Source organism: Euprymna scolopes, chromosome 7 (assembly GCF_053919585.1).
Source record: "Euprymna scolopes isolate OS-2025 chromosome 7, ASM5391958v1, whole genome shotgun sequence".
Classification (NCBI taxonomy): Eukaryota; Metazoa; Mollusca; class Cephalopoda; order Sepiida; family Sepiolidae; genus Euprymna; species Euprymna scolopes.
In genome coordinates this window covers 108,892,838-108,964,926 of record NC_136488.1, presented here as the reverse complement: position 1 = coordinate 108,964,926, position 72,089 = coordinate 108,892,838, and the positions used below count along the sequence as shown (strand labels likewise).

Genomic DNA, 72,089 nt, shown 5'->3' with positions numbered 1-72,089 from the left:
ATCAAAGTTATTATTTTCGTAAGGTGGGGGCGATAATGTAGGTCAAAATTATTAAAAATGGTTGTCGAAATTAGTAACATATTCCGGAATTCTGAAAAATGATCAAATGTGATTTAATAGAATGGTGTGTTTGTAATGAAATAATCAACTCAGACAATATATCAAAGTTATTATTTGTTTATGAGGGGGGGTGATAATGTTGGTTAAAATTATGAAAAATGATTGTTGAAATTAGTAACATACCTAAGAATTATGAAAAATGATGACATGTGAGTTAATTTATTATTGTGTTTGTAATGAAATAATTGGCCCAGACAAAATATCAAAGTTATTATTTTAGTAAGGGAGTAGGCGATAACGTGGGTTGCAAATATGAAAAATGATTGTCGAAATTAGTAACATATCCAAGAATTATAAAAACATTATGTAAGGTGGGAGCAATAATGTAATAATCGATTGGTGTATTTGTAATGAAATAAAAAACGTAGACAATATATCAAAGTTACTATTTTCGTAAAGGAGGGGGCGTGATAATGTGGATTAAAATTATAAAAAATAATCGTCGAAATTAGTAACATATCCCAGAATAATGAAATGTGAGTTAATTGATTGATGTGTTTGTAATTAAATAATAATCCCAGACAATTTATCAGTTTCTGTGAGTGGTTAACAATATTTTTCTGAATTTTCAATGTTTACTTCGAGGAAGGACGTCACAGTTGTAGTGGTGAGTAGAGAGACACCTGATTATGTTCCTTTTTAACGTGCTCTGGGGTTCTCTATGAATTAACAAACCTTCACTTTTGGGGTGGGGCTGGAGAGAGTAATGTCCATTTTGGGGTCACTATGCAATCTCCCACAATGTCATATTCCAAAAATATGGAAAAACTATGGAATCATATTCCGGAAATGACATCATAATGTGTTGTTGGCGGTTGTGTTAGCAAGGGAGGAGAACTATATTAATATTGAAAATTGTGGTAAAGTAAAAGTTGCGTAATCATCATTCGCGTCAATGCATTTATGTAATTATTTGGAAAATCTGCTCTATTATGCTCAAGAAATGATATCATTTCACTTAAAATGATGCTGTCAATAGTAGGGAGGGAAAGAACACAGTAATGTGGAATTTTGTAGTGAAGCAAAGGTTAAGCTTCTCAACATATTTGTTTGTAAAGCCTGCTGAGTGATCTTCTGAAAATGACGTCTTTTTTCCCAAAAATTTTGTTGTTGGAAAAATGAAACAGAGTAATGTGGAATTTGATAATGAAGCAAGGGTTGTCTAATCACTTAACTGTGTCAATGTATTTATGCATTAATTTTAAAATCCTGCTCAGACATCTTTCAAAAATGACATAATTTTTCTTACAATAATAATGCCGTTAGTGAGGAAGGAAAGAAACGCAGTAATGTTGAAATTTATGGTGAAGCAAGGGTTGCGAACTCATTAACCAACACAATGTATTTATGTATTAATTTGGAAATCCTAATGATCCATCTTCTAAAAATGATTTCAGTTTTCTTAAAATTATGGGTAGCCTTGGTGGGAAGAGAAATTATTTCATATATGTTGTACAATACCTGTCGAGAGTATGTTAAATTGTTTCATATATGAAAGGTAAGTGAATATATTTAAATATGTGTTGTAAATTACCCGTCCCAAAAAGATAAAATTATTTCATATGCATTCTGTAAATTACCTGTCCTAGGGAAGATACAATCATTTCATACATGTGCAATAGCCGTCCTAGGGTAGGTAAATTATTCTTTTGCTCGAAATAGGAAATGATACATAGACATTAAAAATTTCTCTCTCCAAAGAATAACAATTATATTCAAAATCAACTTCAATTTTCTCATTGCTTATACGGCCCCGAGCAACGCCGGGCAGCCCCGCTAGTAATAAATAAATAAATAAAAAATACGTCCAAATAAAAAATGGGCGACTTTCTAAGAAAAACACCGGATCTCCGAGGCGAAGACGTTAATCTTAATATCGTTTAAAAAATCAACAAACAAAAACTATATATATATATATATATATATATATATATATATATATATATATATATATATATATATATATATATATATAAACGAAAGCCGTCGGATTATACTGTACCAAGCATATGGAAGTCATTAACCAAAACGACCATGAAAATATCTTTCTCTCTCTCTAAGGATATTTTTTATAATGAAATATAAAACAGTTTTCCACATTAATTCCTCCTTATAAAAAAAATTTGTCTTTTCTGAGGGTGGGGGGGGGGCGTGTCCATTTAAACAAAGTGAGCCATAGCAACGTGTGGCCGGGTAGGGCTAGTTAATATATAATAGAAATGTACTGATGGCACCCACCTCTTGCGTATCCTAATATTTTGGTATACTTTCCTCGTGTTATGTGTGTAGACATGCATATAATATGGACAACAAACACGGATGCTAGGGACAAGATTCATATCGTAGTTTATTCTCCATAATGGCTATTTTACAGACACCCCACACCAAGGTGAGTTATGCCGGCCAAGGGAGGTAAGTAGGGGAAGTGTACCTCTACTAGGAGAGTTACACCTAAAGAGGGGGTATTGTTTATACACGTAACATCTCCCTCCTTACAGGGGAAGAGAGAAAGTGTGTCCTTTTCAAAATTCAGGTAGATCATTCACAATATCTGACAGGCTTTCTTATGACTCTGCCCAACCTTGTCTGTATTGATGATATTGGTCTCTCGTTTGGGTCTTGTTGATCTGCTGGTGTTTCCATCTCATTTTGTCTATTTGTTGCATTGTCTGGGGTGAGTCTTTCTATCTCAGAGTGGTTGTAGATGGTGCCTCTTGGTTGGTGTATGGGGAAAGAGTGTTTTGGTTGTATTGTTTGGTGTATGAAACGACGGTTGCGGCGGTATCGTTGTCCGTTTGCATTTTCACCTTCGTACGACCGACCAGTCAACCTTTTTCTTACCGTGGCTTCCTCCCACTCTCTTGCGTGAGGTCTTAGAGGCTGGATCCAGACATTGCTGCCCACATGAAGTTGGCTCAGTTCTCTGCCTTTGCCCTGCTGCCTCAGCTTCTTATCTTCTTTCTTTTGTGCCTCGTAATGTGAGTAAGTGTAGCTGGGCCTCAGTAGGGCCTCGGTGGTTGGTACTGTTGCCTTTGTCCGTCAGCCTAGCAGTCTCTGTGCTGGACTAGTATTGAAACCTTCAGTGGGTATATTTCGCATGTTCAGTAGCCCAAGTAATAGGTCCTCTCCCGAAGCTTTGCACTTTCGCATTAGACGCTTCATAATTTTCACAGCTGCCTCAGCAGCACCATTTGCTTGACTGTTCCCAGGGGATATTGTTTCGTGAGTAAACGCCCAATCTTTTGCGAACTTCCGAAACATGCTAGATGAAAATTGGGGTCCATTATCAGAAATGAGGATGTCTGGTATACCATATCTAGCAAAATAGCCTCTAAGACGACTGATCACTGCATCTGACGTTGAGCCATTCAACTTGTCCACCTACAAAAAAACTGCTATGCTGGTCCACCGTGACCAAATATTCATTTCCACCCCATGAGAAAATGTCGGTAGCAATTCGTTGCCAGGGTCTCTTTGGTACTTCTGTGATTATGAGGGGCTTCGCTGGTTGACGGTCTGCATATGTTGCACATGTGGCACAGGCTTGGACATATTGGCGTATTTCAGCGGACATACCTGGCCAAAACAATAGCTCTCTCGCTCTTCTGAGACAAGAGTTTATGCCTAGGTGGCCCGCATGACATTTTTGTTTCATTTCCGCTCTCATAGATTGAGGTACGACTATTCTTTGTCCTCTTAGTATTAGTCCATCTTGTGCTGTCAACTCGTCCCTGTAGTCAAAAAAAGTTTTACTGAGTCGGACAACAGTTTTTTGTCACTGGGCCAGCCTGTCACAATAACCTCGGCTAATATCTTCATGATAGGATCCTCCAGTGTCTTGAATCTGATCTCAGAAAGTCTGCGGTCTTTGATGGGATGCATCGTCAAATTATTTGCAGTCATGAGCTCCTCTGATTTTGGTTCATCTATGGGCGCACGTGAGAGAGTGTCTGCTAATGGGATTTCTTTCCCTGGCTTGTATCTGATAGAGAAATCATACTGTTGAGCCCGTAGCAGCAAGTTTTGGAGTCGTTTAGGTGCTTTCGCTAGTGGCTTCTGGCAGATCGCCACAAGTGGTTTATGGTCAGTGAGGACATTCACTTTCCTTCCATGCATGTAATGGTGAAATTTTTCCAGACCATATACCACTGCGAGCATCTCTTTTTCAATTTGAGCGTATCTTCCTTCGGTGTTCGATAGGGAACGGCTTGCATAGGCAACTGGTTGCCCTTCTTGGATCAGGGCTGCTCCCAACTCATACTCACATGCATCATTCTCAAGTGTGAGTTCTTTAAGTGGGTTGTAGTAAGAGAGCACTGGTGCTTTACATATCATATCTTTGACTGTCTTGAAAGCCGATTGCTGTGCCTCTGATCACGTCCACGTGACATCTCTTTTTGTTAGGTCTTGGAGGGGCTTTAAGATTGTCGTCAGGTTGGGGATAAATTTCCCAACATAGTTTACCATGCCAAGAAATCTACGTAGGTCTCCAATAGTTTCTGGTACTGGCATGTCAGTAATGGCCCTGATGTTTTCTGGGTCAGCCATTATACCTTCCTTGGTTATGCAATGCCCCATGAAAACGATAGCGTCTAGGCCTATTTTTAACTTTTCCGGGTTTAATTTTATCCCTATTGTCTGGCATTTTTTTAGAAGGCTGTGAAGTCGTCTGTCATGTTCCTCCTGGTTAGTTCCATAAACCACCAGGTCATCAGCAATGTCCTGGAATTGCTCTACCAGCTTCCTTTGAAATATTTCGGCTGTCGAGTTTAGACCAAAAGGTAGTTGACGCCAACGGTATCGGCCGAAACATGTTTGGAATGTGGTCAAATTACTGGAGGCTTCATCAAGTTCGACATGCCAATATCCTAAAGATAGATCCGCCTTGCTGAATATCTTTGCATCCCTCATATCGTGGAGGGTATCCTCGAGGATAGGCATGATGTAGTGTTCCCGCATAAGTGCTTTGTTGAGCTCATGCGGGTCCAGGCATATTCTTAAGGCTCCATTCTTCTTCCTTGTGAGGACTAGTTGGCTAACCCATGGAGTAGGTTTATATACTGGCTCGATGACTCCCATTTTTGTCAGTCTGTCTAGTTCCTTCTTTAGTTCTGGTCGTACCGCCACAGGTGTCCTCCTGTTCGGCATTATAGCTGGAATAGCATTTGGCTTGAGTTATAGGGTTGTAACTCCTGGTAGCTTTCCCAATTTTCCATCAAACACTTCTTGATAGTTATTGTCTATGCTAACTGCTGCAACACGGTGGAAATTCTGCTGTTTTATTTCAACCAGGCCCATATGCGTACTTGTAGGTAGGCCCAATAAAGGTTGACAGTCGTATTCGTCTCTGAATACGACAAACTCCACTGAATATGTTTTGTTCGTCTTAGGGTTTTTAACATTTTTGTGACATATTCCGAGTGGTTTCAAAAGAGATTTGTTCCACATTGTCAGAACCCCATTGTATGGTGTTAATTCATTTGCAAACTTTGCAGGAAGTGTGTTGATGGTTGCCCCTGTGTCAATCTGGAAGACAATTTTCTAGTTGTCGAGGAGCATGAGACACTTGGCATCTTTCCTATGCTTCTTATTTGACTTCACTGCATTCACCCAGTGGGTATATTCTCCCTCATCATCCTCTGATGAAGTGTCGACATGGTGCACATGTGGTCGTGGCCTACTGTACTTTTTATTCTTTGATGTGTTGCTCCATTGTCCCATAGCTTTACTGGACTTGTTGGGGCACCTTGACTCAAAATGGCCTTTCTCCATACATGCGTTACATCAAAAGCTGGACATCTGCTGCGCTTTGCTGCATGCAAGTAACCACAGAAGGAGCATTTCTTCTTTTGAGCTGGTTCCCAAGCTTTACTGGTTTTACTGACCCTCATTATCCGGGCAGTAACATCCTCTGTTCCCATATTTTGACTTTGTATAGAGGCCTTTTCAGCTGCCCTGCAAATGTCTACACTCTTCTGCAGGGTAAGGTTTTGGAGTTTTAGAAGGTCCTGCTTTGTGTTTTGATTCCGGATGCCTTCCACAAGCTGGTCTCTGAGCATCGACTCATAGCATTTGAAGCAAAAATTACAGCTTCGTGACAGGAGTCTTAAGTCGTTATAGAAAACATCAAAAGCTTCACCTTCCTCCTGCTTCCTCTGACGAAAAACAAACCTCTTTCATTCGTTATTCCTACAGCATATTCATTTAAAGCCTGTAGTATATCTTGTACAGTGCGGTCTGTATTTGGGGTGTCGAACTGTATACTCTGGTAGTGGTATATCCTCATAGCTTCATCGCCTAAACAGTTTTCTAGCACTGCCACTTGTATTTCTCTCGGTTTTCGGTCAAGTCGGGTTAGCAGTGCATAGTTGGACCATCTTTTGAAAAACAAGTTCCATGAATCAGCCTTATTCCCGCCGAATACGAGTCTTTCAGGAGCCCTCATGTGTAGACCAGCCATATCAGTAGAGAGATTAGTGACAGTAGTAGTAGTAGCCGTCGTGTCATCAATAGACATCTTGATGGTGTAAACAGGACAGATAAATAGTCACAGTGACAAAGTGATGCTAGTAAGCACTAGAAATTAACAGTAAACAGACCAGACACCGTCACCGTCCGTACAGACGTCGAACATAGCAGAGAAGACAAAAAAAAAAAAGAAAAAAACAGCTTACTCAGTTTTATGACGACCGGCAGTTGTTTTTATAGTTTAGGAGACGTGTTTCGGTTTTTACCACAATCTGCCACCATGTTATGTGTGTAGACATGCATATAATATGGACAACAAACACGGATGCTAGGGACAAGATTCATATCGTAGTTTATTCTCCATAATGGCTATTTTACAGACACCCCACACCAAGGTGAGTTATGCCGGCCAAGGGAGGTAAGTAGAGGAAGTGTACCTCTACTAGGAGAGTTACACCTAAAGAGGGGGTATTGTTTATACACGTAACACCTCGTACTTATTTAAGCTTGAGAAGAAACATACAATTTGGTTTGGGAATCGGACAAACCGCGAATCACGTTTAAAAGATTTGCATCCGGAATCAGTGGCGGGGAAACAAATATTAAAAAAGACTATTTTTATGTAATGTGGAAAAAATGGAGTTGGGAGTGATACTTACGTCTTGTGAGCTCAGCTTCGGTGGATATTGCGTCGAATATTAATGAGAATGATCAACTGATATTTATGGGAAATGGGAGTAGGAAGATGATAGAAGGTAATTAAAAACATATAAATTCAAGTTCGGTCATTCCCTTGTTTGGTTGAGTCTAAATTCTGTTCCTATTACTTGCCTCCTCACGACAAGGTCGGTTTTTAATGGGGGAAAATCCAGCTCCCCAAAAAGAGACACTCTAGATAGAAACAAAAAGTCTAAATTTTGTTATCTTTACTCCAGCCAACATTAAATATTTTTTGTTACCAAACCCTGTTGAACGAGTCGCTCTTTTTGCAACCCTGATTGTTGCCTGCTCACGTTTTAGTATCGCCCTTCTACCCCCTTCTTTTTATAAAGACAAATTTATATATATTTTATTTATAAACATGCTATTCATTAGTAAGCTTGGATACTTTTATGCCTGATGCGCGCAGATGATCTAGTAATCTGTAGATTTTGTTTGCTGATCTTAGAGAAATTTTCCTTGGAGCACCTATTTGTCTTTGGGTTTTGACGTTCTTACGAGTTTTAAACCTCCAAATAAACGGAGCAATTGTAATAAAAGAAATATTTAAGTTTTTAGAAATTGTTCTGTATATTTTCCAAGAAAATATTTTTTTTTAAATAGACATTTCTTTATCTGACACTGTATTTTATAGTTAACTATAATTGACATTAATGAAACATTCTCGAATATAATTATAAATATTCAGACAATGCGCATTATTGTTTCACATGAAAACAAATATATTAGTTTCTATCATTTTAAGAGTTAATTACATTTCTTCTTATTATTTTTTAAATATCAATATACGACATAATGTTGGTATGACACTAATAAAACCGGAATTTTCACCCCCCCTGGTAATAATATCAGTAAAAACTTGGAAAATAAAATTGATGCATCGTAAGTTTGGCTGTATTCTCAAGAAGAAAGATTATAAAAAATCTCATATTTTTTACTCTCCGTAAAACCTGTTAATTTTCAAAAAATTCCCCAAAAAGATAAAAACGGGACAAATGAAACCTAATGTTATTTCTACGTATTTTGACGTTAACAATGTAAACACATTACAAAATGAGCCTGGTGTCTAACCCTATCCCATGGGGAGGCGTTGTAAATAGAAACAATGTAAACAAGGCGATTTTTAAAATTAATTCATAAATCAAATTAATGATCAATTTCGTTAATTTTTTCCAGACTTATTTAAAAAAAATCTGGACTTTATATAAACTAAAATAAGATAATATGCAAAAATTCTCATATTTCGCCCCCCCCCCAACACGACCTTACCAGAAGTTTTTTAGGGGGGATCGACATCTTAGCTTTTTTTTTCTCTACATATTAAAATATACTGAAATGATGAAATAAAATATATTTAATTTTTGGCCACAATAGTTATCCACTTATGCGATTTTTCGGAAAAAAAGTTTATTTAAGTTTTACAAATTTTTTATGTATTTTTAAAAAAAATCGGCTATGAAATTTCAAAATATTTCCAAAATAATTTTTTTTTTTAATGATTGAATTTTTCAGACCACGGGGGAAAATATGGAATATTGCTTCTTAAAACTTATGAATAAATAGACAATCTTACTGTTAATAATAATAAAAAAAAATCAACGTCGTTTTTAGTCAATGAACAAGTATATTTAGAAATCAAACATGAATACTTTTTTCTATAGAAGACCAATTTGTTCATCTTCACATCTCACTAATAAAAATCGACACGTAACCAATATTACTTGTTTCTGAAGAAGCAATGAATTGTTAGCACAGACATATAATTTCGCGCGTAGTAAAGTGACTTGTCACATCGCGGAGGAATCTTTAGCGAACATTTGAAACAACAAGAAACTTTAACGTAGTTTTTAATGCTTGTTAATTGATCTAAAAAATTTTCACGAGTGGTTTACAAAAACATATTTTTATGTTTTTCGTTCTTTTTCTCTTGGGGGTATATTCTATTATAACACTTAACAGGTGCTTATGCAGTTTAATTAACCGTTTAAGGTGTATTCAATTATATAACTTAACAGGTGCTTATGCAGTTTAATTAACCGTTTAAGGTGTATTCAATTATATATCTTAACAGGTGCTTATGCAGTTTAATTAACCGTTTAAGGTGTATTCAATTATATAACTTAACAGGTGATTATGCAGTTTAATTAACCGTTTAAGGTGTATTCAATTATATAACTTAACAGGTGCTTATGCAGTTTAATTAACCGTTTAAGGTGTATTCAATTATATAACTTAACAGGTGATTATGCAGTTTAATTAACCGTTTAAGGTGTATTCAATTATATATCTTAACAGGTGCTTATGCAGTTTAATTAACCGTTTAAGGTGTATTCAATTATATAACTTAACAGGTGCTTATGCAGTTTAATTAACCGTTTAAGGTGTATTCAATTATATAACTTAACAGGTGATTATGCAGTTTAATTAACCGTTTAAGGTGTATTCAATTATATAACTTAACAGGTGCTTATGCAGTTTAATTAACCGTTTAAGGTGTATTCAATTATATAACTTAACAGGTGCTTATGCAGTTTAATTAACCGTTTAAGGTGTATTCAATTATATAACTTAACAGGTGCTTATGCAGTTTAATTAACCGTTTAAGGTGTATTCAATTATATAACTTAACAGGTGATTATGCAGTTTAATTAACCGTTTAAGGTGTATTCAATTATATAACTTAACAGGTGATTATGCAGTTTAATTAACCGTTTGACGGGGGGATTGAAGGGGCGGGAACGGGGAGTTATATAATTGAATACCCCCAAATAAAAAAGAATGAAAAACATAAAAATGTTTTTGTAAACCACCCGTGAAAACTTATTTTTTTTAGATCAATCAAAAAGTATTAAAAAGTACGTAACAACATAAAAAATGAACCACATTTAAAAAAAAAACTTTCTTGCTATTTCAAATGTTCGCTAAAGATTCCTCCGCAGTGTGACAAGTCACTTTACTAGGCGCGTGCGTGCGCAAACGGATCATATAAGAAAACACTACCGAGCGCTCAGCCATAGTGTTAACGAAGTGAGGAGTGAGATGGCGCAAAATAGTTTCAAGGTCCAGGGGTTAATACCATGCAAAGGGTAAATTTACGACGGGTTTGGTAATCAGATTCGTTGTCAGCGACCTCGAATACATCTCAAAAACAAATTCGAGTGGTCGGTGGTCTGTTGTAGAGTAAGATAATATTTACCCCTTCTTCTTCAATATATCTTAATAGATATAAATAAATTCATTTTACTAGTTTTTACTTGTAGTTTTTTGTTATGGGTGTCAAAAATAATGTCATACATCTGCTTTATTGTTTGCGCCGCCGACACTCGAAAATGATTAGTCTATATTATTGTCAAATAACAATAAGCTATCCAGCCCAGCAGGTGTAATGAATTTCTGAAAGAGTGACTGCAGAACATTACTATTTAAACTAAAAATGCAGTGTTTTGTGTTTGTCTTTTGATTATTTATATGCGTTTTAGAATTGTTACTTGCGAGCAGAAAAAGTGACTATTTAATATTTGCACGTTTGTAGTTTTGTAGGTGCATGCGATTTAATGGCGGAAACTGATAGGAGAACATGATTTTGAAAGCCAACTTATCATAATTTTTTTTGTGTGTTTCCGATTACTTTTTGATTGTGTTTGAAAGAGTAAAAGTTAATCTCTGAAAGGAAAAAATATTTTTACACGTAAAAAAAGTTATAATAAAAAACGTTTTCACGGCGGCATTTGGAAACTGACAAGTTCAGCTTAATTTTGAAGTTAAATTCATTGTAAAAATACCTTGCAAGATAAATATTAGTTTTTGATAGATAATTTATCAATAAAAGTCTTAAGATATTGAATTAAATAAAAAAAAAACCCACCCTGTTCGTAAAAAAATAATTAGCCAGCAAGAGTTTATTTATTTGCACAACTAAAACAAACGAAAAAGCGTCACGCACAAGTTTAACAGAAAGTTTGCCAGAAAGTTTGTCAGAAAGTTTGTCAGAAAGTCAATTTCAGTTTTACATTTATAGAAGAATTGAAACATTATTATACCTAAATTTCTGTATTTTTGAAGATTATAAAAAAATTCATTATTTAGGTAATCCTATATGTTGTGAAAAGGAAGTGCTTGTTATATATGTACATATATATACATATATATACATATATATACATATATATACGAAAGACAAACTTATTTTATTGTTACACTCACAAATAGATAAACTTTGCTTATATAAATCACATACATAATGATGTATACAACATGGTGTCAGAAGTTTAGAACCCATTTGCTTTGTTGAAATAATAATAATAATAATAATAATAATAATAATAATAATAATAATAATAAATAAATAAATAAATAAATAAAATGGATTCGCATTTTATTCCGCCTCCTCCATCTGATTTTTCCTCAGAAAATCTTTCTGAAGACTGGAACGTTTTTAAAAAAAACCTTAAAATATATTTAACGGCAACGGAAAAACTCGAGAAAAGTGACGAAGTTAGAACAAGTATTCTTTTGCAATGTCTAAGCAAACAAGGCCGCGGAATTTGTAGAAACTTTGATTTTCAAACTGAGGAAGACAGCCTTAAATTTACAACAGTTTTGGACAAATTTGAAGAATTTTGTAACCCTCGAAGAAATGTTACACTCTCATTTTAAGTTTCTCACTGCTTGTCAGGAAGACGCGGAATCATTTGATGAGTTCATTACTAGGATAAAAACACTCAGCCAAGAATGTGAATTTGGTGAACTCTGTGAAAGTTTAATAAGAGATATAATAATAATAGGTACTAATGACTCACGTTTACAAGAAAAACTATTGGCCGAATGTGATTTAACTTTGGAAAGAGCTATAAAAGCGGGTCGAATGGCTGAATTAACTAGACAAAGACTAGGGCTATTACAAAAAGAATTAAAATCGGTGAATTTTACAAAAAAAAAAAAAAACCGTCCGTAAAAAAGGAAAATGCTAATCAACCACAACAACGATCCGGAAGTGATTTACCACACTCTTCAAATAATCACTACAGTTACGACAAAATAAAAAAAAACTGTAGATTCTGTTCATTCTCCCATTTTCGTGGAAACTGCCATATGCATATGGTTGAATCTGCAATAAATGCAAGAGACAAAATCATTTTGCGAGTAGATGTCCTGCTAAAAGAGTAGTCCAGAAAGTGCGCCAGGAACACAGTGAGGCATCTTCTACAGACGATGGTAATTATGAAAATTATGTGGATAGCATCTCTGCCAAATTCTCATCCAAGGAGAAAAAAGTAACAAAAATCCACAAAGTTAATGCCTTAGCTGAAGATTGGAACATTAATTTACAAGTCAATGGGACGAACATACAATTTAAAATGGACTCCGGCAGTCAAGTTAACATTCTTCTGATAAAAGATTACTACAGATTATCGGTTCATCCAACATTGCATTCAAACAACATAATACTTTCTGCCTATAACGACACAGCAATACCAGTTCAAGGTAAGTGTGTTGTTCAAGTAATAACAAATAATGTCAAGTATCATGTCATATTTGTCATAGCAGATATAGATGCATCTTCAATACTAGGACTAAACACCTGTACTAGTCTCAACCTAATAAAAAAGGTATGTGAAATTAACACAAATTACAATGATTTTCTCTCTGAATTTAAGGAATGCTTTGGAGAACTTGGGACTCTCCCTGGTATTCATCACATCACAATGGACCCAGAAATTAAACCTGTCATAAACCCTCCACGGAATATTCCAGTTCTACCAAAGAAAAAATTAAAAATCAGGCATGAAACTAAATCAATCAAAGTGTCAGTTCAACATAACTGAGTTGACATTCCTAGGACACAAAATATCCAGTAGAGGTGTTGAATCTGATGACAAAAAATGCAAAGCGATCGTGAACATGCCAGATCCAGCAAACAAAACAGAACTCCAGCGTTTTCTAGGCATGATAAATTACTTAAAAAATTGAGAAAACCAAATCCAATGCTATGCAGTCTCTTTTTTGGCCAAACATAAACAAAGAAATAGAGGACATGTTAAAAAATTACGATTCATGTCAATGCTATAGCAATCGACAAAGTTCAGAGCCAGAAATATGGCATGACATTCCTGAACAACCATGGCATAAGATTGGTACAGACCTCTTCAGGCTGCGGGGGAAAGATTGCCTCATGGTAGTGGATTACCACTCAAAATTGTTTGTATTCAGCCATCTCACTGATACAACTGCATCAACAGTAATAACTTGTACAAAATATATCTTCTCGAGCCATAGTATACTCAAACAGGTAATATCCGATAATGGCCCCCAATTTAAGTCTCAACAATACAAGGAATTTGCTACAAAATGGGATTTTTTCCATGTAACTAGCAGTCCAGAATACTCACAATCTAATGGGCTAGTCGAGAGAACCATCCAAACAGTGAAGAAAACACTGCACAAATGTTTCCAGACCGGAGACGATCCATATCTTGCTCTACTAACCTTACGTACAACACCTGGCAAAAATAACTCTCCTTCACCAGCAGCTGAACTGATGAATCGCCAACTGAGAACACTTCTTCCAAGCATAAGAAACGATGGTTATGATCTTTGCAAATCATCCCCAACTAACACGCAGAAGGTAAAACAGCATATCAGCAATACGCATGTGCTGCCTTCACTAAAAATAGGGGATCACATCAGAGTACGTGATGGGAAAACTTGGTCCAGAATAGACAAAGTGATTGAACATTGCTCTCAATCAAGGTCATACTTGGTACTGATGGATAATGGCAGAACTATATGCTAAAACCGCCGAGATCTACTGCTAGTACCTCGCTCAAAGGTACCAACAGCACAACCTTACCCTGACACAATATTTGGTTTACCCAAGCAAGTTCATCAAGATCAGGAGCACCAAATCCAGCAACTCCAGAGTTAGGAGTTCGATCAAGGTCAGGACGACCAATACATCAACCCAGATGGATGCAAGATTATATATCGTTGAGGTTTTGTAGAGTTGAATGTAATAATCAAAGAAGAAAACTTATCTTCGGATGGGATCTGAGAGAGAGAGAGAGAGAGAGAGAGAGAGAGAGAAAGAGAGAGAAAGAGAGAAAGAGGCCACTCAAGGATAAGGGTTAAAGAGTGTACAGTAGAAATTGGACAATATAGTAATCATTAGTAATGAAAATTCGGTAAATTTGTTAACTTATATGGAACGGCTCATCAAGAACTTATTTACGTTAGACTTGAAGACAACCATATTGTACTCAGCCGGAAAGCAGGAAAACGGAAGACAATTCCACAGGCGTGCAGTTCTAAGAAAGAAGCTTTGTTCATGGAATCTACGTTTAGGTTTAGGCACAGATAAAGAGTGGGGGAATTATTGATAGTGTTTTCAGCTAGACGAGTGTTTCTTGTGAAAATTTGGCGAGGGGGGACCATAGATTGAAGCTCAGTCGAACACTTTCGATGAAAATAACGATACATCAGAGACAAAAATTTATTTTATTTTGTTTTGCTGTTTACCAGCCCATTTAACTGCAGGTTTTTTTTTATCATTTATTTTCAGAAAATACAAAAGTAAACAATTAGGCACACGGCCAACTCATAAAAATGGGTGGGGGTGGGGTCTGTAGTCATCCTTGTCACTGTACCTTTTTACTTGTCTAAAGGTTTTTCCCTCGTTAAAGTTTTCACTCACAACAACCAATCCAGGCGAGTTGTCCTATTTGCTGTTCCCAAACCAAATCGATATATATATATATATATATATATATATATATATATATATATATATATATATATATATATATATATATATATATATACGAAGTTTGATCGCTTTTTATTTGCACATATACAAATTTGAAAATCGTGAAAATCGTAGGCAGCATACCCACCCGCAATTGATATGGTCGATGACAGTGTTGACAGGAGAGAAGTTGATTTTTGTATAGCACACTCTGGCAGGTATTGAATTACAGTGCAGAATACATGTGTTTATATCTCTAGAAGAACTTGTCTGCACAAAATTTGAATGAATTTTTTGTAATCAGCACAGACGAAAACATAAGCATGTAACGAAAAATGTGGAGGTGGACGTAATGTAAAAATGTACCACCCCCAAATGTTAACGTGTGCGCGTGTAAAAGAAATCTAACCGTCTACTGTACTAGTAAATGGCAAAAGTCGTAATTGTAACGTAAAATGTGTAAGTGGACGTAATGTGTTAATCACCCCTTTCTCCAAAAAATGTTAACGTGTGTGCGTGTAAAAAATATAACCGCCAACGTTACTATTAAATGTCAAACGCAAAAAAAAACTAAACTAAGCAACGGTGAACATTAGGGACTACCAAACGATTGTGAAGATTGGACCGCATGTTTCCGTGACGTCAGATTTGTGTGTACTATACGAACTATGGAAAAGCAGAAGCAACTTAACGATTTTTTAAAACCTTTGTTTATCTTCTTCAAACTGCAATTAATAATTAATCTTTGTTATAATTTTGTTAGGTTTTAAGATTTACACAGTTTAATGATTAATAATATTATAAACATTTGTATATTAAATATGAAATACGGTTTTACTGAATGTTCTTTTGGTTACCTACGGGCTTCCATATTTTGTTCGGTAAAAAGAGACAAACAAAACATGAGGGGGGGGGGCTACAAAATGCTTAATATTTGTGCAATAATATTTTCAAATCGGTTTTAATCTGGCGATAAAATAGCTGACAAGAGTCATGTTTATATTAAAACATAATATTTAAAAAAAAATTAAACACAATTAATTAAAAATCTCTGTTGTAACGGAATATTTTGAAATAATGGAATTTTAATCGTTTTAATCTTTTAAAAATTAATCAACGTTTACGAAGTTTCTTTTTCTTGGCAATTCAACTGATTATAATATATATTAATTCGAAAAAAAAACGCGATTAAAAAAAACATAATAATATTAAGTTTATATCAATTTTTTAATTGCAACTTCAAGGTAAATTTTTGTTCATGCATTTAAATTTGTAAAAAAGAAATATTTTTACTTATTTGAACTCTTATGTTTCATAATAAATAGAAATTTCGATAGATTTAGATATATTTTGTTCGAATTTCGAAAAAATAAATATGGGGGGGGGACGCACTAAAAAAATATTTCTCCTCGTATATTTTACGAAAAATACATTTTCTATGTAATTTCATTCTAAAATGGATAAGTATCGAAAATTTCACGAAAAATCTGACCATTAGTTGATTTTTGCTAGATTTATTAAACACGGGTATGTTTTCACGTTCGAAATGCTTACTACATGGGAACGTTATTTTAAAGCGCCAATTATGTAAACACGATTTTCGTCTCGCAATTCCATTATTTTCGTTCGATGAAAAATTTTAAAAAAATTATTACTGGTTTATTTTGCCCTTCTTCTTTTAAATGGTACAAAAGTTATACTGATAATATTAATTTATAATAAAGTTACATCGTGTTACATATAGGGTGGGGTAATTCTATGGTGACTTTTGGCAGTCCCTAGTGAACATGTTTTGGTTGATTGTGCATCTTTGCCACCTTGCTATTTTTAAATAGTTTATTCAGGTAAAATTCAAGCTTCACGATATGTCCTTTTATTATTAAATTGTTAGGTCGAAGCACAGAATAGTTAACAAACACCCTGCACTCCCCATATTAAGCATGACTTTCAAAATAATAACGTTATTATTTCAGTACGGGGACAGAAGAATGAATTACTAATTCCTTATCTTTCTTACTAAAATGAAATAAAATAATTAATTTTTTCACGTGTATTTGAATAAAATCCACTGAAAATGTAAGAAATAAATAACACAATGCTATTGGTCAAATAACATGACAAATAAGTAATAAACAAGAATTATGTGATCTTGGCCCGAAAAGCAAGGAATGAAAACCTCCCAAAATTTTACATCTTTTAAATTAACTGAGAATTTGCTAAGAATTTTAAAGCCGTGAATTATTATTATTCGACAATTTAAATTTCGTTTATTTATTTTTTTAAATAATGCAATTTTAATCGTTTGTTAATAGTTACTTTGTGACTCCTCCAAAGCGTTTAAACTGTCGAATAGAAAGTCCTGACTTTAAAAAAATTCTTAACAAATTATCATAATAAAAATAAAGTCCGTTTAATTTTTTTTTTCTTTCGAATTTCTGATTCGATATTTAAGTTTTATGGACGCGGACGATTATTTTTCGTTGATATGGCCATGATAATCCGATATTAATGAGAATTAGTTAAGAATATTAAAGCCGCAAATTTTTATTCGACAGTTTAAAGGCTTTACCTATTTCGTTTCTTTTGTGTAAACAAAGCAATTCTAATTGTTTGCTAATAGTTGCAAGCATATACGGAAAAGACTGTGTGTATAAATCATTTTACTTACGCAAGTTAGTTCCATGTGAAGGCTATTAGTAGTTAACTGTCTGTTTGTGAGCGATTAATAGTTTTTTTTTTCTTAGAGCTCGCTAGTGTATCCTACGGATAGCGACAGAAGTGTAGATAATCGATGTAGGAAAATCGGACCGTATTTATGCAAGTTTTTACCTGTGAATGGCGTTATATAAGGTTAGCAATATGTAAATGTTTGTTTCTGAATGATTAGTAATCGGTAAATCATTCTGACGTTAGTATCTCCTATGGAGAGCGACGCCATATGTACCAAATTTTAGAAGTGTTCGTTAATATAGGATTTCCTTTCATTCTGGAATTTGAGAATGCCCGGTTTCAGCCAAACGTAAAAGCCGAAACATTGTTGGGGAGAAGTTAGTAATTTTAATGCGGAAATTGGAAGGAATATGTTAGGTCTATGTATGTAATCTTGTAGTTACGAAGGGTGTAATCGCACTGTAGTAGAAAAATGCAGAATAATACCCGGTGATAACTGGTAGCAGTGGTAGGACTAAATATATAGAGAGAAAGTAGGGACTTCTTCTTCTTATAATGTTGCGATTGGAATAGCGGTTCTCTCACGGATGGAATCTAGCATTTTAATATCACTACTGAATGTGTATGTAACGGCGTTCAAAAGTTACATAAGATGGTGGGTAATAGTTTAGAAATAAAAAAATTGTATGTGGCATATGTTAATGCAAACCTACGGTAATTTAATTCAGAGGGGAATTTCTGCAATCTAAATATTATATACAGGATAATAAATTATGAGCTTTACTTTAAGAAAGATGAAAAGTAAATAGGTTTTATGAAAATTAAAAACAAAGACTTTTCGATTATAATTGCTGTATATACATGCATACATAAAGACACACATACCTTTCAATCTATCTATCTATCTATCTCTCCTCTCTCATCTCTCTCTCCTCTCTCTCTCTCTATATATATATATATATATATATATATATATATATAACTATTTCATTTAATCACATAAATTACTATACGAAAGTATAAATTTATGCGTAAACTTTAAGTATTTATTTCGACAGTGCTCAATACGTAGGTAGAGCTAGGTAGTAAGTTATAATATATATATGGCAATTAAGCTACACAGAATATTCCGTGTTTCATCCACGCTAGGATTCATCAGGCTTATATATATATATATATATATATATATATATATATATATATATATATATATATATATATATATATATATATATAGATATAAAGTAATACTTTAAAAAATTATTTACTAAATTCTACAATTTCCTTTTCTGAAGGATTTATGATTATAAGTGAATTTAAAATATTTTTTGGTACTGTGAAATAAAAGAGATTATTGTTCCTATATGAATAGAAGTGTTTGATATGGTTACATACATACATACATACATACATACATACATACATACATACATACATACATACACACCCTACCGATTTCTGCTACTGACTCCAGAACTAGCACGCTTTCCTCCCTTTTCCCATGACACTAACACCCCACCACCACTAGCAGTGCCAATGACCTTCACTCGCACCCCAACTACTATTTTAAAAAATCCTCCCACAATTCCCTGCAGAGCTTAACACGATGATGCGTAGATGACTACATGAAAAGTAAAAACTGCGGAAACTTCGAAAAAAATGCTTGAATTATACATTCATACCTTCAATGTATATACAGAGAATATAATATGGAAAATTGAAAAAATAGAAAAGATATTACTAAACAGAAGCTTTCTGGCGCTTTTAACAATTTACAAGTAAATTTATTGTTCGACATTATACCCCAAAAACAATTTTCAAGAAATTCTTATTCTGCATAAAAGAAAGAATTGTGTTTGCATTGAGTTTTTTATTTGGTTTGAATTACTATAGAAATATTAATTTTTATATTAGTTTGAAGTTTGCACTTGCTTATATAAGATAAGCGATTTTCCTTGACCCTTATGAAAAACTTCAGAGCCCGATGACACTCGGGGTAGAAGGAGCACTCACCTCGGGGCAATTTATGTGCCCCCTCCCCTCAGGCTCATGCACACTTCTCAAAGCCAGGAAGGCTTTCTTAGTATCTTCTTTCCAGAAACTGCTGTTTTCCTCACATTCGGTCCAGCTAGTATAGTTTGGCGAACCTCACTCCATGGCATTGCTAGCCCTCGGATGGATGGAGACAAATCTTTCATTAAAAAGGAGGGTGGAGGTGCGTAATTCTCGCATCGGATCGTTTTATACCGTCTTCTAATTCTTTTTCTCCCGTCGGATATGCTGCTTCATTTGCAGAAGATTCTTTTCAACTTTTTATGGCTTGGAAAAGCCCATATGGGCAGCCATTACCTAATTACCCAAAACATATTATTAGCCATATCTCCATATCCATCGAAAAAAAGAATCAGCACTAACTCATTGAAACTGGAAATCTTTAATAAATACAAACTTATGGGGTAGTCCTAAAAAAAAGTGGATACACTAATACTACCATCAACTCTATATTGAACCAACCCCTAATAATAGCAATAAAAAATGCAGATCAAGAAAAATTGTTTTGTTTAACCCCCCTTTCCTCATTATTATATTTATATAATGATAAAACTAAATTGGGGGAAAATTCTTCCAATTAATTAAAACCACTTCCTCCCAAATAACATCTTACACAATTTTTTTAATAGAAATACCATAACACTTAGTTATAGTTGCAGTGACAACCTAGAAAAAATAATTAAAAAAACATAACAATAGAATACTCAACAACAACAACAACAACAACAACAACAACAACAACAACAACAATCGCAATAATAACAATAACATAAAAAACTGTAATTGTATAAATAAATCAAGTTGTTCACTTATACAACAATACCTATAGACAGAAGTAGTCTACAATCGCCCCTATAGAAAACCCTAATGATAAAAAATACTACATTGGACTTGCTGAAACTTCATTTAAAGACCGTTTTAGAGTTCATAAATGCTCCTTTAATAACCCCAACCACCCCAACAAAACCTCAATAACTGCTCACTACCTAAACTTGATTCAAAATAACCTTACACTAACTATTAACTGGGAGATTCTTAAAAAATCTAGTACCTGTAAATCTTTAAACATTCCCTGTTTCTTATGTCTATAGAAAAAATTCTTTCAAAGATAGAGATAAATTATCAAACATAAGAAGTGAAACGTCAATTATTTGTAGACACTACAAATTCCACCTCAGCAACTTCACACCCTACTAAAGTTATCTAATATAACTCCCTTAATCTAATAATTGCATATTTTAACACTATTACCCTACTCATTTTGGCTTATTAATACAAAACATTTACAACCATTTACCATTCCATCATAAATTGCTCCTCATCTCTTATATCGCTCTATATCTAATTATTATTTATTAATAATTTCAAAGATTGAGACAAATTATTTAACTTTTGAAATGAAACAACATTAATTATTTGTACATTCTACAAATCCCACCAATTTTACACTCTACAATAGTTCATCTAATATAACTCCCTTAATCTAATAATTGCACACTTTAACATTATTACATTAACCATTTTAGCTTATGACTAAGAAAAAATTACAGCCATTTACCTTCCTCATCTTTTACAACATTTATTTCTATATCTAATTATTTATACTGTATTTTAACCATAAAACCCTATTTCTAATCATTTGCATAGCTATGTAATTCTCACTAAACTCCAGATCATTTTATAGTGTTATTTTAAACTTTTTTTTTTAGTTTTGTTAGTTTTATAAATATCCACATTCTTTTTTAATCTTCGTGTGTATCCCTCTAAGTACATTAATTTTTGAACAACATATTTATGTTCAACTTTTAAAATTCAGCTGACAAAATATCATATATTAGGAGATGAATGAATTAATTTATCAAACGAATGTGCACTATGGCCTGACTATTAAATCACTTGTTTGAGAACTTTTTTATGAATGAAATCATTTTCTGGAAGGGAGTAATGTGAATTCTGCCCTCAATTTTGACATCAATAACATCCATTCTCCATTTTGTTTCTGCTAAATGAATGTGTTCTGTATTTCATAGGAATGTAGAATATATTTTTATCAGATGACCTCAAAATGTGGCCTGAAGTGATTTTTAGTTCATTTCATGAAATGACGTTATTTAAGAAGTATCATTTGTATTCTTAGATTTAATGCGTCTGATGGCACTTTATGTCAAATGCTGTGCAATTTTAAACAATAGTTTTTGAGCTTATAAATGTAATTTTTTTTTATAATAAAATATTCCCCCAGCGCAAATGTGCTGGCACCAGCCTCAGTTTATTGAATTTTGTCAAAATTATCGAAAATACCAGAAAGTGCTGGAAATCTAGAGACGCTTATTTTCAGAGCACACTACAGGCTAATAATATTAAAGTAGGAGTGTTATTGGTTGTGTGCCTATGTGTTATTGGTGTGTAGTGGAAGGAGGAAAGAGAATTGAGTCCAGGGTCGACTATTTGCATCAGAGATTTGATCTTTTTCACTGATTAATGAAGTAAAAAAGCATAAGAGAAAGAGTAGTTATCATGTAATCCACAACCCATTAAACGGTTGGCGGCACGACATATATGTATATAATTATGAAACATTTGTAACACTAAAGATAAGAAACATCCACATAAATTCTTATATAGATAAAAGGTAAACAGTCGAAATCTACAACCAGAGTATTTGCCTCTTTCAAAACATTATTTCTAATAATATTCAATTCGCCAAAGAAAGGATATAAACAAATATATAAAATTATCTTGTCGGATTCTCATAGTCAGACCCAAATAATTGCTTAACTGAAAATCAAATTTTGATTTTACAATTTTAACTTGTACTATGTTTACAAGCAATACTACGTTTATGATCAATATCAATAATACTATGCTTACTTGAATTACAATAATACTCTGTTTCTTACTGATACTGATACAATAATACTATGCTAATACTAGCAATAAAATAACACTATGTTTATTAGCAATATAATAATACTATGTTTATTAGAAATACAATAAGACTTATTATTAGCAATAAAACAATTATATGTTTATTTGCAATACAATAATACAATGTTTATTAAAAATACAATACTACTATGTTTATTTGCAATACAATAATATTAAATTTATAAGCAATAAAATAATACTATTGTTACAGGGTAAAGGAAGTCCAATTTCCAGGTAACTAAGAAGAATATTATATATGTAAAAATGAGATTAGGATAAGCCTAGAATCTAACCCTGTAGGGAAAGTTAAGAAATGGAATGTTAGAAATTAAGTCTATTCTTAATTCTTTTAGAAATCTGAATATTAAATATGCCAGTAAAAGAATGAACAATGAAAATTGAAAATATATTGTTAAAAAATAGGTTAGGTTAAAAAATAGGCTAAGAGAGGATTCTTTTGTTTGCAGAAGTGTGTTTGGACAAACAGCCACGTGAAATTAGTCACGTTTGAAAAACACGCTTCTGACGTCATAGACAAAAGACGATTCTCCATATAGTTCTATGTTTTTTTTTAGTCAGTCAGTCAGTCAGTCAGTCAGTCAGAGAGAGTTGAGAGTCAATCAGTTGCCAGTCAGTGGTCAGTTAATCCCTTGGAAGCAAAAGGTAGAAGATTAAGCATGTAGATACAAGTGAATTCCTAACGTTCATAGACAGCCCGATAAGATGAATAAAGCAATCATTATTGTGTTTTGTAAGTGTTGTCTCGTGTCGTCATTCAGTTACAACAGAAAAGGTAATGTGTTTATAATCTTATAAGAACATTTTAAACCCTTCCAAGATATGTGCCCCATCTCCTCTATCACAAAAAATGCCCCCCTTCTCCAAGATATGTTATATGAACTGATATATAAATGTCTTCTCTCCCTCATGATCACTATCGTTATATCCGTTATATGTATTGTCCCAATAAACTATGTTTATTAGCAAAGCAATAAAATATTATGTTTATTAGCAAAGCAAAAATACAATGTTTATTGGCAATGCAAAAATACAATGTTTATTAGCAATGCAAAAATACAATGTTTATTAGCAATGCAAAAATACAATGTTTATTAGCAATGCAAAAATACAATGTTTATTAGCAAAGCAATAAAATACAATGTTTATTAGCAATGCAAAAATACAATGTTTATTGGCAATGCAAAAATACAATGTTTATTAGCAATGCAAAAATACAATGTTTATTAGCAATGCAAAAATATTATGTTTATTAGCAAAGCAAAAATACAATGTTTATTAGCAATGCAAAAATACAATGTTTATTAGCAATGCAAAAATACAATGTTTATTGGCAATGCAAAAATACAATGTTTATTGGCAATGCAAAAATACAATGTTTATTAGCAATGCAAAAATACAATGTTTATTAGCAATGCAAAAATACAATGTTTATTGGCAATGCAAAAATACAATGTTTATTGGCAATGCAAAAATACAATGTTTATTAGCAATGCAAAAATATTATGTTTATTAGCAAAGCAAAATTACAATGTTTATTAGCAATGCAAAAATACAATGTTTATTAGCAATGCAAAAATACAATGTTTATTGGCAATGCAAAAATACAATGTTTATTGGCAATGCAAAAATACAATGTTTATTAGCAATGCAAAAATACAATGTTTATTAGCAATGCAAAAATACAATGTTTATTGGCAATGCAAAAATACAATGTTTATTAGCAATGCAAAAATACAATGTTTATTAGCAATGCAAAAATACAATGTTTATTAGCAATGCAAAAATACAATGTTTATTGGCAATGCAAAAATACAATGTTTATTAGCAATGCAAAAATACAATGTTTATTAGCAATGCAAAAATACAATGTTTATTAGCAATGCAAAAATATTATGTTTATTAGCAAAGCAAAAATACAATGTTTATTAGCAATGCAAAAATACAATGTTTATTAGCAATGCAAAAATACAATGTTTATTGGCAATGCAAAAATACAATGTTTATTAGCAATGCAAAAATACAATGTTTATTAGCAATGCAAAAATACAATGTTTATTGGCAATGCAAAAATACAATGTTTATTGGCAATGCAAAAATACAATGTTTATTAGCAATGCAAAAATATTATGTTTATTAGCAAAGCAAAATTACAATGTTTATTAGCAATGCAAAAATACAATGTTTATTAGCAATGCAAAAATACAATGTTTATTGGCAATGCAAAAATACAATGTTTATTGGCAATGCAAAAATACAATGTTTATTAGCAATGCAAAAATACAATGTTTATTAGCAATGCAAAAATACAATGTTTATTGGCAATGCAAAAATACAATGTTTATTAGCAATGCAAAAATACAATGTTTATTAGCAATGCAAAAATACAATGTTTATTAGCAATGCAAAAATACAATGTTTATTGGCAATGCAAAAATACAATGTTTATTAGCAATGCAAAAATACAATGTTTATTAGCAATGCAAAAATACGATGTTTATTAGCAATGCAAAAATACAATGTTTATTAGCAATGCAAAAATACAATGTTTATTAGCAATGCAAAAATACAATGTTTATTGGCAATGCAAAAATACAATGTTTATTAGCAATGCAAAAATACAATGTTTATTAGCAATGCAAAAATACAATGTTTATTAGCAATGCAAAAATACAATGTTTATTAGCAATGCAAAAATACAATGTTTATTAGCAATGCAAAAATACAATGTTTATTGGCAATGCAAAAATACAATGTTTATTAGCAATGCAAAAATACAATGTTTATTAGCAATGCAAAAATACAATGTTTATTAGCAATGCAAAAATACAATGTTTATTGGCAATGCAAAAATACAATGTTTATTAGCAATGCAAAAATACAATGTTTATTAGCAATGCAAAAATACAATGTTTATTAGCAATGCAAAAATACAATGTTTATTAGCAATGCAAAAATACAATGTTTATTGGCAATGCAAAAATACAATGTTTATTAGCAATGCTAAAATACAATGTTTATTAACAATGCAAAAATACAATGTTTATTAGCAATGCAAAAATACAATGTTTATTGGCAATGCAAAAATACAATGTTTATTAGCAATGCAAAAATACAATGTTTATTAGCAATGCAAAAATACGATGTTTATTAGCAATGCAAAAATACAATGTTTATTAGCAATGCAAAAATACAATGTTTATTAGCAATGCAAAAATACAATGTTTATTGGCAATGCAAAAATACAATGTTTATTAGCAATGCAAAAATACAATGTTTATTAGCAATGCAAAAATACAATGTTTATTAGCAATGCAAAAATACAATGTTTATTGGCAATGCAAAAATACAATGTTTATTAGCAATGCAAAAATACAATGTTTATTGGCAATGCAAAAATACAATGTTTATTAGCAATGCAAAAATACAATGTTTATTGGCAATGCAAAAATACAATGTTTATTAGCAATGCAAAAATACAATGTTTATTAGCAATGCAAAAATACAATGTTTATTAGCAATGCAAAAATACAATGTTTATTAGCAATGCAAAAATACAATGTTTATTAGCAATGCAAAAATACAATGTTTATTGGCAATGCAAAAATACAATGTTTATTAGCAATGCAATAAAATACAATGTTTATTAGCAATGCAAAAATACAATGTTTATTAGCAATGCAAAAATACAATGTTTATTAGCAATGCAAAAATACAATGTTTATTAGCAATGCAAAAATACAATGTTTATTGGCAATGCAAAAATACAATGTTTATTAGCAATGCAAAAATACAATGTTTATTAGCAATGCAAAAATACAATGTTTATTAGCAATGCAAAAATACAATGTTTATTAGCAATGCAAAAATACAATGTTTATTAACAATGCAAAAATACAATGTTTATTAGCAATGCAAAAATACAATGTTTATTGGCAATGCAAAAATACAATGTTTATTAGCAATGCAAAAATACAATGTTTATTAGCAATGCAAAAATACGATGTTTATTAGCAATGCAAAAATACAATGTTTATTAGCAATGCAAAAATACAATGTTTATTAGCAATGCAAAAATACAATGTTTATTGGCAATGCAAAAATACAATGTTTATTAGCAATGCAAAAATACAATGTTTATTAGCAATGCAAAAATACAATGTTTATTAGCAATGCAAAAATACAATGTTTATTGGCAATGCAAAAATACAATGTTTATTGGCAATGCAAAAATACAATGTTTATTGGCAATGCAAAAATACAATGTTTATTGGCAATGCAAAAATACAATGTTTATTGGCAATGCAAAAATACAATGTTTATTAGCAATGCAAAAATACAATGTTTATTGGCAATGCAAAAATACAATGTTTATTGGCAATGCAAAAATACAATGTTTATTGGCAATGCAAAAATACAATGTTTATTGGCAATGCAAAAATACAATGTTTATTAGCAATGCAAAAATACAATGTTTATTGGCAATGCAAAAATACAATGTTTATTGGCAATGCAAAAATACAATGTTTATTGGCAATGCAAAAATACAATGTTTATTGGCAATGCAAAAATACAATGTTTATTAGCAATGCAAAAATACAATGTTTATTGGCAATGCAAAAATACAATGTTTATTGGCAATGCAAAAATACAATGTTTATTGGCAATGCAAAAATACAATGTTTATTGGCAATGCAAAAATACAATGTTTATTAGCAATGCAAAAATACAATGTTTATTGGCAATGCAAAAATACAATGTTTATTAGCAATGCAAAAATACAATGTTTATTAGCAATGCAAAAATACAATGTTTATTAGCAATGCAAAAATACAATGTTTATTAGCAATGCAAAAATACAATGTTTATTAGCAATGCAAAAATACAATGTTTATTGGCAATGCAAAAATACAATGTTTATTAGCAATGCAAAAATACAATGTTTATTAGCAATGCAAAAATACAATGTTTATTGGCAATGCAAAAATACAATGTTTATTGGCAATGCAAAAATACAATGTTTATTAGCAATGCAAAAATACAATGTTTATTGGCAATGCAAAAATACAATGTTTATTAGCAATGCAAAAATACAATGTTTATTAGCAATGCAAAAATACAATGTTTATTGGCAATGCAAAAATACAATGTTTATTAGCAATGCAAAAATACAATGTTTATTGGCAATGCAAAAATACAATGTTTATTGGCAATGCAAAAATACAATGTTTATTGGCAATGCAAAAATACAATGTTTATTAGCAATGCAAAAATACAATGTTTATTGGCAATGCAAAAATACAATGTTTATTGGCAATGCAAAAATACAATGTTTATTAGCAATGCAAAAATACAATGTTTATTGGCAATGCAAAAATACAATGTTTATTAGCAATGCAAAAATACAATGTTTATTAGCAATGCAAAAATACAATGTTTATTGGCAATGCAAAAATACAATGTTTATTGGCAATGCAAAAATACAATGTTTATTGGCAATGCAAAAATACAATGTTTATTAGCAATGCAAAAATACAATGTTTATTGGCAATGCTATAAAACTATTAACCGAATTTTGGGTTCGTTACCAAAATCCGTTTCCCATTGGTAACAAAAATGAAAGGAAAAAAGCGAAAAAAAAAAACATTTAAAGCAAATTTCTCGAAAATGGGAAACTAATAGAAATGAGCCAAAGAAATACAGACTTGAATGTGTTTAAAATTATCCAAGTTTATTAAAACAAAAAGTTATCAATTGCCTTTATTTTCCAAAGCTAGGGTAAAAAAAAACCTTAAGAAACATTTAAAATAAATAAAATAACAATACAAAAAAGACAATTCTTACTTGTAAGAAAGGCTGAAAGCAAAGAACATATAAAAAACAGAAAACAGTTCTTTTGAGTCCTTCTTTTCAGGAAAACAGTTCTTTCAGTCCTTCTTTTAACAAAATGTTCTGTCTTTCTATAAAATGTTTTTTTTTCGAAAGGAATCACAAACAATCTTTGACTTTAAATGTGAGAAAGAGGTAAAATATTTTTCCTTTGTGAAGGGTCAGATACCTTTAAATTGAAAGGAAAGAAATGAAAACAATAAAGCCGCTTAGGTAGGCTTTACGTGTACAAATAAAATAATTCACGGGATAATTCTGGTATTAATGAAATATTTTTTTGTGAATGAAACTTCGGTTGAATTATCTTTCCTGGAGGTCACATGTCCCGATAATCTGCTCGGCGGCGAAATTAATTTCTGTTCTTTACAGAAAAGAAATCCTCAAAACACGGCCAACTTCTTCTGTTAATACTTTAGAGACTAATTTCCCAGTCCTGCTTTTTAATAACTGAGACTAATTTTCCAGTAGATAAAACCTTGTTGTTTTTTAATTACTGAGACAAGATTACAATGAAACTTTAATAAGTCTTTCTAAAGGAGAAAGAAAAAAAAAAAAACCCGTGACGAATTTAATGTCAAATCTATTTGATGGAGCCCGAAATAAAAAAAAACCCTCCTCGCCGGCAGGTGATCTTCCAACTGATGAAAATAGGCAAAGCCCCTTTCTTCATCCCTTTCTCACCCTTCTCTAGAGGATGGAAGTATAGCAGACTGCTGGAAGGGAGTTATAACGCTGATGAAAATGATGGAATTGACCTGCAAACGGATGGTCAAAGAGTGCGTTCCTTTCTTTAAATGCCAAGATATTGAATATGTGTATATAAAAAATAAATAAAAATGATTTCTTTATTAAAATTTCAACACTCTCCCTACAAGAAAAAAAAATTAGTCCAATGCCAGTTTCACGCAGGATCGATAGGTTTGGTTTGGTTTGGTTTCCTTTAATTGGATTTCAATGTAGACCCCTGATTTTCGTTAGAGCAGGGCAGAGAGGGAAAGTAAGAAAAAGAAAAAGAAACAGAAAAATATTTTGTAGACCACGATAAGGTGAAGCCGTAACATTACCAACTGATATGGCATTGAGAAGCCCCACCAGAAGTTAGAGAGAGAGCAAGATAAATAGATAAATTGATAGATAGAGAAGGTGGTTTGTATAAAGGCATAAACAACTGTAGAAATATAAGAATAGATGTGAATAAGGGTAATATGCAAAGAACAGACTATATAAAGCAAAAAATAATTTAATTCAGAGCCACTCATCTTTAGCTTCGGTATTTGTTCCAGTCATGAGACTTTTTTGAGCAATGGTAGATATTAAACGGTATACAAAGAGTTAAGAGTAGTAGTAAAAAGTTAAAAAGGCGAGTTAAATAAATGGATTGGGTAGAGTGTGAGGGAAGATATTTCTAAGGCTAAGATTCATCCTATGTGTTACAGCATTGATCTTCGACCGAATAGATTTTTGATATATACGTTTCCCTTAATTTAATAGAAACATAACATTGAATACTTTATAATATAAATTATTCAACCTAAATGTATAGGCGTATTAAAATGTCATTTTGTATCTAATTTGTGATTTAGGTTAAAACTGATCGATTTTGCGAAACTTGATTGAGTCAATGATATTAACAATATTAATGTTTCTTTAAAGTAACCCTGATCCACATTGAATCGTTTTATGGATTAATTCAAGTTAAAAATACATTAAAAAATATATGTGTGCGTGATTATTGGTTCGATTCACATCCAAAAGGCGACCGCTAAACAGAGCAAGAATCGCAGATGGGATATATTTTTTAATCTTTTGATTTAAGATTATTCGATTAACCCTCCAAATGTGATTAGAATAATTTGAAGGTAATCCGTTGATTGAAATTAAATTTGGAGAAATCAAATAACTCGACCAGGATGCAAGATGTATTCGTTTTAACCCCGTTTATTTATCTCCAAATACACACACCCACATTTATCTACAAACGGCATATCTGTGTGTGCAAAAGGAATGGAGACCTCTGAAATACGTCTTCGCTGTTTTGCAGACAAAAAAAAGAAAAAAAAAGAAAAAAAAAGAATCATGATTACTCCCAAGTTTTACTATAAAATGGCAACCGTTAAACTTCCTCGCTATGCTTGCTAACTTACTTGTGTCGAAGTGTATATCATTTACAGAAAACTATATATGTTATAAGGTAAAGTCGTTTTATTTTTTTACACTTAAAGTTTCTTTCCTCTGTGTTGTTCCGTGTTGTTAAAAAGAAAAATTTAAGGGTGTCATCAATCTTTATATTAAATCCGGATCAATATTTTATTCATCATAAATAAAGAAAGATGGAAGAGTTCTTAACCTTGTCTTACTACCACCTAACTCACTGGGTATCATAGTGTAAAGATCTTTTGGGATATAGGATTGTCTGTCTGTTCTCCTGGTGGGTGTGAAATATTTTGTCTTTCAACTCTGTTACAGACGTGGCTGTAGGTGAGATCTCCGTGTGTTCATCAAAATATTGAACCAAAAACTACCTCCGCTGGTGTGCTTTGTAAGTCTTCTTTTACAGAATTCCGTATCATAAATAGTATCAAAGGTATATTGTCTTCCCAGTCTGTACTGTTCAGACTAATTGGCAAGGAGGTTTTTAACTGCCTGTGAAAGCGTTCGACTAAACCATCCGAGGATGGATGATATGCCATAGTCTTGATGTGGTTTGTTCCCAGTAATTGATTGAATTCCGCAAAGAGTGTCGATTGGAACTGTGAACCTCTGTCTGTCGTGATGACTGTGGGTACTTCTAAAGTGGCTATCCAGTCCTGAAGTATGGCTCCGGCTATTGTTGAAGCTGAAGTATCCTTAACGGCTATGGCGGTAGACCAACTGCTGAATCTATCGACCATAGTCAGGATGTGGGTGTGTCCCTTTGAAGTGGGTAATGGTCCTACCAAATCGATGTAGATGTTGGTGAATCTAGCATCGGGTGTGCTAAACGAACCCAGTGGTGATTTCGCGTGTCTGTGAATTTTGTGCTTTTGACAAGTTATGCACGTCTTTGTCCAATTTTGAATATCTGTGTTCATATTCGGCCACACGAAACGTTGCGTAATTAGCTTTAAAGTTGCTCTTTTTCCTATTGTGAAGATGTTGGAAAACTTCTGATTGTTTCTTTGCCGTGTCGCAATAAACAATCACTGTACTGAAGGGTACGGGCATTTTTTTGAGTTGCAAGGATGTGTTTTCCTGAACTTCTTTAAGCATTCTGTCTGACTCCTGTTCTTGCGCTATCAATTCCATGCTTAGTGAGCTGGAATTTAGAGAAGTGATCATATCTCTGGATAAGGTGTCTGTGTAGCAGAATTAGCAATAACTGAAATGAGGAGAAATACAGAGCTTATCTCGGATACGTCTGTTGTGTTTCAGGTTGAGCAGAAGAGAGAGTTCCAAGACAGTGTCCATGGGTTTAGCATTGACCCCATGCAATTCTTGTAGAATCGTGTCTACTCTCACGCGATTATGCAAATGGATAATTCCCGGCCGCTATAAAGGCAGGACACTGGAAAGCAGTGAGGTGTGTCCGACAGATTGTGTGTAGGTGGTTCTGGCGATTGGATTGTTCTTTGTGACGAACCACGTATCTGCAAGAAGCAAGTTTTTTTTTTTTTTTCTGCTTCTTTTTTCTCTACGGCTTAATTATGGCCAAGAAATCCCTCTCTTCTAGAGGTGGGCGATACTGACTTTTTCCTATCTGTGTTCCTGATTTTTTTTGCCTACTACATTTTTCTTCAAGCTATTTCGGCACGACTATGGCAAAGGTGCGGATAAGCAGTGATATTATCAAGCTGTTCTCTGGCGAAGGAGACGTTGTAGCGTGGCTGAAAAAAGTGAGACTTGTCACACAGCTTCAGCAGGTGGATGATGTAGCGAGTCTGCTACCTTTATATCTGGAAGGTGATGCACTGGCCCTCTACATGGAAATGGAGGAGGACGATCAAAAGAAATAGACCAGATTGAGGCCCGATTAAAGGAGGCATTTACCGACGACACATTTGCAGCATACAGAAAAATAACTATGGTTAGATGGGCTGGCGAAAGTGTGGATGTTTACGCCAACAAAATCAGGCAGTTGGTTGGATTGGCCGAATTCACAGGAGATGACTTCGAGAGACTCACAAAATTGACTTTCGTCACTGGGTTCCCTGGGGAAAAAATCAGGATGTGGTTGCGGCCACACGCTCACCCAACAACAGGGCCCATAATATTCCTGTTAGTGTGACCTGTTTCAAATGCAATGTTAAAGACTACCTTGCAAGGGACTGTCGAAAATGCAGAACACAGTGTTACTGGTGCAGTGAGAGTGGACACTTAGCTCGGAACTGTTCGGAAAATGAGCAAGGGGAGGACGCATAAGCATCAGTCTCCTTCCCCACCAAGATGCAAACACAACGCTCCAGGTGATAAGCGTGTTGATGAGGTTTGACTTACTTCTAGGGATCGACGTCATAAAAGCTCTGGGAGGTGTCGTTGTCAAGCCTACAGGACCAGTGCGGCTGGGCGACAGGAAAAATATTAAATGCGCAGCCATTTCTATTAATGAACTGGATTTCACCGCCACCTTTCACTATCAAAACCGAACGTGGACCTCATCGTGGAAGTGATCTGAAAACCACCCCCTGAAAGGCTACACAATCGAGTATCAGAATACTCAGTGCTGGCAGAAATTTGTGAAGAATACATGCAGGAGCTCCGCACCTGAATAGATAATGGTGAGGGCGCAGATCTTCCATGTGTCGAGGCACACCGTCCACCAAAATCGATTGAGGGCTGATTACCTTGGTCACCTCACCCTTGCCGAATCTCATGGTACATCGATTTTGCGGTCTTTTGACCCACACACGATCTCCAACCTGGTAAGAGCTGTTCTTGGGGCCTGGGGATGCAATTGCAAGATTGTTCTCCTTTACTCGAACTTCGTATCGATAAATCCTGTTGGCAGGTGCAGTGAAGGGAGATGTGTTGTCTCTTGGTGTGATGTTATACCAGTAGACAGCCTCCTGTATGGGACAGCGCATTCTAGCCGCTATTCGTTTCACTGTACGGTGACATCGCTCCGCTATGCCATACCGGCTGGAGCGTATGCACAACGGAATCGCAAGTGAACTCCCCATTTATGTGCAAATGCTTGGGATGCGTTTCTGCAGAAAGCCGTGTCATTGTCTAAAAGGATTTCATGCCGCAAGCCACGCTCAAGGAACACTGCCTACAACTGATGAATCACGCTTGCCGAGTCCTGCCTCGCCAATTTCCTCCAAATGGAGAAAAGCGATGGACCACAGTCTGTTAGAGTTAAAAAATTGAAAGTTCCATAATGCATGATATCCATTTCTGTTGTGTCTGCACAAATAATTAACAAGAACACGGAAAGTAAAGGTATAACAATAATATATTAGGAAGAGAAATTATATCCATATTTACATGTCTTCAGATATACTTCAGTTGGAGATATTCCGGCAGGTGGCATGTTGCATATCTTACTGGAGGCAACATAGGCGTCTTGCCTATTTGGCGGTCATTGCAGAACTCTCCCGGTATTGGTGATTGATACCTTTATATATCTCACTCACCCACCTATGTTAATTAGTGGGCGTCTCCACAATAATTTCAATTCTCTGCCAATTCTCATTCACTTCCAGTTTCCCTTTTCCATGACCGTTTTAATGGTCGCTTTTGTCGTGGTTGGGCAACTTCTCCTGACAAAGTAGGTAGTGCGTCGCACCCCCGGATGTCCACTACCTTTGTGAATAGCCATGATTTGACTCTCATCCAGTTTATCTGTGTGAACCATGCCTATCACCGGGTCAAGGCCGTTTTTCTTTTTAATTGCTTCAAACCACTGCTGTGGCACTTGTGTCAATTAGTCATCGATGTTTTGTGCTGATGGAACCAGCGTCACGTCCACTGTCAGCTCGTACTCTTCTCGTTCACTTCCATCTTTCATGAGCCCCTTCAGAGTGCTTAGTCGCCTCCTAATAAGCATCTCGCTTGCTGCTTTGGTGCGTACTCAATATGTTGAGAGTCATCTTCAGGTCGCAGCTAACATGCATCTTTCAACACAGTTTCACGCATCTCCAAGGCTGCACCAATTGCTAGGGAGCTAGCATCGCCCCATACATTCAGCTCTTTTCCGTCTACACACCAACTTCCTCGGGCTGGATCGTTCTGCTGCACAGATTCTATGGTTTCAAACATCATACGATGCAGTACGGCGTCCCTTGCTTCATCATCCCAGCCCTTCGTTACCGAACTTACTCTCCTTCTGAGTATTTCACTAGCCACATGAAACCAACCACACACCGGCAAGTGCCTGACAAGTCAATCACACAGGGAAAACATTATTCGTCGCGTAACAATGCTGGGAGCTTCTGGATTTGCATTTCCTTGCTTCCACCGCAGTTCACTGCATTTCATCCTGACCGCTAATCTCAGCACCCGTGCACTGTCCTTCAACCACTCCAAGTTCTTGCACTCCAACCCGAACTGCGCTAGGTGTTTTTTTACACGGGTCGCGGGCACCACGTCTTCATTGACAAAAATGTCATCAATGTAAGCAGATGCTGTGCGGCTTACAACTTCTTCGTGAGATAATACTTCGCTGACAATTGCTCTCATTATCAGGGGAGCCACATTCAAACCGAACCCCAGACGGGTCAGACAGTATTTTTTCCCGTTGATTTCCACAGTCTGGTATGGCCACAGTGTCTCATGGACCCGGACTTGTAGGTATGCTCTTCTGAGGTCCAGTAGAGACACGTTAGCACCTTTTTGTCTCCATTCGTGCAGCTTAGCAGTACAAACATCTGCGTTGGCCGTAAACGCGTCTACATAATGATTTAGCTTCCCGTAGTCCATCACCAGGCACACTTTGGCTGTTCTGCTGTATCACAGCCATCAGGGGAATTAGGCCTTTGGGGGTCCCAATTTATTCTCTGGGTACGGCATGAGCCAACCATTATCTATTCAGGTGCGGAGCTCCTGCATGTATTCTTCACAAATTTCTGCCAGCACTGAGTATTCTGACACTCGATTGTGTAGCCTTTCAGGGGGTGGTTCTCAGACCACTTCCATGATGAGGTCCACGTTCGGTTTTGATGGTGAAAGGTGGCGGTGAAATCCAGTTCATTAATAGAAATGGCTGCGCATTTAATATTTTTCCTGTCGCCCAGCCGCACTGGTCCTGTAGGCTCGACAACAACATTATTCGGAGGAAGAGGAAGACTCAGACAGTACAATGTCTTCTGAAAGGACAGAGAGTATGATGCAGGACGACAGAGAGGATTTTGAGCCATTATAATGCACATACCGAAGAAGTGGAAGCGGGACCACCTGTCTTGCCTTTACGAAGGAGTACCCCACAAAGACGGATACTACCCCCTGCCCTGATTGTGAAACACCACCTATGGAACAGACTGGTGGCAATAACGGTGGTAATGAGGAAGATGGCAAGGAGGAAGTGCTGCGTTAGGTGTTCTCTTATGCGGGTCGCGAGCACCACATCTTCATTGACAAAAATGTCAACAATGTAAGCAGATGCTGTGCGGCTTACAACTTCTTTGTGAGATAATACTTCGCTGACAATTGCTCTCATTATCAGGGGAGCCACATTCAAACCGAACCCCAGACGAGTCAGACAGTATTTTTTCCCGTTGATTTCCACAGTCTGGTATGGCCACAGTGTCTCATGGACCTGGACTTGTAGGTATGCTCTTCGAAGAAGTACCTGACAAAGACAACTGCCCCCCTTGCCCTGTTTGTGATCATGAGATCAGGGGGGAGTGTAGCAGAATTAGCAATAACTGAAATGAGGAGAAATACAGAGCTTACATCGGATACGTCTGTTGTGTTTCAGGCTGAGCGGAAGAGAGAGTTCCAAGATGGCGTCCATGTGTTTTTATTAGCGTTGACCCCATGCAATTCTTGTAGAATCGTGTCTACTCTCGTGCGAGTATGCAAATGGATAATTCCCGGCCGCTATAAAGGCAGGACGCTGGAAAGCAGTGAGGTGTGTCCGGCAGATTGTGTGGTTGGTTCTGGCGATTGGATTGTTCTTTGTGACGAACCACGTATCTGCGAGAAGCGAGTTTTTTTTTGTTTTTCTGCTTCTTTTTTCTCTACGGCTATTACGGCCAAGAAATCCCTCTCTTCTAGAGGTGGGCGATACTGACTTTTTCCTATCTGTGTTCCTGATTTTTTTTGCCTACTACATTTTTCTTCAGTCTCCTACAATGTTCTCCTGGCCCTTCATGTATCTTATATCCGTGGAGTACTGTGCAATGTAATCGAGATGTCTGATTTCTCATGGGCCATATTTGTCCACATGTTTGTGTAGCGCATAAGTTAATGGTTTGTGATCTGTGTAGATCTTGAAATTTCTGCCTTCCAAGATGTGTTTAAAATGTTTAATCGCCAGGTAAATTGCCAATAATTCTCTCGAAAATGTGCTGTATTTTCTATGCGTTTTGTTTAGCTTAGCCGAAAAAAATTATATAGGGGTCATCCCATCATCGGTCAGCTCGTGTATGACCACCCCTATGGCTACGTCTGACGCATCCGTTGTAAATGTGAGTCTGGTATCTTCCTTGTCATTTATGTAAGTCAATTTTGTGAAATTTGCTAGGGCTTTCTTTGCTTGAGTAAAAGCTGCTAAGGCTGGTCCATCTAATGTTAACTGTTGGTTCTTGGTCTTGTTCGGCAACAGCGATGTTAGTGGTGCGAGAATTTCAGAGCAGTTGAGTAAGAATCGCCTGTAATAGTTGATTATCCCAATAAATTGACGGACTTGTCAAACAGAGTGGGCTGTGGAAAATTAGCGATGGCATTCGCTTTTTCGGGTAGTGGTGATATTCTGCCCTCGTCAATCGTGTGTCCGAGGAAGTTGACTTTTGATTGACTGAAGATGCATTTTTTAACGTTTACTTTTAGGCCGTAGTGAGATAATCTCTCGAAAACTTGATCCAGGTGCTGTTTACGTTCATCAAGGTTTTTACTAGCAATCAGGACATCATCCATGTATGCAAATATGAATGGCAATCCTCTGAAAAACTCGTCTATTAAATGTTGGAAAGTTTGACTAGCGTTTTGAAGTCCAAAGAGCATGCGAGTGAATTCATAAAATCCAAATAGCATGGTCAAGGCTGTTTTGTGGATATCCTCCTCTGCTACGGGAATTTGGTAGTATGCCTTCACTAGATCCAACTTCGAAAATGTTGTTGCGTTCTGTAATCCAATCGTGAAATCGTGGATGTGAGCAATCGGGTATCTGTCTGGTGCAGTTTGTGCATTCAGTCTTCTGAAATCACTGCATGGGCACCAGGATGTACTGTTCGATTTTTGCACCATATGTAAGGGAAAAGACCATGCGCATTTTGAGCGTCGGGTAATTCCTGTGCTGAAATTCTTCCTTCGCTATTCGGTATTTATCCGATTTAAAACGTCTGGGGGTGGCGTGGACTGGTTGTCCGGTCATTTTAATGTAGTGCTTAGCACTATGCTTGACCGTGTCTGTGTCCCTGAATGGCTGAAACAGCTGCGGATATTTTGGGAGTAATCAACGGATAAATGGGTCCTCAGGTAGGCTGACCTGTTGACTGGTATCGAGTGGAGAATCCTCTGACCACCAATTTGTTTGGTTGTCTGTTCATGTGTGGTTGGTTATGTCCACTGACATGTTGAATTTCACCAGGAAATCTGCTCCTATTATGGGCGTCGTTACGTTGACTATGGTTAAATCCACATGAAAGTTCGCCTCAAGTCGAGGTTGATGGTCAGTGATTTATCCCCGAATGTGGATATCTTGGTACTGTTTGCTGCTGTCTGAGTCGTAATCTTCTAACTGGTCAGTGGTGGAAGTACGCTTATTTCGGCGCCAGTCTCTATAAGAAAATTATATCCATGGGTGCTGTCACGGATATAGAATAGACAACCTTTTACAGAGTGTCCAGCGATAGTCGTCATCCTTACTGGCGTGAATCCTCGTTTCTCTGTTTTATTCTGTTACTGAAAGAACAAGGGTAGGTATAGCATCGCGCGTTACTGCCGAATTTGCTGTGGTACAAACAGTGTCCACTTGCTCTGTTGCGTTCCACACTCCGACTTCGGCTGACACTCCTTCGTCTATAGGGCGATCTGTTGTGCTGTGTGCGCTGGCGATCTGCCTTTAGCAAATCTTGTAATCATTTGGAAAGCTGGTCAACCATGGAACTCAGCTAAAAACTCTTCGTCTCTTTGTTGCGCATGCTGTTGCTGTAACGAGTTTACTCAACGTGTCTGAAGGTTCTCGTGAATTCGGTCCGCTATTTCTGCCAGTTTGTCAGGCTCTATTTCTTTCGCTGTTGGTGCGAGGATCTGCACTATTGATGCTGGTAGTTTGTCCAGCCACAAACTTCTCATGATGTTCTCCGACATATTGTTAATCTCCCAAAAGGGTGCGCATGTGACGTAACAACTGCGATGGAGTGCGGTCTCCAAGTTCGACTTGAGTGAACAAGTTGTGTAGCATCAACTAGCTCGATAATCTCGTACGTTTAAGATATGCTTCCTTCATGTCTTTGTCTAACGCAAAGCAACAAAACTTTTTGGTTAAAACATCAAGCAGAGGTTCGCTAGTCACAAGTTGAGTTGAGTAGAGTTCGTTGTTCACAACACGAAATACACGTCGACGTTCTCTATTCACATGTCTTAAACGCTTCTCCCACTCCTCCCTGCGACTCGTTTTTTATCATGTTTCGGGCACACCTAATTTGCATATACCACATGAGATTGCTAGAGATCTACACGTGACCGGAGGCTTTAAAAGACAACAACCGCCATCTTGGGCCTCTCTTTTTTTTTTCTTTTTTCTGTCTTTCAGCTGCCGAGACAGATTCTCGCCCGTTTCTGAGGTAAGTCCTCTCTATGTCTATCACACTTCAGCCGGTCGTAAGGGTTTTCTTTTGGTATAGTTTCGAGTAAATCAATTACCTCCTCCACGATGTCGGTAGGTAATTTTTCGACCAGATAAGTGTATTGTGTCCTTTGCGAATAACGCTTGGATTTGGATGAACCAGGACTTAATGTTTTCTGAGTTGAATACCGGGATGTTTAACGATATGGTGGCTGAATATGTTTCTGAATGCGACGAATCAATGGTCTTGTTTCGCTTGATTTAGTCCCGAAAATGATTTGGACGCCTTTAAATTGCCAGTCTCTGGTCTTCAAGGAGTCGGTGTAGACGGACGTCTGCAGTCCCGATTTAAATGGGAAAATAGCGTGATGTGGAACTGTGGGTTGTCGAAGGTGACGTAAAATGGGGGGGGGGGTTCACCTCAAATACACAAACGGAATGTTCAAGAAAGATTATCGCTACAGTCCTCTGTCTCTTCTCTCTTGGCTGGCCGGGAATCATCTCCCAGCACCCAGAAATGAACATCGTTTTATAGGTTCCATCTTCACGCACACACGAGATTATGCGAGAACGGACGAAATAAAAATGCTGGCCGCCATGTTTGTTCTTCCTTTTCTTCGCCTGTACTCACTCGCTGAGCACCCACGGTAAGACTTCTCTTTTCTTGCTTCTAACCACATGCCTCCCTGATCTCAAGATCACATTTCATAGTCTCTCATCCACTGTGGCGGTCGCCTCTCTCTACTTGGCCTCTGAGGTGTCTCGTCCTCCTCCTGTGGCTGCACACTCCCCTCCACTGCTTCGCCCTCAACTGGTCTGACGTCAAGAATGTGCCTCGGGACTCCTCCCACCACAATGTTGTTACTAGTGTTCCTCCCAGTCACGCGACCCCTACTCCATTGTGTGGTGCAGCGCGCCCCCGGTGGCTTCACCCATACCTCATCCCCGAGTTTAATTGTCCCTGTGGCCTCTACTTCTCGGCTTGCCGGCTCCACCCTGGGATGCCTCCAGGAATATGCAAACATTGACAGTTGCGGGACCGTCTCTGGTACTTGTCCCAGTTTAGGCAACATGTTATACCAGAAGACGGCTTGCTCAGGTGAGGTGCCTCCTCTTTCCGCAACTGCCTTTATTGTGCGCTGGTTTCTCTCTACGATCCCGTTGCCACTAGGTCTGTAGGCAGCTCTGAAAAATTGTTGGATCTTCCATTTCTTCAGTACTTCTGTCGCTGCTACTGACTTGAACGCAGTCCCGTTGTCGGTTAACAACTCTTCCACGGGGCCTCGCTCCAAAAACACCTCATCAAAGATTGCCGCTATTTCATTGCCTGTTCCTCCACGTAGCTTCTTCCATAGGGCAAATCGCCCGGGCCCACAGTCAATCATGGTAAGGTAAAGTCCACCCCTGTAATGGGTGACATCGCATGCCAGTCTCTCCCAGGTCCCACTCACCTCCAATTGGCCAGCTTCATGTGTGCTTGGAGCAGGATCAATCGACTGACATCTGTCGCATGTCCTGACCACTTGCCTCACCTGCTCCTTGGTGATTCTTGGGTCGACTTTTTTCACTAAGTACCAAGTCCTCTCTACCCCCATATGGTGCAAATTGTGCAGTTCTCGCACACCAACATCATCTAGATCCGATGCAGCAACAACATCTTTCTTTGGCAACAGCTAACTCTTCTTCACTCTTGTGAGAGCATCTGCTCGGTTCTTTTCAGAAGCCACCATGTCTACGCGAAGCTTCAAACAAAACTCTTGCATCAGCTCAGCCAGCACCCCAAGCCTGCACTTCACTAACATCTCAGCAGTCCCTCTCGTTTTTATCCTTTTTTTGCTTGAAATGAGAGACTTTAGCCAAGCAAACACCGTGGCGGAGTCTGTTTTGATGCAGATGTCACGTAGTCCCCATTTCAAGGCCAGATTGACTCCTTTTATTGTCGCGTCTAATTCCGCCACATTGATGTGACTGACGTCATTCTTTTTCCTCAACCAGGCTGCATCTTCTGCAACTACTCCTCCAATTTCCAAAACGACCCCTGTTGCAATGCTGCTCGCATCGCACCACACGACTCCATCCAATGTTCGCGGTATGTTCCAGGTTCCCCGGACTGGGTCTTGCCGTTCTGCTTCTTTCAGGAGCTCTTCCATCATGGCGACCGTTCTTTCTCCCACCTTATCATTCCATCCTTGTCCTTCGGCGTGTCTCTTTATGTAGCTGCATGCTGGTCTAAGCCAGCTAGCAATGGGGTAATGTCCGATCAACTTTCCGCATATGGAAAAAAGTTCACGTCTGTTGAGCTCCTGCTTCAGTTGTGGGATTTCGTTTCCCCTGCGAAACTCTAGGCCGCCTGACGCACCTCGTTTCAGTTTTAGGCCCAAAGCAGCCCCTCCGTCTAATTTTTCCGGCTCTTTGGCGACCAACCCGAATTTCTTCAAATGAGCCACCACCTCCTTGGCAGTTACCACAGTTTCATTCACCAGAATGTCGTCTATGTATGAGCTCACTACCCCATCTCCCTTTCCCATTGTCTCCAGAATCTTCCTGAGGATAGTTGACATAATCTTGGGTGCCGAATTTAACCCGAACCCTACTCGTGTAAGGCAGTAGGTTTTGCCTTTGTACTTGACTAACTGATATTTCCAGAGCTTCTTGGCAACATGGAGTTGCAAATAGGCAGATTTTAGATCTACCAATGTAGATGCCCCATTCATCTGCCTCCATTCCCTAATGGTCTCACTGCACACATCTACGGTGTCGCCTCCCGTATGGCACTTAACATGGCCGTTCAGCTCTCGGAAATCCAGGACCGGTCTTACTTTCCCTTTAGTTGTTTGCAGAACGGCCATCAACGGCAAAATGCCCGACTCCACATCATCCGTCCAAGGCATCAGTATCCCTTCCTCAATCCATCGGTCGACTTCCTGCTCAAACTCCTTTCTCGCCCCTCCTCTAAGCGAATTTGTGTAGCACGCCACCCTGTTTGTCAGCGATGGCGCTTGATGTTTCCATGCCCACTCCACCGTCCACCGCTCTCCGTCGAATTCGGCTCGGAAGTCCTGATCTTTGATCGACAATTTTCTTTCCTCCCCGGCCTTGTTGATCCCTCTGGGGGCGTTCTCCGTCACCGCGCACTCAGCTAGTCCGAACCTCACATTGTCACATGTGATGGTAACACCTCCAAGGCGGCATATAACATCCATTCCAATGATGGCTTGGACACCAGGCACCAGGCGATCAGTGACAATTGCATAGACCCTCATCCGACGTTCAGCAATATCAATAGTGACGGTCTTCTTCCCTCGACACTTCACTCGCGACCCATCGAATGCCACTACTTCACCCTTCCCTTTCCATCTTCCGACCAGGGTAGTGTGCACCATGGTAGTGGTGCAGCCAGTGTCAATCAGGGCCATAATTTCCCGTCCTTCCACCGCAATCTTCTGTTTGGGCATTTGCTGCGGGTGCGCCTCTATTCTCGAATCGGGGCGGCCGCTGGCGCGTCGGCCTCCCCTCGCCAGTTTCCTGAACTTGTGCATTTTACCGCTAAATGGCCTCTTCGATTGCATTTGTAACACACTGTCCGTTGCAAGAACTTCCTGCAGTCTCTTCTCATGTGTGGTCCCCCGCATTCGAAACATGCGATCCCCGGGTTTGGCAGATTCCTGCCCACATCCTGCTGTACCGTTGCTGTCGTTCCTCCAGGCTCCGTGGGCTGGGTGCTCACTAAAATTTTCGCAGTTCACAGCAGCTCACTCACATCCAGCGTCTCCAACCCCGGTACCTGCTGCAACCTTTTCGATATTTCTTCCGGGAACCCGGTAACAAAAGTCATCTTGACTACGTGACTCGTGGCATGTCCTCTGATGCCCGACAACTCAACCAATCTCCTTATCTCATTCGCATAGACATCCACAGATTCACCAGTCCACCTCTTCTCTTTCAACTTATTAAAGGCCTCGAAAGGCCCCTCTGCGAAAGCTTCGATCAGTCGACCCTTGATGGCGTCTGCATCACCCTGTTCCCGCTCGCTGAGCTCCAAATAGAGGGCCAGTGCGTCCCCTTCCAGAAACAGTGGTATTACTGCGGCCACATCATCCAGCTTCTGAATCCCTGCTACAAGGTCCAATTTTTTAAGCCACACCACCACATCAACGTCGCCATTAAAAGGCTTAATCATATTGCTTAAACCTGCGTTGGCCATCGCCGAAATAGCTTGACGTAAAATGGGGGGGGGTTCACCTCAAATACACAAACGGAATGTTCAAGAAAGATTATCGCTACAGTCCTCTGTCTCTTCTCTCTTGGCTGGCCGGGAATCATCTCCCAGCACCCAGAAATGAACATCGTTTTATAGGTTCCATCTTCACGCACACACGAGATTATGCGAGAACGGACGAAATAAAAATGCTGGCCGCCATGTTTGTTCTTCCTTTTCTTCGCCTGTACTCACTCGCTGAGCACCCACGGTAAGACTTCTCTTTTCTTGCTTCTAACCACAGAAGGAAGTGCGTGTTTCATCTCACGCTCGGGTATAACCAATTTGTAGGGTACAGAAGGACGCGTGTGTCTTATTTCACGGTCGGGTGTCACCAATGTGTAAGGGTTCGGAAGTTTAAGTGAAATTAAATTTCCTCGCCCCAAACAAAATAACAAAAAAAAAAAAAAAGAATAAAACAAAACGACACCTCCTGATTTAAATATACGGCATTTATTTTTTTTAACAAAAACAATAAGGTGAATAAACAAAGGTCCGATCGGTGAAAGTTCTTTCGAAGTCATTATGATTAGAATGCTAGGTGAAAGTCTTTCGTAGAATTAATGAGTTTTGAAGGTTAAAGTCCTGTGTGAAAATTTAAAGTTTATGTTTATCTGGCGAAGTTCGCCTTACTTAAAGAGTCCCACGAGGAAAGTAATTCGAGAAGAGAATGATTTTTTGTTATTAATCTAGATGTGCGGATGAATGCGTGTGTGCATAAGTGATTTTTGAGTGTCTGCGTGTGACGATGTTGTGAACACGAGAGGCTTATTCTCGTTGTGTCGTCGAAGCGAGCAGAGAGGGAAAAGCTCAAATCTCTCAGTAGACGACTGTTTTATACATTTTGGCCGGCTCCAGAGCACGATTGCTACTGCTGATATTTTGCTTTTTGGAAAAGCGTTAAAAAGACAATCTTCTGAATTTGAAGAAATTTTATTATCCACTTTGTCCCGTGGAAGTTAATTCTTCTTAAACAATTAATCGTTACTACTAACTCTGAAACTGAAGGAAAAAATTACAAACAAAAAGAGAAAAAATAGGAGAAACAGAATTTATTAACAAAGATATCTAAAGGAAAGGTTTGTGACCTCTATGGGCTGCCAAAAATGTCCATCTGGCTTACAAGAGTCTTGTAGTAGTAACCAAAACGGGGGAGAGAGAGTGAAGGGAAATAGAAGGAAAGAGAGATAGAGAAGGAGGAAGAAGGGGGGAAAAAGGAGGGGATCACTTACTGGAAGCTTCTGGGCGCCCTTTTACGAAAGGAACATTTAGAAAGTTCGTTTTCTTGTGGGTTTTATTTTTGAGTTTGTGTTGGTTAAAAGTTCCCTTTTTCTTTCTTTTTCCTGGAAATTCGTTTTTCGTAGTCCTTCAGCAAGGTCGAAATTTCTTAAGGCTGAATATTCTGGTGTTTTCGGGTATCTTCGAAAACTTCCCTGCGGCGAATTTTCTGTTCAAAACTTCTATTATCTTTCCTCGATAATAGTATCAGTTTTCAAGTGTCTTAGAAAACTTGGTTCTTCTGTTTAAAACGTCTATTATCTTTTCTCGATAATAGTATTAGTTTTCAAGTGTCTTAGAAAACTAGGTTCTTCTATTCAAAACATCTATTATCTTTTCTCGATAATAGTATTAGTTTTCAAGTGTCTTAGAAAACTAGGTTCTTCTTTTCTACGAATTTAATGTCTCGTCAAGACAGAGTTGTTCAACGCCTTAGTAAATTCCAGGCGTCCCTTTTTATCCGAGACCGACAGTTCGACCGTTCTGGTCTCTTCGAAGCCTTGTTCACAACTGACTATTTTAACTCAAATATCACACACGTGCCTCAATTTAGCGCGAAAACGTCGCATCCAATCAACGGGCATAAGGGAGTCAGGTGACATAAAAAAAGGGGGAAGCCAGGGAAGGGGGTAGGAAAGGGGTTAAGAAGAAAGGAAGGAAGAACCGAAACAGGAGAAAGAAAAGGGAAAGAAAGATAGTGAAAGATAATTTCCACACTCTCCCTAAAAAGAAAAAAGACAAAAAGAAAAAATCCTCAAACAACAATCTAATACCAAACGTATTCTGGATTTCTTTCATTTAAAGGTTTAACAGACCTTACAGGCCTAGACTGAAAGTTTTCCCTGTCCCGACTAGTCCCCGAGCTCAGAGAATTGCCCTCTCCATCGTTAGAAGCTTGGTGAGAATGGGTTATGGAAAGTTCTAAAGGACACAAGTTCCTTAAGGAATGTTCCTGAGTGCTGCCATCACTCCTCCTGATTAAAGCTGACCGAACTAAGCTATCCGACCCAGAAGTTAGATTAACCACCCTTCCCAAGGACCAGTAAGGACGAGGCTTCATAGGGTTTTTTATCAAAACGACATCACCCAGCTTAATCATATTTTCAAAATCAGATTGGTAAAGATCCTGCTTCAACTCCCTCAGACCCAAGAGATATTGTTCATACCATAGCCTTTTAAAACGATTCAAGAATTCATCTCTACATCCCAGACTCTCAATAAGATCTTCTTTACTAGGGGGGTTATTCAGGAAACAATCTTCTTCTAAGGACAAAAACACAGAGTTTTTATGGAAGGGATGCACAAAGGCATTAGGAGTAATCACCTCCAAGCCAGAGTCATCAGAGCAACGATAGGTCAAGGGCCGATCGTTAACAGATCCTTGCACATCTGACAGAACCGTCAAAAGTTGAAAATAACTTAACTTCCTACGTCCTATAACCTTGAAAAGACAACTTTTTACAACTCAAATTAATCTTTCCCACACAGCACCGTACCAAGCAGAATATAAAGGTATCGTTTGGTGTTTGATAAGATGGGCATCAACTGTCCCTCTAAATTCGTCAGACAAATAAACCTGTTTAACAAGGTCACAACCCGCCACAAAGGACTTTGCATTATCCGAATAAATGTGAGAAGGGACCCCATAAAAATTGAAAAATCTCAAAAATGCCAAAACCACAGACTGAGTGGTCATATCAGGCAACAGTTCCAAGTGTATAGCTCGCACACTAAAACAGGTGAAGATTAAAATATACATCTTTTTAGTTTCATCACCTTCATGCACCCACAAATGGCCAGTAAAATCGATCCCGGTGTGCAAGAACGGCTTAACTAAATTAACCCGATGCTTAGGCAAATTTGTAACCTTGGGATATCTAAAGGAAAGAGTGTTATATTTTTTGCAAACGACACAACAAGATATCACCGTTTTAATAGCTTGTCTAGCTTTGGGTATCCAAAATCCCAACATTCTGATTTTGCTAAGCGTAGCAGCAATTCCCAGATGCTTACACTTCAAATGACAATCCATGATTATCAAACTTGTAACATGACAAGACTTAGGAAGCAGAATAGGATGAAGGACTGCATCAGAAAAATAAGTAGATTTACCAATTCTACCTCGTGAGCGAATCAATCCTTCATCATCCAAAAATAAATTAAATTTAGAAACCAAAGGGGGGGCTTCACCGCCATCAGACTTAGACAAATAATCCTTTTCCTTAGAAAGGAACAGTCCTTGTGTCATTCTGAGCAAGTACAATTTCGCCTTAATACTAGAGTCGAGAACAATACCTCTCATTTTTTATATAAATCGGAATACAGCAATCAAAACTCCAATGAGCTTCTTCAGCGAAGAAAATCTCTCTACTTCAATTATATAACTGCCCTGAAAGACAGGTTCACAACCAGTAACTGTACTGATCAACATCTGGCTAGCCGGATTAAGACAATTCAGGTCATAACTAGGCCAGATCAAGTTATCTCCTCTCAACCATTCAGGCCCGAATAACCAACGAGTAAAAATCATTTTAAATTTGTTCAGGGACATACCCCTCGTGACAAAGTCAGCAGGATTGTCATCAGTCTTCACATACTTAAACTTCACTGTCAAACCTTTATCACTAAGATTTTTTACCATCGCTTTTACATCTTTTAACCGGTTACGAGTGAATTGACATTTCGTATGGACATTGTCAGATAAAACCCAGGACAGTACTACCTGTGCATCTACAGCGATAATCACAGAACTGAGCACTTCCAAAGGGAGTATTTTCACCAGAACAGAAATGTGCTTCATGCATAAATATACCGCTAACAGCTCCAAGGTGGGTAAGGTTCTCTTAACAGAGGGAACAACCCTGGCTTTAGCGAATATCAGTCTGGCTTCTCCATGCTGATGTAAATATACCGCGATTCCATAGGCCAGGTTCGAGGCATCACAAAACACTATCAACGTGGCTGAAGAATCGGAAGCCACGGAGTAACGGTCGAATTCAAGCTCCCCAATACGTACCAGATCCTTATACAACTTCTCCCAGTCAACCATAATGTCGGGTGGGACCGGCTGGTCCCAGGATACTTTCAACTTCCACAATTTACTAAGAAGGATCCTACCTTTAATAGTAACAGGGAGCATTAAGCCAAGGGGGTCAAATACAGAGGAATTTACAGACAAAATATCCCTCTTAGAGGATACTGATCTTCCTTCAATGCAAGAACTTACTCGCATTTTGTCAGAGGAAGGGTTATACAAATAGCCCAATACCTTCTCAGTGTCAGAACCGTGGGAGGAGAGACTGTTATCCTGCAACATTCGCTTAGCAAGCACTTCATTGTTGCTACAGCAATTCCTCAAGGAAAATCCACCTTCCCCCATGACAGAAACAGCTTCCAAGTACAGCTGCATCAGAACTTCAGCAGAATTATGAGTTTTCACCAGATTGTCCACATAGAAGTGGCCCAAAAGCATCTCCCTGCAAGGACCAGGAGGGTATTTCTCCACATGATATCGAACCATGTAGCTCAGTATGAAAGGACTGGATACAAAGCCAAATATAAGAGTGTTGTATCTAAAGCAGATCAACTCATTACCCAATCTTAAAAAGAAGCAGAATCTATTTTTGTCACATTCGTCATTCAAACGAATCATTAAAAAGGCCTTCCGAATATCGGCCAGTAGAACATACTGGTTCATCCGAAACCGCAAAAGCAAATCCAGCATGTCAGTGCACATATTGACACCAGAATAAGCGCAGTCATTTAAAGAAGGTTTCCCACCGGTTCTCAAAGAACAATTGAAGACCAGTCTAATCTTGGTCGTGCACTGTAAATCCTGTTTTATCACCGGTCGATGAGGAATCCATACGTATTTGTTAAAATCGGAAGGAGTAACCACAATCCTTTCAATTATTCCTTCCTTTTCTTGATCTAAGAAGACCTGACAATAATCCTCGTACAACCCCTGTTCCGTCAGCTTCTTCGATACGCGATTCAAAACTGACAAAGACACCTGATGATTAGCAGGCACCGATTTTAATTTTTCTTCATTCCAAGGAAAACTGACATAGTAAGAGTTATCTATGAAGCGAATGGAGGAGCGAAAGGACTCAATCATATTCTTATCGAAATCACTGAATTCCTCATCAACAATACCTATGGTTTCCAAACTAAACATTTTTTCTACAGTCCTCTCAACAGAAGACTCCTCAAAACAACTGAACGGATCAGTATACACAGACTTGGGGTTCAACGTAAAATATACATGAGTGAGGTCGCACACAGAGTGTTCCTTGACGACTTGAGCATAATTCAATTCCAACCCCTTTTCCAGGTCTTTGGAAGGAGGAGACCCAAAATCCGCCAGATCACCAAACAAAACCATTCCTTGGGGAAATTCCCACACAAGGCCCTCTCTAAACTCCTTTAAATTCATAGGTCCCCAAAACCTAAGCACGTCCACACCCAGTAAGCCATATACAGGCAAAGTGCCATCTCTCAACTCCGAGAAATTAGCAGCCAATTTGACCTGATGTTTCTTAAGGTCTTCTACCACAGAATTCAATCCGTGAACACGAAACGAAAGGTCCATATCATCATCCACCAAGAACAACACAGAATGGCATGAATTTGGAAACCTCACTTGAAGATTAACTTCCTTCAAGTGTTTAACTTCTTTTCCCAAAAAGGTCTTAATCAGAAACTTACGATCTCTCATGGGAGTATTAATATCAGAAAAGGCATCCAACATTTTTCCAGACAAATAGGATCGCTCACTACCAGTGTCGATAAGGCAGTTGAAAGATACACTTTCACCAGATCCATTGTCGACGGCAACCTCAACAACAGGCAGTAACGAAGAGCTATTCAAGTGCCAACAAGCATTAGAAGCAGTAGATTCACCCCCAACAGAAGGACACAGCACTCTACAGTGACCCTTCTTATTACATAGCCAGCACATTCCATACTCCTTACCCTTGCAAATACATGACTCTTCTGCATGAGAAGGGCTCGAGCACTTGCTACATAAGCCAATCTCCTTACACCTCCTCAACCGGGCAGCATGAGAAGGAAAAAACTTGCAGTAATAACCGTTATGGTTATTGGTTCGGCAAAAATTACACTTAAATCCAATCTTAGTAGACTGGATATGAAAATTTTCCAGTGTGGAAGGTTTTTTAGCATCTGGAGAGCCCATGAACCTAGGGGAAAATGTTTTCTTAGGTATACTAGCCACCTTCCGAGGATATGTTTCCTTATTTTTACAAAACTCAATCGTTCGAAATATTTCCGAACTGTGGTCTAGTATGTCTTCCAGGGTAGGGTAATTATTTCCTATTTTATGTATCAACTCAGACCTAAAAAGAGTGGGCAGCTTACTAAAAACAATATGACTTAACAACTTGTTTCCGGGAGAGTTCATCTCCAAGAAATTTAAACTGAAGGAACTATTTAATTCGTGAACCTGAGCCTTAACAGAATTCAAGAACTTCTTTGCTACTAAATTGTTGCTTAACTTCTCTATACCCAATATATGGGAAAAAACTGAATCCACAATGTTGTCCTTATCTAGAAATTCCGACGCGAGAATGTCGGTGGCTATGCGATAGTTTTCCTCAGATATAGAGAGGTGCCGCACCAGTTGAAAGGCGTAGCCAGACAAATGGTTTTTCAACACAACTAACCTCAGGGCGTCATTTTCTAAGTCCACTACGCTATTTTCGAATTCCCGCTGAAAATTAAGGAAGGCTAATATATCGTTTTCTAAATCCTTTTCACTAAACTTGGGACATTCAATTTTGGGCGTCATCCCCAGACATTTTTCCTTAATAAGAGAGACTTTGTGATTTGCACTATCCCTTACTTCTACCGAAGGCTTGAGTCTAGACAATTTTTCCAAAACCTTCACTCGATGGAGAGCGCAATCCCTATTAAATGCCTTAATCTCCTCATCTTCTGTTCCCTCAATTAAATAGGCATTAATAATTTGCTCGTCTAATAAATCCACTGAAGCAATGTAATCATCTATCTGCTTTTTATATAACGTATAACCTACTTCATTTATTTCATCTAATGAGTCTAAAAACTCAAATACAGTTAAGATTTTATCTCTAATAATCTTTCTTTTTTCAAATAACATTGAGGTAGTGGGAGAGGTAGTCATTTTAGAATACTAAACCCCACCCCTTCTAACCTATCAACGGCTAAATGCTAAACCACTACCCTTTTGGCGCGCGCGCCACAACAACCCTTCTTGGCGCCAAAAATGCCTGTAAAAAAAGGAACAAGAAGCCAAAATGGCCGACGCAGAAACAAAGAAGAAGGAAGGAGGGAGGGGGTACTATCTACGCGATGGACAGCAGCCGGTCATCAAAAAGCCGAGACCAGTTTAGCAGAGAGTAGCTTACTAAACTGGCAGAGTTATTAACTCTATGAGTACCAATTTTTGGCAGAGTGAAGAAATTTTATTATCCACTTTGTCCCGTGGAAGTTAATTCTTCTTAAACAATTAATCGTTACTACTAACTCTGAAACTGAAGGAAAAAATTACAAACAAAAAGAGAAAAAATAGGAGAAACAGAATTTATTAACAAAGATATCTAAAGGAAAGGTTTGTGACCTCTATGGGCTGCCAAAAATGTCCATCTGGCTTACAAGAGTCTTGTAGTAGTAACCAAAACGGGGGAGAGAGAGTGAAGGGAAATAGAAGGAAAGAGAGATAGAGAAGGAGGAAGAAGGGGGGAAAAAGGAGGGGATCACTTACTGGAAGCTTCTGGGCGCCCTTTTACGAAAGGAACATTTAGAAAGTTCGTTTTCTTGTGGGTTTTATTTTTGAGTTTGTGTTGGTTAAAAGTTCCCTTTTTCTTTCTTTTTCCTGGAAATTCGTTTTTCGTAGTCCTTCAGCAAGGTCGAAATTTCTTAAGGCTGAATATTCTGGTGTTTTCGGGTATCTTCGAAAACTTCCCTGCGGCGAATTTTCTGTTCAAAACTTCTATTATCTTTCCTCGATAATAGTATCAGTTTTCAAGTGTCTTAGAAAACTTGGTTCTTCTGTTTAAAACGTCTATTATCTTTTCTCGATAATAGTATTAGTTTTCAAGTGTCTTAGAAAACTAGGTTCTTCTATTCAAAACATCTATTATCTTTTCTCGATAATAGTATTAGTTTTCAAGTGTCTTAGAAAACTAGGTTCTTCTTTTCTACGAATTTAATGTCTCGTCAAGACAGAGTTGTTCAACGCCTTAGTAAATTCCAGGCGTCCCTTTTTATCCGAGACCGACAGTTCGACCGTTCTGGTCTCTTCGAAGCCTTGTTCACAACTGACTATTTTAACTCAAATATCACACACGTGCCTCAATTTAGCGCGAAAACGTCGCATCCAATCAACGGGCATAAGGGAGTCAGGTGACATAAAAAAAAGGGGGAAGCCAGGGAAGGGGGTAGGAAAGGGGTTAAGAAGAAAGGAAGGAAGAACCGAAACAGGAGAAAGAAAAGGGAAAGAAAGATAGTGAAAGATAATTTCCACAAATTTTCTCATTGGTTGCTTGTGTCACGTGATGGTGCTTTCAACTACGTACGCCAAAAATATGTTCATTTTACTTTTGTTGTTTGAGAAATGTGTGTGGGCGTATTTGAAATTGTGCAGTTGCTGACAAAACATATTTTTTTGCAAAATGCGCGGGGAAAATTGAAATGAATAAAGGTTCGTTTATTTGCGCACGTGTGTGTGTGTGTGTGTGTGTGTGTGACTGCACAAATGAAATAAAAATAAAATAAAAACGAGCACGAAATAAAAGTATGAATCATATTCACACAAGCAGAAAAAAAAATCAAAAACATAATTAATAAATTCACCCAAAGAAAGAAAAAAAAATTCAAAAACATCTATCTATATATATAAAAGCGAAAATGTATGTATGTTTGTTTGTGTGTATGTATGTGTGTATGTTTGTGTGTCTGCTAAAAACTTTCGACACACGCGACGAAAATTCACAAACTCGGTATCATATCGAAGCCCCATCCTTCGCTTGAAAAATATCGAAAATTTGGCCAAAAACGTTAACTTTTTCACCCAGAAATCGACAATTTTCCACAGGGTTTTTCGTAACGATGACCGATTCTACGCATGCGTCAGATGACGTCATGACGTCGTGACCTGATTTACTTTAAATAGTTGAAAAACCGAGCACATTTCATCTCCGTCGCTTTAGCGCAGTTGGGGAACGCGTTTGTTCGTAATCTAAACGTTTTGGGTTCGAATCGTGGTGTGAGAAATTTTTTTTTCGATTTTTTAAATTTAAATATTGAACCCTGTGTTATTTAAGCCATTTTTCACGTAACGTTCGTTTTCCTGTTTTTTTTCTTTTTACTTCGCTTATTCTTAGCGACACCCGGGTATCCACCGATTTTTTAAATTTTAATATCGAAACATTTTTCACGTGTTCGTTTTTCTGTTTTCATCGTTCGTTTACCTTGCATTAGATTTTTTTGTGTGTGTGTGTTTTTTTTGATGTTTTGATTACCCCCCCCCCCGCTTAATTAAAACGTTGTTTTCTTTTCTTACTTCGCTTGACGACTTTCAAACATCTTCCACTAACTCATTCTGGCTGGCTGATTCCTCCCCCCCGCCTAATTAAAACGTTGTTTTCTTTTCTTAATTCGCTTATAACAATGCTTACATCGTCATCGTCGTCGTCGCTGTCGTCGTCACGCTCGACGACTTTCAAACATTTTTCGCTAACTCATTTTGGCTGGCCGATTTTATTTTCAAACTTCGCCTCAGGGCTTCGGGTTCGACCCCCCCCCAGTTTCTTTTTTATTTAACACCACACACACCTACAAACACCCGGGTAACGCCGGGTACCCCTGCTAGTAATTAATGAAATAAAGTCTATGAGATATATACGAAGAAAGTGAAAGAAAACGCTTTGAGAGAGCAATCATTAAATAAAACACCGTTATGCAGGGTTCACGTTCCCCGTGAAATACCGAAAAATGAATTCAGTTTTAACACTTTTTTTGTTCACGAAAAGAAAATGCATTTCTGCAGTATGCGCACGGCGGCACTCTTTTCTTGACGAGTTCCACTCAACTGTCGCCATGTGGCGCGTCTGTCAGAAAGCATTTAAATTATTAGTTTTTTGTTGACCCTTCAAAGTTACTTTAATTCAAAAAGATGTTTCATTTAAAGTATTTATTTGTTCGAAAAAAATATTTTACTTTACAAAAATCTAATGTTTTTATTACAAAATTATTTTATTAAAATTATATTTTCTTACGCAGACTTTTAAATAAATGTTTTTACAATTATATATTGTGTGAAAAAAAGTATTAATGGAATAATTGGGCTGGATCTCATTCAACATTTAGGGAGCCTTCAATTGGTTCCTTGTTTGCTTGGACAGGCATTTTTGACACCAATAGGACTCGCCCCCTTCGGTGAGGTGAAGCAGTTTTTACATACTGACCATTCTGTGGGCAAGAACTCAGAATGCCTTACCTTCGATGCTGTACTTGCGTTGACTGCTGAGGTCAACCCATCTCACCTATGTTTTGTGCTGGAGTCTCAGGGCACCTATGAAGACCCTCTAAGTGATTTCTTCCCTGAAAGTGATGTACAAAGGGGTTTGGAGAAGATGTTCAGTGTGGAGTCACTGGGTATTGAAGAACAGGAACTGTTTAATTATGATGAACAGAAGATTGCTCTCTTTCGACAGTCTATTTCATTTAAGGATAACAAATATTACGTTCAGTTGCCATGGGAGGACGATAAGATCTCTTGTGTTCCTTCCAACCATACAGTGGCTCTGCGAATATTGGAACATGTTGTGCAGAGATTGGAGAAGAGGCAACTTTATCATGAATATTTGAAGGTTTTCCATCAGCAGGAACGGGATGGAATTATAGAGGAGATCTTCGTGCCTCCTCAACGGTTCGGAGAGTTTGTCTGGATTCCGCACAGGCCTGTCCTGAAATCGGACCCTACCTCCACCACTAAGATTCGGCCAGTGTTCAACTGTAGCCTCAAAGTTTGTGACTCTCTTTCGTGCTAATAAGCACGTCGTGTTAGCAGATATTAAGAAGGCCTTCTTAATGATCCATCTGAAGCTTGAATCGGACAGGAATAAGTTCTGTTTTTTCCTAAAAGAAGGAGGTCGCCTACGCTGCTTCAGATACAACACAATTATTTTTGGGTATGCTGCTAGTTCATTTATATTAAATTATGTCCTTAAATACCATGCAGCGCAGTTTCCCATGGATAATTGTAGATCCATGATGGAGAATCGGTTTTACATGGATAATGTGGTTATGTTGCATGATGATCCCGATGAACTGTGCCGGTTATATACACTCACCCGGGAACGATTGCGTCAGGGAGGAATCGAACTGCTGTCCTGTAATTCTAACCATGTGGCGATTCAAAACAAAATGCAGGAGCATGGTTCCCTGAGTGACCATGGCAACAAATGAGAGAAGGTGCTCGGATATAGATACTGTCCTCTCTCAGACACTTTTTGTGTAGCAGCTGTTGAGTGCGACTCTAGTGTCTTTACAAAGAGACGGATCCTCAGCGAGACAGCTAGAGTCTATGACCCGTTATCATTGTGCCTACCGGTTTCATTACGTGGCCATATTCTGTTGAGTGAACTTTGGAAGAAGGGATTGGGATGGGATGTAACGGTCCCACCGGAATACTTGTCCTTATGGAGGAAGCTTTCCCTTGATCTCTCTGAGCTGGAGAGCGTCTCCTTCCCCAGAAGAGCACTCAGCGAGAATGAGGCTGGCAAACTTTTTCTTTTCTGCGATGCATCTCCAGAAGCATATGGCTTCGCAGCATATGTAGTGCAAAATTGCCAATCTGGTCTGGTGTTTGCAAAAGCTAGGGTGGCTCCCTTGAAAAAGAAAACTCTACCCACCTTAGAACTTATGGCCGTGTTTTTGGCTCTCCGGTGCCTGCCTACTTTGTTGAGGAATTTTGGAGGGTTCTCTCCCTCTGAGATTCATGTAGCCACAGATTCGCAGGTGGTCCTCTCTTGGCTGATTTCCGGAACAATTGTAAGCAGAAACCTCTTTGCCCGGAATAGACTGAAGGACATCCAACAGATGAGTGCTGAGTTGGAAGCCACACTAGGTTTCTCGCCCTCATTTCGTTATGTCTCAACGACTGAGAATCCTGCCGATTTGATCACTAGGCGGTTAACTTTGAAAAGGTTCAAGGCTTGCCTTCAATTCTGGTGTACTGGTCCGGATTGGTTAAGTAGCGGGATCAGTCCATGGGCTGCACAGCAGTTGCCATGCCTCAGCCAGCACAGCCAAGTGGTGGCCCGTTCTTCTTGGAATGCTGCCATTCTACAGGGAGAGGAACCACCTACAGTTCTTCCTCTCGAAAGATTTTCTTCCTTTACCAAGCTATTGAGAGTGACTTCCTTGGTCCTCAGATTCATTCATTGGCTGCGTCAGTTAGAAGTTGACACGGAAAGGCTTGCAGCCGTTCTGCTGATGAAAACGATGCAGCGCCAGAGATATGCTGAGGAAGTAGCATTCCTGCGGGATTCCTCAGGTAGGACAGTTCCGGGTTTGGTGCGTGATCTCGACCTGTTCATTGATGGTGAGGGTCTTATCAGGTCAGGTGACAGAATTGCAAGGTCTCTCCATTTCGACCTGGAAGTTTAAACACCCTGTTCTGTTAGCAAAAGATCACCCAGTAACTCGGCTTATAATAATGGATGCGCATACAAGGTGTCAACACTTGGGGGTTGCATCCACTCTGGTAGAGTTGACGGTGTGGTTACTGGGTGCCCAAGGGGAGACAAGCAGTGAAAACAGTCCTGGCTTCATGTGCACTGTGCCGCAAGTACAATGCCAGACAAGTATTGCCCCCCAATGTGGCCAGCTTGCCTGCTTCACGTGTTGAATTGGAGGTTCCCTTCAAACACACGGGAGTAGATTTTACGGGCCACCTTTGGGTTAAGGAAGGGGCTAAGGTGGTGAAGATGTATCTACTCGTCTTCACCTGTCTCAGTATCAGGGCTGTACATGTTGAGGTGGTACCAGACATGAGCGTGTTGTCCTTTTTGCAAGCTTTGGTACGTTTTACAAACCTCCATGGTGTTCCAACAGCCATTTACTGTGACAATGCTAAGACCTTCATAGGAGGTGGGCGGTTATTTAAGAGGTTGATGTTGAGCCACGATTATCAACAGAAGTTTGGCTCGTGTCTGATTAAATTCTGTCTTATCCCTCTATTTTCGCCTTGGGTAGGAGGGGTCTGGGAGAGGAGTATTCAGACAATTAAAAATTGTCTGCATAAGGTGGTTGGTAGAGGTGAGATAGATTATTTCACGTTACTAACCATAGTATCAGATATACAAAGGGCAATTAACAACCGCCCTCTAACTTATCGAGAATCCGCGGAGACTGAGCTGGAGGCAGTAACTCAAAACATATTTCTGAGGCCCAGTAAGAGTCCTGGACTACTTTTGAGTTTAAATGAGGAAGATTTTTCTTCCCACCTCCCTCCAAGTCGAGAGAAGCTTCTCAGGACCATGCAGGTACGAAACCAGTGTCTGGAGAAGTTCAGAGCACTATGGTATGATGAATACGTCTTAAGTCTCAGAGAGAAGCCCCTGGGCCATTCAAGGGTGCCTTTCCGAAACAGGCTTAAGGTCGGAGATGTCGTTTTAGTTAAAAGTCCTCTTAAACCAAGACCCTTTTGGGTTCTCGGTATTATATTGGAAATGTTTTATGGTGAGGATGGTGTAGTAAGGTCTGCAAAGGTAAGGCAGGGGGGCAATGCAGCACACATTCACTCATTGAAGAACCTCTTTCCACTTGAACTCTCTTTAAACAGCGAGAGTCAGGATCAGTCCATCCCTGCATCGGTCGATGGTGCAGTTTCCCTTCAATCGACTCCTTCCCAGGAAGAAGAGGTGATTTGGCTTTGTCGTGTGTGTAGTTCCCCGCAAGGTGATCAGGATATGATCTGTTGTGATGGCTGTGATGACTGGTGTCACTTCAGGTGTGTGGGAATTGTTTCTCCACCTCCGGAAAGGCAGAAGTGGTATTGTACGGATTGTGCACCTAAGAGACGACGACGAGGTAGGCCTAGCCTCCTCCCAGAATAGTTAGGGACTCCAAAAAAAAAAAAAAAAAAAAAAAATACTAATACGTTAACTATATTAAGTAATTGCATGGCTTTATATCCTTTGTTTTTCCACGCATTTTTTTTTCTTTCTTGGAGATCGTGTGAAAAAAAGGATTAATGATTGCTCGAGAAGAGAAGGATCGGCGTGCACTTACCTTGAATACTAACCAAGAAGAATTGTTGTTGTTATTCACCCTTTTAAAGTTTTATTTTGTGCTCCGGATCACGTGATAGTTAATCATCTGATCCTTCCATTATATAAGAGGGGAGATTCCCTTGTCTTTTTTCTCTTTTTCTTCACCACAAATTGATTCAGTTGCCGGCGATTGAAAGTAAATCTTTTCCACTTTCGTCTGGCGAAGATACTACAAGACGGTTACGTCGCAACCTAAGGTAAGTGCATTGCTCTCTTCTCGATCTGAGCGGTCATTGATTCTTTGCTGGAAATTAATTTTTTATACAAAAAATGTTTTGCTTTTCAAATATTTTTCTGTTCGGAAAAAAATCTTGTTTGTTACTTATTTGCCGCGTGATTTGACCAAGAAGAAATTGGAGTTATCGGCCCTAACAATAGCCGCCATCTGCATACTGCACAAGTGACCCCGAAATACCTTCCTCTCCCCATTTTAAGAATGACTTTCGAAATAACGTTATTATTTCAGCGCGGTACCAAAAATACCGTGTTTTCTTTTTTGTTGTTTCGTAATAACACAAAAAGTATTAAAACTAAAGCATTTTTTTTAAATAAATAAGAAAGCAAATAAACGCGACATCAAATAAAACAACAAAGTCCAAAGGCGTTGATGCGATTGCCTGTCGCCGTACTTTTATAGTGTGCGAGTATGTGAGCGGAATGACTTTCCAGCCATGTACAAAATGGCCGTTATCAAGTAAGTCACATTCAAAGGAAAATTATGTTGAAATTTAAAGGAACCGAATTTCGACTCTCGTTTAAAACAATAAACACGCCCATATGTTGCATCCAGTTAGAAAATTTAAAGTAAAATTTGATTAAGAAAATCCAAAATACATACATTTATTATAAAAACAAAGAATTATATAAATAATGTCCATAAGAAAATACACGTGTCAAAGGCGGTTTTAATCCAAATAATCACCCACACAAACAAAAAGAAAAGTAATATATAATATATTGTTGCGGGGCCCGTCGTCCGGGGACAATCGATCCAACAACTAACAAGGTAGACACAGGCAAAAAGTAAACAGCAAAAAGGCAAAGAAGAATGACAGCCACGTGTTGTTTCGTAAAAGACGAAGGTTCGCCTTTTATTTTTTAAAGGAAGCGAAAAAAAAAATCGTTTGATCTGGATGCTGGTCGCCTGGAAGGTCGCACGTCACTGGAGGCTAAGATCTGGAGGTCTGGAACAAGTACTCGAGACGTAGCGTCGTTCAGGGTTGCTCGCTGGGTCTGGAACAATCAGCTGAACGTCTAGGCGGTCCGGAACGGACGGTGGACACTGAGAATAAGTGGTCAGTATTAAGAAACGGACGACACTGAGAACGGAGGGATCAGTATTAAGGAGTAGACAACACTGAGAACGTAGGCCCAGTGTTAAGGAACGGACGACACTGAGAACGGAGGTGTCAGTGTTTAGGAACGGACGATCGGTGGGGAGCCAGGTGCGAGCAAGGTTGCAGGTCGGAGGAGCGAGGTGGCAGGCGAGGCTGCAGGAGGTACCAATGCCGGGAAGGCTGCAGCAATGAGCAGAAAGCGCCAAGGGCTGGAAAGGCTGCAGGAATGAGCAGGAAGCGCCAAGGACTGGAAAGGCTGCAGGAAGTCGCTGGAGTGAGCTGGAAGCGCTGAAGACTGGAGGTGAAGTTCGCTGTTGGTGGGTCTCAGGAAGCAAGCAGTAGTGAATCGCATTTGTGAAAAAACTTATTAGGCCTGATAAAGGCTGTTTGAACTGCTACTGAGAACGGCTGCTGCTACTGGAATCTTTCGGTACTGGTGGATTCGGGCGACGTGACTGGTAGCGCCAGTCGTTGCTCCTCGGGCAAGTTGCCTTTATTTAAGTGTAAATATGTTTATTTGCTTCTCCACCAAAGCAAATTAGGCTCAAGGCCGTTTTTAATGGGGGGTAAAAACCAGCTCCCCTAAAAGTATGCAAAAAGGGGACACTGGTTACCAAAAATAATAATTGTCCGAGTATAAAGAGTTTCCCCTCCATTGACTGGTACACATTATCTTAAGTGCGGCATCTGCAAAACAGACACTACACTTTGGGATATTAAATCCTTTATTCATATTAAAAATACATTGAAAATCAACAATGAACAAAAAACTTAGGCGCATGGCCAACTCAAAAGGGGGGGATTGTGGGGGTCGTTGGTCATCCTTGTCACTCCAGAACTAAACAAAATCAAAAGTTTCTCCCAGCTAGTATCTTCTTTCACCATAATACCCCATTCACCCTTTCATACTGGGGGACGTCCTATTTAACTCCCAATTTTTAAAACATTTTTTATTGACGTGTAAAAACAAACAAGAAAAAGATAACAATAAAAATCCTACAATAATTCATTTGTGTCGAGGGCGGGGTGGGGGGAGGGGGGAAGAAAAAAAAAGGTGATTAGTAGGACCCTCCCAACCCCGTCTAGTTGATAGACTGCCCGTTCCACTAGGTTTATAAAAGGAACCTCGTTTTTGCGGGCCAGTCTCTAAGTGGGGATGCCCTCTAGATTGGGGTGAATGGAGAAAAGAAAATTTTGTGGGTAAGGAATGGGGGTTAGTTTGTATTTCTTTCTCTCCAAGATGGGTGAAATTTAGAGGAAGGGATGAAAACAAAAATTGCAAGAAGGAGGGGGTAGGGATCTTGGAGGCTTCATAATCGGGGAGGGATGGAACACATACTCAGCTAGCTGAGAGGCTACTTGTTTAATTTTACTTTACGGAACTGCGCGTTCCACACCTAGGCGAGGAACACGTATTTAAATTTGGCTCCTCTTCGTACACATAGACTTGCTACATGTATCCATCTTCTGTCAAATGCCGCGCGATGCAGCCTTCTTCTATCACATCTGATCTTCACCTGTAGTTGGTGTTTAAAGAAAGCGATCAGATCCTAATCAGAAAAAAAACAACCCCCCCGGCAACCTTGCTGACGCGACGTCCAAATCATCATTCTCGCCACGGCCAGGATCGTAGACCGTTTGTCTTTCCCGATCCCACGGCGGCCTCACATTGTCTACGACATTGGATACTGTAACTGAGCGAGGAGTACCGGCGGAGTTCGCGGCAATCGAAGAAAGCATGATCAGTCGTTTCTACGGACTCCAAATATCCGGAACTGCATTGTATGTTCTTGAGTGGAAGTTTTGATCCCGGCCCGAAGGCCGAACCTGACTTGGCCAAAACGAGCTGTATTCATTTTGCCGGCGTGATATTAGTAACAACTCTAATTAATTCTAGAACAAAATTTATGCAATCAAAAGTTCATTGGGAGTTTGTTGATTCTATTTAAATTAATTTCATCCAAGGGTAAAAAGTCAATCGCCTGCTTTGTTGGTGTTTTGTTGATATATGCTCATGCGTTTCACTCGTGCTTAGCCGCATGTTTCACTCGTGTCTGGCCGAACGTTACACTCGTGTTTGGCGAATGTTTCATTCGTGTTTGGCGGACGTTTCACTCGTGTTTAACCGGTAAGAGAAGGAGCGGGGGGAAGAAAGAAAGAAAGAAAGAAGAGAGGGGGGGGGAACAACAACAGAGACGGTGATTTTTGAAACCGCGACAATATGTTTAGAAATAAAATTTACCCCGTATTCGAAACTTGACGCAATTTCGGATAGATTGCGATTATTTGAATTAAATTAAATTAAATTAAATTAAATGTAAATACAGATTTTTGCAAAGCTCATAATTATCACATCGTATGAATCTGAAAATTCTATTGTTGGCATTGGTTTCCCCGATATTTTTCTAGTCAGAATTATTTCTAGAATGAAAACGGGTACTTATCTTGGTGTCTCAAAAGTAAAAATTATTTTCAGAATATTGGCAACCTTTACGTGGAGGACCACGTAAAGGTTGCCAATATTCTGAAAATAATTTTTGCTTTTGGGACACCAAGATAATCAGTCAGTGTCCTTAACCACTAATCCATCGTCAGCTGCGATAGCAAAGATGTGAGGATGAGACATCTGTGCAGTTTTAGTTTTCTTTAGTTGCATGAGACAGCGCATGACATTTTCTTAGGCACAGATTCGAATTCTGTTCAAGCCCCACTTTCCATTTTAGTTTTCGTTGTTTTATTCCCAAATCATAAACGTTAATCCGATGTTTAATGATACGCTCCGCTTAAATATTATTATAAACATTAATATAAACATTAATATAAACATTAATATAAACATTAATAGAAACATTAATATAAATATTAATAATATAAACATCAATAAAAACATCAATATATACATCAATAAACGCACCAATAAAACATAATATAAGCATTAATCTCTTCTTCTCTATATAAATAAAATGAACTCATTTTTTCCCGTCTGATTTTGACATTAATAGGATTAAAAATCAAGATATTTCATGCAAATATAATATGCACAAACGGCAGAACAATATCTGAAGTGTGTTATAGGCTTATTATTTCTCAAATTCCTCGATAATCTTAGATTTCTATACTTTTTCTGCCGAGAAGTCACGGCCAAAATCGGTTAAGATCAATGGAAGTGGTAAAATACTTTCTCTCTAATAAATTCCTCCTCCCCCTGCCACCACTTAACACCGTTTGGGGATCGTTCACAAGGAACAGTTGAGAAGAGAACACCGGTTTGGCTTCGTAGTTCTTTCATGTGAAGTTATTTAAAATCACTAAACTAAGCTGCAGTGCTCTGTGGCGTAGTGGTTAGCGTGCTGGACAATTCACATTATATTTTCACGTTCGCGCCGACCTACCGTAGTCGTTTTTTTTTTTTTTTTTCCTAAACAACTGGAATGGACTTTTCTTGGTGGCCGAACTACACGTTGCAGATGTTTTTTTTTGTTTTTTTTTCACACTTTATTTTCCTACTTTTACTCATGACTCCGGGTTTGATCCTTCCTACTTACCTACCATAACATTTTTTAAACCCCCCTTCGTCCCGGAAACAAACACTCGGGCAACGCCGGGTACCCCCGCTAGTATAAATCTTCTCTATATAAATAAAATGAACTCATTTTTTCCCGTCTGATTTTGACATTAATAGGATTAAAAATCAAGATATTTCATGCAAATATAATATGCACAAACGGCAGAACAATATCTGAAGTGTGTTATAGCTTATTATTTCTCAAATTCCTCGATAATCTTAGATTTCTATACTTTTTCTGCCGAGAAGTCACGGCCAAAATCGGTTAAGATCAATGGAAGAGGTAAAATATTTTCTCTCTAATAAATTCCTCATCCCCCTGCCACCACTTAACACCGTTTGGGGATCGTTCACAAGGAACAGTTGAGAAGAGAACACCGGTTTGGCTTCGTAGTTCTTTTATGTGAAGTTATTTAAAATCACTAAACTAAGCTGCAGTGCTCTGTGGCGTAGTGGTTATAGCGTGCTGGACAATTCACATTATATTTTCACGTTCGCGCCGACCTACCGTAGTCGTTTTTTTTTTTTTTTTTTCCTAAACAACTGGAATGGACTTTTCTTGGTGGCCGAACTGTTAACGTTGCAGATGTTTTTTTTTGTTTTTTTTTCACACTTTATTTTCCTACTTTTACTCATGACTCCGGGTTTGATCCTTCCTACTTACCTACCATAACATTTTTTAAACCCGCCCTTCGTCCCGGAAACAAACACTCGGGCAACGCCGGGTACCCCCGCTAGTATAAATCTTCTCTTCTATATAAATAAAATGAACTCATTTTTTCCCATCTGATTTTGACATTAATAGGATTAAAAATCAAGATATTTCATGCAAATATAATATGCACAAACGGCAGAACAATATCTGAAGTGTGTTATAGGCTTATTATTTCTCAAATTCCTCGATAATCTTAGATTTCTATACTTTTTCTGCCGAGAAGTCACGGCCAAAATCGGTTAAGATCAATGGAAGTGGTAAAATACTTTCTCTCTAATAAATTCCTCCTCCCCCTGCCACCACTTAACACCGTTTGGGGATCATTCACAAGGAACAGTTGAGAAGAGAACACCGGTTTGGCTTCGTAGTTCTTTCATGTGAAGTTATTTAAAATCACTAAACTAAGCTGCAGTGCTCTGTGGCGTAGTGGTTAGCGTGCTGGACAATTCACATTATATTTTCACGTTCGCGCCGACCTACCGTAGTCGTTTTTTTTTTTTTTTCCTAAACAACTGGAATGGACTTTTCTTGGTGGCCGAACTGTTAACGTTGCAGATGTTTTTTGTTTGTTTTTTTTTCACACTTTATTTTCCTACTTTTACTCATGACTCCGGGTTTGATCCTTCCTACTTACCTACCATAACATTTTTTAAACCCCCCTTCGTCCCGGAAACAAACACTCGGGCAACGCCGGGTACCCCCGCTAGTATAAATATAATATAAACATTAATATAAATATAATTACGAGCATTAATATTATAATTAACATAAACATTAATATAAAATATTAATATGTATATGTAAACATAAATATAAACATTAATATAAAATTAATAGAAGTGATAATATGAATATTAATATAAACATTAATATTGATATTATTAATAATAATAATATTAACATTAATATGAGCATTAATATAAACAGTAATATAAGCAATATGATAACCATTAATATAACAATATGAAGATTAACATGAGCTTTAATATAAACATTTATGTAAGCAATACTAAAAATAATGAATAAAAACGTTTACATAAACGTTAATAAAAAGAAATATTATAAATATTAATACCAGCATTAATATACGCAAAACATAAACATTAATACAAACAAAAGTATAAACATTAATATAAACTTTAATATAAACATTAACATAAACATTAATATAAACATTAATATAAACATTAATACAAACATTATTATAAACATTAATATAAAAATTAATGTAAATATAAACATTAGTATAAAATAATTTTATTAACAAAGATATAAACATCAAGATAAACATTAATATAAGCATTAATATAAGTTATAATATAAACATTAATATAAACAAAGATATAAACATTAGGACAAATTACTATAAGACTTTATATAAGCTATATTATAAACATTAATATAAACACTAATATGCAGGTTCATTTATATCAACTTTTCAATAATATAAACATTTATATAAACATTAAGATAAACATTATAAGCAGTAATATAAGCAATATTTTAAACATAAACATTAATATAAGCAATAATATAAATATTTATATATACATAAATATACGCATTGATATAATCGTTAATAAACATTAATATAAACATTACACTGAGCAATAATATAAAAATAATTATAAACATTAATACAAACTTTAATATAAATATTAATATAAACATTAATATAAGCATTAATATACATATTATTATAATAATTGATATAAGCATTAATATAAACATTAATATAAATATTCATAGAAATATTAAGATTAACATCAATATAAACATTAATATAAACACGAATATCAGCATCAATTCTAGGTTTAATCAGTTATGATATAAATACTAATATAAACATTAATTAAATATTACTATAATACTTGTTATGAACATAAATAAAACATTAATATAAACATTGATATACTCATTAATATAAAGATTAACATAAACATTAATATACCCATTAATATAAATATTAATATATTATAATATAATATATCAATTAATATATTAATGATTATATTAAAGTTTACATTGATGCTTATATTATGGCTTACAGTTTTGCTTATATTTATAAATGATTGTATAATGTTTAAATTGATGTTTCCAGTAATATTTATATATTGCTTTATTATTGTTTATAAACAATAATAAAACAATATATAAATATTACTGGAAACATCAATTTAAACATTATACAATCATTTATATAAACATAAATATAAGCATTAATATAAGCAAAACTATAAGCCATAATATAAACATCAATGTAAGCTTTAATATAATACTTAATATAATCACTAACATAAACATAATTAAAAACTAATTATAAGCAATAATATAGATATTAATATAAAAATTAATAGAAACATTAATGTAAATATTAATATAAGCATTAATGCGAACATTAGTATAATCATTAACATAGGCATTAATAAAAACATTGATATAAATATTAATATAAATATTTATATAATCATTATTATAAGCTTTAATATGAAGATTAATATAAACATTAATATAAGTAATAACACAAACATTAATATAAACAGTAATAAAAAATTAATATAAACATATATTCATATTAATGTTTATATAATTTTTTATATTAATAAACAATTAAATAAACATTAATATAAAGATAAACAATTTAATAAGCAATAATACAAGCAATGATATAAGCATTAATATAAACCATACAATAAAAATTGATATAAACATTAAATATATATGAAACATTAAGATAAACAATAATAAAGCATTAATATAAACATTTGTATAAACATCTATATAAACATTAATATAAAAAACTATATAAGCATTGACGTAAACATTAATATAAACATTAATATGAGCAATAATTTAAACATTAATATAATAATTATGAACATAAATATAAATATAATCATTATTATAATCATTAATTTAATCATCTATATAAGCATTAATATAAACATGAAAGATTATTGTAATTATAATTATAAGCAATAATATAAAAATGAATATACACAACTATATAAGCAATAATATACACATTAATATAAACATTAATATAAACATTATATAATCATTAATGCAAACATTAATATGAACATTGATATAAGTAATAATATAGACATTAGTAGAAATATTAATAAAACATTTATATTGACATTAATATAAGCATTCATATAAGCATTAATATAAACATTAATATAAATATAAACATTTATATAAACATTATAAAAACATTAATATAATCATTAATATAAACATTACTATAAATATTAATAATATTAATGTTTATTACTATAAACATTAATATAAACATTACTATAAGCTAAAAATGACACAGAAAGCGAACAGACTGTTAGAATGGCTACCAAGACATAGAAGGCCTGTTTACTGAAAAATACCTGCAGCCAATGTAGGTAAGATTTGTCGAACTGTTACTGTCGATACTATATGACGACATTTTTTTAAAAGAGCATTAAAACGTGTTAAAAAATGAAAACAAAGGAACAAAATTCCATTAATAATGAAACTGAACTTTATGCAATATAAAATATAAATATTATCTATGTGAAATTACGTAATTTTCAGGTAATATACAATCTAATATTGATAAAACTGAATTATGAATTTAGGGAAACACAAAAACAAAGAACAAACACAAACACAAAGACACACTAAATACAACACAAACACAAACACAAAGAAACACAAAACACAAATAATTCTTGGGCTTCGCGACAAGATCACAGTGTAGTCGTATCTTTTCTGATGTTACAATTCACCTTTTCTGTCCTCGGCCGGTTGACTAGGACAATTTTTATTTTTGTTCCTATCCAGAGTGTCCCTTATTGAGGAGCTGGATTTTCCCACAACATTATATGTTGCAATATTTAAATAACTATTACTTTTAATACGGAAATTATATTTAAAGTTTTGGGTTTCTATATTCGTTTTTTACCATATTTTTCATCAAAATGTGTAGCGTATTGGTTAGTGGAGACCGAGTGACAACAAATCTCCCCAAATTTCCAATGTTCTCTACCTCTTGACCACTCGTGCAGATGACTGCACGCAACAGCCGTTTGCCATTGATTTCTCGTTGGCATCGACCATTAGTGTTTCCTGGGGTTTGGATGACAAAATGCCTCCCCAACACTTCCAGTGGAGGTCTGGTTAGTACTCTCCCACCTCGGACTTTCCATCATCTCTGACGCTTCACAACTAGTTGGTGTGGCGTCAGTCGATGTCATCTTCAGTTTTTTTTTTTTGCACTTCACGGGGAACGTGGACACTGCGTAAACGGGTTTTAATTTAATAGCTGCTCCCTGAAGTTTTCTTTCACTTTCTTCGTATATATCTCATACACGTTTTTATAATGGAGCATGTATTTTTTTTATTTTTGTTATTTCCTTAATTAAATTTGATTCAGACTTTTATTTCGTTCTTGTTTTTATTTTATTTTCATTTTGTTTTAATTTATTTTTATTATATATTTTCCACACTAATATTTAAATTTTTTGTTACGTTTATTTTTTCATACAAATTCAAATAATGCTTTTGGCCATTTTTTTTTTTTTGCCTCAAATAGTACCTTCAGAAAAGTTTTCGTGATTAAATAAACCAATGGAAACCTTTCGTATGCGCTTTTTAGGGAGCAACCATTAAATTTAAACCGTTTACGCAGGGTCTACATTCCCCGTGAAGTATCCTTTTTTAATATTGTTGTTGTTATAATAATAATAATAATAATAATAATAATAATAATAATAATAATAATAATAATAATAATAATAATAATAATAATGCTTGTGCAGTGTACGCACCGTGCTATATTTTAGATAGGATTTTAAAGTTAAATTAAATTTTTATGGTACCTTTTTTTTCATTAAATTGTTAGGTCAAAGTGCAGAATAATTAGAAAGCCCTCCCTCCTGTTAATAATGGTTTTCTAAATAACGTTATTATTTCAGCACGGTAAGTAGAACATTTATTTATAAGATAAAACACAAGAAGATATATTAACTAAAATTTAGTGTACTTTTATTTTTAGTTTATATCAAAACTTTAATTAAAACTGATTAGTTAATGAATTTCTAAGATGAATTTGTGTTCGTATGTCTCGGGGGAGAATACAGAATTTCGTATTTCATTTCCCATTTCAGTCATGTAAATTATTTACAGATGAAGTGTTATAAAACAAATAAAAACTTTAAAACGTTTTAAAAATATTTCAAAGAAATAAATTACGCCCGGTGCTAAAATATTGAATTCATCCATCGTTTTAGTTAAATAAAAAACAGAACAAAAAAACAAGACAACAAAAAATAAACAAAAATAAATGTCGTGAAAAATGCTTTTAACTTTAAAATATTTGAAAATACTCAATGAAAAGTTGTATTTATTATTAAAAGAACGGACTGACAAATATTCTCATATAAAAATTGTTTGTTATGCAGTTAAAAAAAAATGAAATATTCGACTTCCTTCGATAGAAATAAAATTCCTTCGATAGAAATAAAACAAGTTCACTTCCCGTTATATTTTGTTAGATTAAAATTATCCCAATGTGCAATTATGATAGTTGTGATAATCTAAATGGAGAATTGTTTTTTCTCTTTAGGAGAATGAAAAAACATATAATTACAACAAATATAAGACAACGAAAAATATTTTTCATGTCAACGTGGTTGAACACCGGAAACTTTAAGCACCTTCGTGCCTTTACCTACATGTTGATCTGGTAATGACGTCACACTGTCATGTTCATTGGCCTACTTTCTCGGTAGCCGTATAAATTGCAATGTAAAATATGTAGTCTCTTAATGAATGTAAAAGTCAAACCTAATAAAAAATCGGAGGGGGGGGGACTTGATAATTTCTTGTACTCATCCTTGGCACACCAATGTGCAATGGATGTGCATGTATGCAAAATTAAATTTCATTGAGAATCAAATCTAATCTCTACTTACGAGCAAATGTTGCATGCCATACAAATAATGATATATGAGTAACACTTGCCCGCTGGCGCAACACTGTGTTAATAAAATTAACGACTTTTCAGGTTCATCAATCATTTATAAAATAAAATGAATCGAGTATGTCGAGTTCAAATTCCATTGAATCTATTGGAGCGCTTTACACTGATAATGTTAGGAAGGTATAGATGGGCAATTTACCACAGGCTTAAATAGTTAAAATAGCAAACGTTTTAAATAAATTGTCTAAATTGAATTGTTTTCCAGGTGTTATGGTTCGATGTAAAATAATATAAAAATGATTGTTTAACTGTAAAAAAATACATACTAAATCAAATAAATGTTATTTGATTTAGGATGTATTTTTTTACGATAGGAAACTCTTCGACGACTCAAATTAACATAATAACAGCCCGTTTATTAAAAATTAAGAGGCTTGCCTTTTTTCTGTTGTTCTTGGCCTTTTGGTCAGGATCAAAATACATACACAGCGCTAGGCAGTGCTGTTCTGGAGACACATTCTCGTGCTCGGAAAACCTGACAAGCTTGTTGGGTAGCGTTCTGTCCGCACCCCTACTTGGTCTGTCTTTCTCTGCTCTCCCCCCTCACGGGGGGGGGGATCCGAGCTGATAATTTACGACCTTCCCGCGAGGGAGGGTCGAAAACACTTTCTCTCTTCCCTCCACTAACTTCCCACTCTCTCTCTCAGTTCTATCTCTCCTCTTGTCGCCTTTGGCGCCACGTCACTCATTTTGGTGAATTTTAATACAGTGAAGAGAGAGCTTTTTTCAAAAATGGACACCCCCAGCCCGGGGACCACCAATACAGATACCCCCAGCCAGGGGGCTACCACAAGAAAAACTGCTCCCCAAGAGGACGACTCCCCAACAGGGGGAGCAAAAAGCAACGGGGCATACCGCCCGGACAAGGATGTTAGTTAGTAGAGGAGAAGTAGACTTCCTATCCTGTCCCACGTTCACTTGGCTAGGCCAGACGGACCAGGGTTGGATCAAATACTGACTTTTAACAATTGAAATACAAATACAAATACTTTCGTTAAGGTTACCAGAAATACAAATACAAATACAAATACTTTTATTCCTAACTCTAAAAATACAAATACAAATACAAATACTTTTATTCCTCAATCTCAAAATACAAATAAAAATACAATAACTGATTTAAACAATCTGAAAATATGTGAAGAAAAGAAGAAAAAAGAAGAAATATTTCCTTCCAAATTTGACATCTACATTACACTCTATATCATGTCCTCATTGCATTTTATCATCATTAGAGCTCTGAAAGTTTCCGGGCCAAGTTTGGCTCGCTCTGGGGTATAAAAATTACCAGCCTTGCTGAAAACTCTTTCAGATGGTGCCGATGTTGCACAGCAGCACCCTAGAATATTTCTGGCGAAAGGCTTCAAAATCTTGAAGCTCTTGTTTTCCCGCCAGTACCTCAGTGGGTTGACGTCAAAAGCCAGAACACATTCTTCTAAGTAGGAATCGAGTTCTGCTTTTACCGCTGTAGTGTCGCTTATTGATGGACTTACATTTAGCTTCCCAGCTGGTGGCATGTAGGCAAAAAGACGAGGGCGTTTTGCATTCATGTCAGCCTCGTCTTGATTTGTGTTCACGGTCATGAAAAACTTCCTCTCTTGAACTGTGTTCTTCAAAGACAACTGAGTTGACTGCGAAATAATTAGGTCCACAATCTTCGAAATATTTTTATTTTTCATTTTTTCACATGACAGCCATGACAGCTTAAACCTGGGGTCCATGACAGCTGCAGCAATGACATCAGTCCTATCAAGAAACGGATGCAATCTCTTGATTGTAGTGCAGTACATTAGCCAAGTTTAAGCAGTATTTACAAATAAGTAAATGAAACGTAATGACTGTAGTGCATTAGCCAAGTTTAAGCAGTATTTACAAATAAGTAAATGAAACGTTTAATAATAATAGGAATGTTGGGTAAAGATCATTTAGAACACATATTAACATTTTGAAATATAAAAACAATTAAGAGTTGCAGCATGTTAAAATTATACGGTCGATAGATAATTAAGTCCTACTGCATTTGGTATAAGTAATTTATTTT

The 72,089-nt window shown here is 36.7% G+C and overlaps 2 protein-coding genes across 2 annotated transcripts; both read right to left on the bottom strand.

The window, feature by feature from the left end:
• Positions 1-46,534: 46,534 nt before the first annotated feature.
• LOC145280320 (uncharacterized) lies at positions 46,535-47,101 on the bottom strand. The gene has a single exon (XM_080132090.1). It carries the CDS (start codon positions 47,099-47,101, stop codon positions 46,535-46,537), a length of 567 nt encoding a protein of 188 aa, XP_079988216.1.
• A 273-nt stretch (positions 47,102-47,374) lies between these two features.
• LOC145280319 (uncharacterized) lies at positions 47,375-51,232 on the bottom strand. The gene has a single exon (XM_080132089.1). It carries the CDS (start codon positions 51,230-51,232, stop codon positions 47,375-47,377), a length of 3,858 nt encoding a protein of 1,285 aa, XP_079988215.1.
• Positions 51,233-72,089: the final 20,857 nt, after the last annotated feature.

Bases quoted from the DNA above. Each gene is read 5' to 3' on its own strand.
- LOC145280320 (XM_080132090.1), bottom strand. From the start codon at position 47,101: ATGGATTGTCATTTGAAGTGTAAGCATCTGGGAATTGCTGCTACGCTT.
- LOC145280319 (XM_080132089.1), bottom strand. From the start codon at position 51,232: ATGACTACCTCTCCCACTACCTCAATGTTATTTGAAAAAAGAAAGATT.